Here is a 51,858-nt window from a genome sequence, read left to right as displayed (position 1 = left end):
GGCGGTCTTCAGGATTTCAGACCGCATCTTAGAATCACCCAGGATCAAAATGGGTAGTGAGAATTAGTTCCTGGTGCTGCGGAGGCCTGCGCATCGTCCTCCAGGCAGGCTGCCGCTGGCTGTTCCCCATGGAGAGGGGGCATGAGGTTTCCCTGCCAGGCTCAGGCCAGACTAGCACCGGGAAGGGACAGCCATGGGTCCTGGAGCAGCAGTCCCCGGCCTGGTCACCCTCTCCCATCAGCCCGCGAACCCCTGGCCTGGTCACCCTCTCCCATCAGCCCACGAACCCCGGCCTGGTCACCCTCTCCCATCACCCCGCGAACCCCCGGCCTGGTCACCCTCTCCCATCACCCCGCGAACCCCCGGCCTGGTCACCCTCTCCCGTCACCCTGCAGGGAGGTATGTCTTTCCAAGTCGATCTCTATTTGAATTACATCTTCCGTTTTTAACAATGCAAATATTCTTCACTAATTCAAATACTTCTCCATTTTAGGTTAACTCAGTCACCTCTTATTCTAGCTGACCTCCAGCTATGCACACACATGCACGCACACACTCACACGCAGGCCGATGCTGCCAGGTAGGAAGCGGCCGGTGGGAATCTGGGGTGAGCAGGTGGGGCAGGCACCCTCTTCCTTCCCAGGTGGCTCTAGGAACAGCCTAGTCCTGTTCTGGCCCTGGACCCAACTCCCCCGGCTCCAGCTTCGCCCCACAAAGCATTTCTTTTACCCATAAGACCCCGCGAGTTTGCATGTTCTGAAAGGTTGGGTCAGTCAAATGCAAACTGTCCCATGCAAATGTTTCGAGAGTCATTCAGACCACTTCCCCGTGGAGGGGGTTTCTGGTGTGGCCTTCGGTTCTGACGCTCTTCCAGGGCTCCCCGTTTGCCCCAGGACAAACCCACACTCCTGTGACCCTGCCCCTCCCCCAGCTTCTCCCTAAGTTGCTCTATGCACAAGCCCCTCCGGAGTCCCATCCCAGAGCCGGCAGACTTCGGGTCTCCTCAGCCAGGACGCCGTGTGGTTTGGACATGGGGGACGCTTAGCCATGTCTGGGGACATTTTGGCTGTCACAACTTCGGGGGGCTGCATCTAATGGCAGAGGTCGGGAGGGCTCAGCATCGACCCCCGACAAAGAATTCTCTGGCCCCAGATGTTCACAGTGTTGGATGGGAAACCGTGATCTAATCTGACCAGGGAGGCATCAGGGCTGGTGACAAAGACCTCGGGGGAGAGGGTGCGAAGCCTGTCAAAAGACAAGCCCTTCCGGAGGAATCCGCCAGGCTCCTTTGACTTTGCGAGGAATGTGTGTCCCTCCTGGGTGAGCCTTCCCACCAGAGGGAACCTGGGCCCTTGTCACTTGTGTGTGTGTGGGGGGGTGTTGCAAGGCCAGAGCAGCGGGTCTCCCCGAGGCCCGCCTCAGCGCAGCCCGGAGGACGGCGGCTGCAGGTGGGAGGTCGGGCCCCTCCCCCAAAGACACGTGGCCCCACGGTGGTCCCTCTCTCCCCCTTTCCTTCATCCTCCTCTGACACAGAGGCCCATTTCTGAGATGTCCCTTCCATCAGCTGTGATTCCACTTTCCTCTCTTTCCTGCAAAAGACAGAAGGAAGGTGGAGGGGATCTTACCCGCGGGGGCGGGCTGACACTAAGGAGGTGACAGGTCACCGTGCCCCCAGTTCTCCTGCTGACCCCAGCCCTGCTTGGCAACGAGCAGGCGCCCTTTCCTGCCCAGGGATTGACAGACCAGCCAGCGGTGCCACACTGAACAATAGGGCCCCGTCCTGATAGTAACAGGACAGAGGTGGTCCTGATGCTGGCCATGTGCTAACGGTGATGGGACGTTCTAAGGGGGTCAGGTACTCCTAGGAACAGGACAGGGCCGGTCCTGATGCTGGCCGTGTGCTAACGGTGATGGGATGTCCTAAGGGGGTCAGGTACTCCTAGGAACAGGACAGGGCCGGTCCTGATGGGGACCCGGTGCTAACAGAATCGGGCGATCCTACGGGGCACGCTGTTTTGGGCAAAGGCAGGCCGCGCTGAGCTAATCCATGCTGGACTCTTGCCCTCGGGGAGACCTGGGAGCCGGGCTGGCGGGTGACGGGGAGGGGCCGCATAGGCCCCATCAGGGAACCTGACTCCCGTGGTAGCGCTCCGGTGAGGGAGGTCAGGGTGGGGCAGAGGCAGTCAGAGGACAAGGCGCCTCCCAGAGAGGACGGGGTGGGAGCCCGCGGCTCGCTGCCCGGGGTCTGCCTCGGCCTGGGGGGCCGCTCTGCTCCAGGCCCTGGCTGAGGCTGAGCCTGTCCCCGCCCCGGACACGGTGCTCACAGGTGAGGGGCTACAAAGGACCCCATCACTCTGCCCTCTGGTTGTGTGTGATCTCGTGGATGGAGGGCGGCTTCCTCCCGTCCTGGTCTTTCTCTGAGGGAAACTGGGCGGGACTTTGGTTTTCTTCATTCCACCTGCTGTACGTCTTGCTGGGGGTCATTCTCAGACCCTGTCACTCAGGCCCCCTCGCAGGGTGGTTCCTTGAGGGGGGACCTGCCGGAGGTCTGGGTGTGGGGGGAAGGCTGTCACGGCAATGGTCCCCAGGGTCCCTGGGCCTGAGTCCCTGTGACCCCAGCGTGGTGTCTCTTCCTGCAGCCGCGGCCTCTGGGGGTTCCCCTTCCGGCTCCCGAGTTGGACCATCTGGGTGGAAATCTCCTTGCTGAGGGGACGCAGTGCAGGTGGGGAGGGGGCGGCCCTGCAGGGTGGAGGGTCACGCCCTGGGAGCCTGGGGGCAGAGGGGCAGGAAATCGGGGCGTGCAGGGTGCGTCGGGGAGAGGCTTGAGCAGAGTTGTTCTAAAAATGTGTCCAAATTCTCTTTGCTCTTTATAAGATCAGCTGAGATCTTGTCACGTAAAGAAGGCGCCGTGCGACCAGGGCAGGCTGTGTGATGTGCACAGGGCCGGAGAATACCCACCCGAGGGGCTGGACTTCATCGGGGCTCCCACGTGGTGCTGCCCCCAACCCCGGGCAGAAGGCACCTCGAGCTGGGGGGGGGGGGAGGGAGCCCAGGGCTGGCCAGACTCAGCTCATCTGGCCCAGGAGAGGGAGGAGCTAGCTTGTGCACGAGGCCGAGGGAGAGGGAACTGAGCAGTACCAGATTCCCCTGAGCACGGAGGGGACCCCGGCAGAGGGGCGCAGGGCCCCAGACGTGGGGAGGGAGCCTCAGAGGTCCTTCCCAAGCAACGGGGAGCTGAGGATGCGGGACCAGCGGGAGTGCAGCAAAGCCACCAGGAAAGTCCATGAGGTCGCACACTTTGGCCCAGGCAGGAAGCACAGGCCAGCGGCTGACCCCACGCCGCCAGGCTGACAGGTCCCAGGCGTGTGGCCCGGGTGATGCCCGGGCCCCACCAGGCCAAGAGGCTTCAAAGCCGAGGCGAGGAGCCTGGGGACGCTCCCGGGGCTGCCATAGGCCGGCTGACACTTTGCAAGCACGGTCATGTTCTGTTTGCGACCCGCCGCGGTGGCAGGCCGGGAAGCGGTCCCCGGAGGGCATGTGCGCACCAAGTCCCCGGAATCTTGCGGTGGGGTCTTGTGTGGGCAAAAGGTCTTTGCAGGTGTGAGTAACGAAAGGGTCTTGACACAAGAGCATCCTGGATTATCTGGCGAGCGTCCTCCGGAGACACGGGAAGGGACGCAGAGAAGGGGCGGAGGCCGTGTGACGACGCAGAGGCAGAGAGATGTCTCCACCAGACGCCGCACAGGGCAGGAAGCCTCCCCGGGAGTCTGTGGAGGGAGCATGGCGTGTGGACACCTTTGCCTCAGGAGACACCCACCTGATCTGGGAAGGTGAGAACACAGAAGGTGTTTATCAGCCTGTGGAGTGAGAATTCTCAGGCAAAATTATTACTCAGGTTTTTTGGTTTTGGTTTTTTTCATTAGAACACCAGAGCAAAGGCCGTATCAACGTTCAGGGTTCGTATGTATGTTCTGTCTCAGAATACATCGCAAATCCGAGATAATCGTAGGGGGCGATCTGGCCCAGGCAGAACAGCATCTGGTTCCTTAACGGCTCCATGGGCAGCGCGCTCCCTCACGGGCCAGCCGCTTGGGCGTTCCAGCCGGCGGAGGGATGAACTGAGCCTCGGTCAGACAGCGTGCCTGAAACAACGGACGTTTATTTTTCATACTTCTGGAGGCGGCAGGGCCACGATCACGGTGTCGCACGGTGGGGTTCTGGTGAGGCCTCCCCCCCGGACTTGCAGATGGCCGCCTGCTCACTGTGTCCTCACGCGGCACAGAGAGAACCAGTCCCTTCCTCCTATATGGACAATGATCCCATCCCGGGGCTCGCACTCATGACCTCATCTAAAGCCAGATACTTCCCCAAGCCCCCACCTCCAAATCCCATCACGCGGGGGTCAGGGCTCCAACATGTGAATTTCAGGAGGGGGACACAGTTCAGGTCGTAGCAGAGGGCATGGCCCTGCTGTGTAAGGATGCTTTCTGAAAGCTGCATATATAAGACAGCTGCTTAAGATTTGTTGGCCAAACTTTAGGCACATGGCCACAAGACAGGATGGGGAGTATATCCAGCTAGGTTGAGGGCTTTCTATTACAACGTGCTCAGATAAGAGTTGGGAGTCAGACTTTTTCCACACGGCTGCTCCTTTGTCCTGATCGTGACACCCCATGGTCCAAAATGGCTGTTGGGGGACATCCATCACCTCCGCATTCCAGCCAAGAAGACATTCCTTACTCAGTCACTATGTTGTGTGGGGTTGTAGCCTTTTATCCGCGTGCAATGAATCTAGCTAAAAGCTGGGGTTCTTGTCACTGAGGTAGAAGGATGTAAAGGATGTTGGGGGTGATTCTGCACCCCACCCTCGTGGTTGCCTCAAGGATCTCAGAGCCTGACGTTCAATGGCGCTGTCCTGTTCTGACATAACCAGCTCAGATTCCACCTCTGCTAAGTCTACACTGCAGGCTCCCCGAGTGCACGGGCCACAGCCTTCCTTCCCTTCATCCCTCCTAGAATTTGGCAGCCAGCACGTACTAGGCAATCATTAGCTTAGCGTTTGTTTGCTGAGCTGAGGTCGAGCTGTACCAGGCGCGGAATCGGGAAGCAGAGGCGGGGGGTTGTTTTCTGACCCCGAGTTAGCCTGCCCACCCACGCTAACGCCTGCCCCCAGCCTCCGGCCCTGCGTCTCCTCCAGTGTCAGAGTTCCCGAGGCCGGCTCCCCTTGGGACAGACTCTCCCCCCCGTACCCCTCGGTAAAGTTTCAGACCTCTTTCTAATAAACCCCAGATGGAGGGAGCGTTTTGCCCGGGAGCAACATTATTCCCTGGCATTCTTGAGACATTTAACGGCCAAGGACTGTCCAGAGCTGGGAGAGGGCCATGAAGGACAGACACCGGGCCTCAGGAGGTGACAAAAAGAATGGGGAGCAGGGAGGGACCATTGCCCTCAGCCATTTGTCTGCAGCCAGGGGTTTCCAGACGGCTCAGCCTGCTCCGTGGGCTCTCCCCTCCCTGTATCCCTGGGATCATCTCTCCACATGCGGACGGGGGGCGGGGGTCACGCCTTTCTCTGCTCTGTGCTGGGCAGTGTGACTCACTTGGGTGATGACGCGACTGTCCTGACCGTGGCAAAGTGGTACGATTGTCCTCGCTCTCCACAGCCTTCAACCACTAGAGGTGCTTCAACGATGCAGATCCAGACGGACATCGCTAGTGACACATCACCTCTGAGCCTGCAGGGCCCATCCTTGCAAGGAGCCGTGAGCACCATCGTCGCCCTCGGCGCGGAAGCGGCCAAATCCTGGGGGGAACGCCCCGCGGTTATAATAAGCTTTCTCACGATGGGCCTTGGGAGGAATTAGAAATATAATTTTTCAGGCGCTTACAAAATATCAAGTAATTGGAGCTTCTGCACATAAAAGGGGCACACCATGAGATATGTGGCTCCCTTTTTAAAAGAACCTATTTATATATTAAAACAATAAAATACGTCCAAGGGAGCGCTGGCCCCACAATGTTTGCAGTGTCTCCCCTCTCCGGTTCTAGAAAACTCTATACCACCGGAGGAAACCGAGAATATGCCCCCTGGCTCATCATCAGAACGTTCGAGGCTGTGTTTGGCCAGATGGAGAAGATATAAAATTATTATGCATATTCCCAAGGCGGGGAAAGAGCCTCACGGTTAATGTTCACCCTGGCAACGTGCCCACTTGAATCAACTCAGCATAAAACGGCGGTGGAGGGAGTGGGGGGGGGTGGAGAGAGTGGGGGGGGGTGGAGGAGGGGAAAATGCTCACGCTCCCAGGTCCTAATGTAGAAATTTAAGTAGCAGGAGGGTTTGCTATTAGATTTCCAGCTCGTAAAACGAGATGCAGGTTTATGTTTGCGCATGGCTGTGGGGAGGGGCCGGCCACAGCCCAGGGGACCTCCGTCCCCATCCGCAGGTGGGCTCGCAGCCTCCCTCGCCTCCCCCGGCTGATGGGCTGAATTGTGTGCCCCCCAGGATGCAGGAGTGCTAACCCCCAGTACCCGTGAACGGGACCTTAGTTGGAAATAAGATCTTTGCAGATGGCCAGGTCAAGACGAAGCCATTAGGGTGGCCCTAATCCAATCTGATGTCCCTATAAAATGGGGACATTCGGACACTGAGACACACACAGAGGGAAGATGTTGTGAAGACAGGGAGAACACGGCCGCCTGCAAAGGACCTGTGGGGCTTCCAGAAGCCGGAGGGCCTGGAGCAGGGCCCTCGGAAGGGACCAGCCCTGCCCTCACCCCGATCTCCACTTCCTGCCTCCGGCCCGGGAGACAGAAACTTCCGTTGTTCAAGCCGCCCAGCCTGTGGGGCTTTGTCAGGGCAGACCCAGGACCCTCACCGACCCCAGCTGATGGAACACGGAGTTACCAGTTCCATTCTGGCCCCAAGAGAGCCCACTCTGGGGTCCTGCTCACGCCCAAGGCTCCCGGGCCACCCTGGGGCAGGGGCACAATTCGGTGTTCCTTAGGGCGACCCCACCTGCCCCTGCCCCTGGCATCCTGCTAGAGTGGCAGTGACATTGTCTGCCGATGTTACCATATTCGGAGACCACCCTGGTGAGGGCAGGGCGCCCTGGGTCCTCCGGAGCTCCCAGCACCCCAGTCCCAGCCAAGGACGCCTTCCTCTTCCGCCCTGCTCCCAGCTGTGCCCATCTAGGGCTCGTCTCTGAGTGTGTGGACCCTGGGGGTGGGTTCGGGGATACAGGCTGGGAGCCTGTGGCTTGTTTCTTGGGAGGCCGGGGGTGGGGGCGTTCTCAGACACACCCCCAGGCCCCCCGGTCCCTCAACAGCAGGTTATGGACCCCGGGGTCCAAGTGTATGTTTACTGCCTTGCCCAGTGGGACCGTCCCGAACTCTCCATTCAGATCGTCCTTCCCAGTGACTTCCCCTAACACAGGACAGGGACTCCCAGGCCTCCGTGTCCCCAAGAGCTGTCACAGCCGCCCCTCCCTTCTAGAATTGGAGGGCGGGGCCCTGGCTGGGTCCATGCATGGAGGTCCCTGCCCCCTACAGGCCAGGTGGGTTCCCAAGTCGGGCCCTGGCCCCTGTTTCCAACCCTCTGCCCTGACCACATTCTGGTCTCTACTTGGGGCACTCTGGGGTCTGTCCCCCCACCCTTTCCACAGGCAGGTGGCTGGGGCAGATATGGCAGCAGATATAAGCGCCCTGGGGTGGGAGCTGGGGGGCAGAGACAGGGAGCCTGTGGGGGGCCTGTGCCTGTACTCTTGCCTCTAACTCCTAAGTCCCCACAAGGAAGCCCGGGGTGGTTTGGGGTTCTCACGCTTAGGGACAATCCAACGCCTGGCTGGCGAGGTCAGAGACCGTCTCAAAGCTGCAGCTGTCATTGTGGGCCGGCTGTCTCCAGGCCCTCCTGCCCTGGGCAGAGCCCCTGGGCCTGGCCTCCTGACTTGGGACGTTCGGGGGCACCGGGGGGAGGCGCTGGGCTTTCTGCAGGCTGTGCACAGGCCAGCCGGCCTCCAAGACCATGCCTTCGCAGGCCCAAACAGGAAGAGCAATCTCCGAGCCAACGGGATAATCAGCGGCCTTGGAGGGCCAGCCTGGGGCCAGATGGCGACATGTGGTGTGTGAGTCCGTGAGCTACGGCCAGTGGGCCAAGTGACCAACGGATTGCACGGTCCTGGAGACTCTCTAGGGTAAGGACACATGCCGTACCAGGGCGTGGAGGCCGGCTGCAGCCAGACACCGGAGAGCACCAGATGGGAAGGAGGAGGCGGGGGCGTGGGCATCGGCTCCGGGAGGCCGGGGCCATCTGCGTGTCCTCTGGCCGGCTGGGTCAGGCACAGCTCTCAGGGTGACCGTGGCCCCAGACTTCCAGGCGGCTAAAGCTTAGAGTCCCGCACAACCTCACAGTCTGACCAGAGGTGTTTAGGAAATCAGCCTGTGTCGATGAGCAGACAGGAGACAGCCGTGGCCTGTTGGTGGCCCCGGGGATCCTAGCAGTGTGCCCCGTGGGTGCTCCGGCCAGCGCGGGGCTTCCGGAGGCAGGGGCACCAGCCACCAGGACCCCTGACGGTGCGGGATGCAGACCCGGGGGGGCCGGGCCTTGCTGGACGCCCTCCTCGGCTCTGTGCCCAGCGCAGGGCGGGCACCAGCTCCAGAATGTAGCCCACCCACGTGTCTTCAACACCATCAATTCAGCCAGGAGAGTCCTTTCTGGTGTTCCTTATGCTAACTGGAGAGCTGCCGATTCCCCCGGAGATCTCCGCAGATAGCCCCGCTCTCGTTAGCAGTTAGCGGGCCGCGGGGCTGAAGGCGGCGAGGCCCTCCATGGAGGGTTCTGTGCTGTTCGGCCCCCAGAGCTGATGCCGGGAGCACCTCTTCTCCCCCAGGCTGGGTGCTCGTCCTGGGCAGCGGGCAGTCTCGGTGCCGGAGAAGCACACACTGAAAGCAGATTACAGTCCGTGTGGAGCAGCAGGAAGATTCCAGAAATGCCGGCAACGTTTTGGCCGTCATTATCGCTGGTCTCCGTTCCCGGAGTGGGGGGTGTGGGGCCTCTCCCCGGCTCTGTCTGTCGCCCCATCCTTGGCCCCTCTCCGCCTAGGTGGCCAGGAGGACTGCTCCGAACGCTCTCTGGGACACGGCCTCGGGGCTGTCCGTCCTCGGGGGCAGTGCCGGCCCCTCGGCCAGCAGGGCGTCTGCTCCCGTGGCTTCAAGCCTCCGGGTGGACTTCAAGGGGAGCCTCTGCCCCTACAGCCACTCCTGCCCTTTGGTCGGGCTGCGTCCGTGGCACCGCCAGCTTTCTATTTACCACGGGGGGGGGGGACGGCCTGTTACAGAGGGGCAGGTGTACGGGTCCGGGGCCCCGCAAGGACCCCGGTCTCTTGCCGTGACATGCTTCCCTGCAAGGACAGGGGTGAGGGCTCAACGGCTGCCGTGGGGGGAGCCCTGGGCACTACCCCTGGGGCGAGGGCTGGTGTGTCACGGCTGGTGTGGCTGTGGTGGGGTCCAGCCCAGGTGGCTGCGCGGGGACCCACACCCCGGCCTTTGGCCTTTGCGGACCCCTGTGTGCCCCGGGCGCTCCCTCAGGTGAAATCTGCTGTGACTGGCCTGTTCTCACGTTGGATTCCGCATACTTTTCACATTCTAAAACTTTTTTTTTTTAACGTTTATTTATTTTTGAGAGAGAGACCGAGTGTGAGTTGGGGAGGGGCAGAGAGAGAGGGAGGCACAGAATCCGAAGCAGGCTCCAGGCTCTGAGCTGTCAGCGCAGAGCCCGACGTGGGGCTCGAACCCACGAACCGCGAGATCATGACCTGAGCCGAAGTCGGACGCTCAGCCGACTGAGTCCCCCAGGAGCCCCCCACATTCTAACCTCACTGAAGCTGGGGAGCTTCTTACAACAGACTCGCCGTCTTGCCTCCTTTGCCCCCACCCCCACCCAGTAGCTGGTTTTCATACTGACGGCTCATGTCGCCCTGCTGGTGGCTTGGGACCGCGGGGGCAGAGCACCATTGTTCATAGGCGCGGTTACCACAGACCCTTTCCCCCATTTCCGCCCCCCACACCAGCTCTCCAGAGAGCGGTCACCAGAGAGCAGGATGGGATGGCTGGTGCCACAGCAGCCATCTTGCATCAGCGAGGCAAAGCTCTAGAAAACTACAGAGACTTTGGTAATGAGGGCATTGACCTGTTAAACCCCAGACAGCGACCGTCTATCTCCGGATTCTCACGATGCGACTTTTTATAAAAACTCTGTTTGTTTAAGCACTTCCAGGTTGCTCCCCACCGCTAACTTGCAGCGGAGCACATTTCTTTCTGATACTTGTGGAAACCAGATAGGAGGTGGCTCGATTTCATCGGCTCCTCTGGAGGAGATCATTGCACATTTCAGAGCCGGTCTTATTTTCACGACTTCGCATGAGTCCCCAACTGCAAACACGTTTTCTAAGACAAGGGCAGCCTGGCCGGGTCTTAGAGTCCCAGGGCACAGAGGCTCAACCCCGACAGGTGCCAGTGTCCTCCAGACATTGGAGACGGTGCAGTGTGGCCAGGACCGCACAAGCTGGGTGCGAGGGGGAAGTGAGGAGTGGCCACGGACTCTGGCGGGAGCCCCTCCTGGCCTTGGTTCCATGCGTCCCTCAGTGCTGCAGGCACGGCCCGGGCCCCAGGCCAGGAACCAGCATGGAGGTCTTGTGTTGTTGACAGCTGGCAGGCTCTTGGAGAACATCTGGTCCAGCGTCTCCCTTTTCTCTAGAAAGTGAGGCTCAGAGAGGTCCAGGACACAGAGCTGGCGAATGGAAGGCTGTGACCTTTTCAACACCTCCCCCTCTGGCCCCTCAGGGAGCCAGCAGAGTCTGGGCTGAGACATTCTCTGCCATTCCAGAAGCCACCGGAGCCGGGATCCTGTTGGGGGAAACGCCTGTGACAGCAGGGATGGGGTGGGAGCGGGGGGGACGCCGGGAGAGCCGTGCTGTGTCCCTGCAGGCCTGATTCCAAGTGAAGGGGTTGGGGACAGCAAGGGGAAGCTTCGGCCAGGCCCCTGGAAGGCCCCAGGCATGCTTGGCTGGCTTAAGAATGCTGGGTCTCTCAGGGATGTGCCTGCCTTCGTATCCCCTCCATGCTCCTGCGTGGGGCCCCGGGGAGCCCACAGAAGTGTGTGTGTTCTTGGCACAGGGTCTCGGCGAGGCCGTCGCGGCCGGTGGCCCCTCGGCTCCCGGAGACAGAGGCTGACGTCACAGCCGCAGGCAGCGCCTTACAACCCCCGTGCCAGCCCTGCCCCCGGGGTTCGTGGCTCGGTGGCCTTGCTCGCACAGCGTGTGAACACAGCTCTGACCGCAGAGTAGACGTGTGCACCCGTGTGCTTTCTCTCCACAAGCTCCCTGTCCTTTCACTGCCTTGCCGGGTCCAGGAGCCAAGCCCTCGAGGGGACTGCATGTCCCCGTCACCTGTCTTGCACTAGCTGCTGTTTTTTTCATGTGCTGCGCCCGCGCTGGCTTGCGTCACTGCCCGGCTCCCGCGGCTGAGACAGCCGCAGTCCCTGCTCTGACTGCAAGGTGCGTGGGGGCGGGGACTTGGCTGGTTCTCTGCCGTGTCCCTGGAATTTTGGACAGCGCCTGGCACACAGAAAGTGCGCACGGAACGCATGACGGACGAATGAATGAGTGAATACATGAACGAAGGAATGGACAACGGAGGAAGGGAAAGCAGCCGAGGGCGGGAGGGGTTCTCAGAAACTTCCACCAAGAGGACGGGACCCTGGGGACAATACGGGTCACCCGCTTTCTCCTCGGACCGTGACCTGTCTTCCGCTGTGACTCAGGCCCCTCTGCTCCCGGCCCTGCAGGCGCTAAACGTCCAGTCCTGTGCCGCGGCTCGCCAACAAGGACACGAGACCGGGGTGTCCTGCCAGGGATCGTGTGTCCTGCCTCGCCTCCCGTCTGGCCCTCCCGCCCCGGGCTGCGGGCAAATGCCTCCATACCGCTTTTTAATGGCCTGCTTTGTTCGCCTGGCTTTGCCCTTGCAGCCAGCCAGCCAGGTCGCTAAGCGGCCGCATGTCGGTCATTAAGGCAGCAGGTCACCCGTGGAGCTGGACGGCCTCCGGCCACCCTGGGGGAGGCCCGCCTGACACCGGCGCGGGCCCGTTTCCGGGAGGAGGCGGTGCTGGGGGCACAGGAGCGTCCCGTCGCTGCATTTGCCGCCGCAAGTTCACTCAACTGTGGCACCGCCCAGGAGTGCCACGAGGAGCCCCACGGGTGCTGTTGTGCTTGTGAGGCAGAGCCCGGACGGAGCTGGAGGGAAGGGAGGGTCTGAGGGGTGCCTGCTCCCCCTCCGCAGCCGTCCTGACCGTCACTCCGGGCAGCGTCACCGGGAGGCGCAGGCAGGTGCCCGCACGGCCGCGGGCCAGGCCTGCCCCTGCGTCCACCGGCATCGCGCGGGGATGGCGACCCTGGAATGCCGACCTACTTGGGGCAGGAGGCGGGTCTGCCCACACACCAGAGTCAGGCAGGAGCTGCCCAGCACCCAGATTCCGGGGCCACATCCCATGACCCTGCAGAGGCCCGGGGGGCGGGGGGGGGGGGCTGCACCTTCCCCGTTATCTTCTGTAACTTCCCGGGACCGACCTGTAGTGGGGCTGGGAGAGGGGCAGCTCCAGGCAGGGGTGCGGCGGTACTCGGGCCTCACTCTGGGCAAGGGTCCCTGCTGCTGGTGCCCTTCTGAGCTCCTCAGCTGTCTAAGCCGCTTTGAGGAGCGGGGACCCACTGCAGTCCAGAGGCACAGGGAAGTTAGGCAACTTTTCCAAGGTCACACAGGAGCTGGATTAGAGGCCCAGAGCCCTGGCCCCAGAGTGCCTCCCTCATCACTACACGCACTGCCTGTGCAGCAAGCACGGCGATGTGACGGGCAGTGACAGGTGCGGCTCTAGATGGGAAGGTCAGGGAGGACTGCCCGGAGGGGGCGACAGAGCACAGAAGCCTCCAGCCCCTAAGCCCCTCTCTAGCCAGAGAACCTGGGCGCCCGCTACTCAACAGCGGACAGGCCCACAGAGAGCCCCCACGGCGACAGCACCACAGGGAAAGGACAAGCTTCGGGGGGGGGGGTCCTGGGAGGCTGCCCTGGGAGGAACCCCGGGCCGTGAGCTCAGCCTGGGGCTCGATCCTGGACATCCTCTTCCCGAGGACAAGTTGACCACATCCGTTGTCGGCATTGGCTGGGCCGTGCGTGCTGTCCCAGGCTGCCCCCCCCAAAAAAGATCTGCACACTGGGGGGAGGGACAGGGGACCCCGCTAAGCCACCCAAACAAACAGAACAAAACAAACTCTGATCGTCCCCTTCTCCCACCTGGAGTGACCACTGTCCGTGCCCCTTGTGCCTGCACACAAATCTTTCAAGCCACGGAGCCTCCAGCCCCTAGTTTGTGTGAATGTACTGATTTGGCCACGGCCAAGTGCCACCCACTAGGGGCTTAAACCGGAATCTATTCGGTGACAGTCTGGAGGCCGGAAGTCAGATCAAAGCGTCAGGCCTGCTCTCCCCGCTGAGGCTCAGACAGACGGTCCTCTCTGCCTCTGTTGGAGCCTGGTGGCTGTCAGCGTTCCTGGCCGGGGGGCCTCACAGACCACATGGCCCCTCCCTCTGTCTCCGTATAAGGGCACGTGGGAGGGGCAGTGCCAGGAGCCCCAGCCGTCATGGAGCTGAGACCCCGACCTGTGTCTCCCCGGCCCCTGCTGCCTCCCAGGGAAGGGCAGACCCCTCCCCCACCCGGTGAGCTGGGGCTGAGACAGAGTGTTTGGTCCCCAGCAGCATCCCCGGATGTCCTCATCTGGCTACAGGCTCCAGGGCACTCAGTCAGCGGTCAGGGTCCCTCCCGGCACAGGGACACGGCACGCTGCCTCTGGTCGGGCCACAAATTCAACGGGAAGCAAGCTGAGGGGTCACAGGTCCCCGTTCCCACAGCTCGGTGGGCCTCAGGGCACTCCCACCTGTGTCCCCATGGCCCCTGTGCTCCAAGCCTGTGAGCCGGGCCCCATCTCACTTGGGTGCCTCCCCTCCCTCTCGGCACGACCGTGTGTGCACGTGTATGCATGTTTCTGCACGTGTGTGTGGGCAGGTGCCCAAGGCCCAACCATCCCCTCCTCCACGGGTGGACCTGCCTTTTCCCCCAGGTGGGGCTCTGAGGTTCCAGATACTTCCTTGTGCACCCTGGGAGGGAGGGTGCACACACGGTTACACAGGCATGCACACACGTGGACACACACACACACACTTGGCCGGGTGATCGGAGCCACCGGCTCTCCTTGACCGCAGTCCCAGGCTCAGACAGGGGTCCGGCCGGCCGTGCCGCGTGCTCCTCTGGACAGGCACCTGGGACGCGAACGTGCGGGACTCTGCAAAGTGTTAGGAGGTCTCTGCACCCCCTCGGGGCTTCCCCGCCCCGTGCCTGCACCTTGCGGACGGTGCTGAGTATCGCCGCGGTCTCCGAGTCCGGGGGGCCCGGGAGGGGCCCTCAGAGCCCCTCTCAGCCCCTTCACCCAGGGCTTTTGTACCAAAGGGGCCTCGTTCTGGACTCGCCGCTGCCTCTGCGTGGGCCGGGAGAGGGTGAGTCCCCACGCACGCTGACGTCAGCCTGGCTTTCCGGACAGGAAGCCTGGAGCCGGCATCGGGAGAGTGTGTCACAGGCCCGGCCACTGCTGGTACCTGGAGCCCACAGTGCTGAGCAGGGGGCGGCCGGAGTTGCCCCTTTGCCCGATGGAACTCTCGGGGCCGCCGCCCTGCCCTCCCCTGGCGGGCAGCACACATTCTGGTTCAGCCAGAGCCGGGGTGACCTGGGGTGACCGGCCCCTCCCTCTCCCCAGGGACCAAGGTGGGGTCAGCATCGGGCCACGCAGGGCAGGGAGCTACCCTGTCCACCCCCCGATGGCGAGTCTGGCTTCAAGTAGGTGCTCAACTAAGATCCTGGGCCCCGAGGAACCTTCTGGAACCACCATCTGGGTGTGTGGCCTGTCTCCTATACACTGCTCCATTATTCTTGGGAACTCACAGGACATTGCTGTGGACAGACCTGTGTTCAGATCCCACCCTGTTCTCTTGGGAAGTCCCCACTTTGAGGGCCCAGGAGTCGGTGGGGTGAACGTCCTCTCCAGGGCAGTTTCTAAGCCCAGATACCAAGGAGAGGGAGCAGGAACTTATTGGAGTGAGTTTGGGGTGGTGGGTGGGTTTCAGGCCCTGGGCGTTCTAGCTCCCAGTGGCCGTCTCCCTGCAACCACAGGCTCTGGGAACTCTGGGCCCCTCTGACCTTGAGGTTAACCGGAAGCCCGTCGCCCAGGGGCTGGTCCATGCGGATTCCTGGGCTCTGCCCAGGCAGATCTGGGGGCAGGGCCCAGCCAGCTGCATTTTTAATAAGATGCCGGGTTTTGCGGGGCCTCTGGGGCCTGTGTCGCGGTCTCAGGCTTGGACCCCGGCCGCTGCGCGCCAGCTCGTCAGCTCAACGTGGCTGAGCTTGTTTGCTTTCTGCAAAGTGTCGTTTATGTCCACACTCACGCGTAGAGCTCTAGCTAGAATGCTGGGGATGTGGCGGGTATCAGACAAATGCCACTAACAGCCACGCAGCCAATGTGGGAAACCATGCAGAGCAGAAGTAAAAATTACCCTCAGTTCTACCCTCCAGTGTGTTTTCTTCCAGCTAACATGATATAATAGAACATCACATCACATAATTACAAACTGGGACCACACTAACGTCCTTGGTAACTGTCCTTTAGGAAATTTGGATCATTCTCAATTTTCTCCTATCCCACATTTAGAACCATGGTAGTTATTACGGTGTGAAAGAGTCTGTGCGTTTGCAAGATAATTTCCCGAGGCTAAATTTCCAGTCGAGCTCCGCGGATGTCTTCGGGTCCCCCTGCTGCTGTCCAGCGCTGTCTGTCCCCTCTCCCAGGCCCGCTGTGTGGCGTCCCAGTCACCGTAGAGCGGGGCACTGAGCCAGGAAGGGTCAAGCTCCGGGAGTTCTTTTGGAGCGGCTGTCCGCCTCCAAAGCCGGTTTGCGGAGTCACCGAGCCGCCTGCCTGCTGCGCCGTCCTTGCTGGGAGAAGCCGCACGGGACCCGAGACCGAACACAGGAGCCAGCGGGCAGTGACAGAGGGGGCTGGGAGTGCGGAGTCCGCTGGTCCTGGGCACAGGCTGGTCCTTGGCCTGCGCGGCTCGAGTCGGGATAAAAGGAGGGTGTTTGTGGCCCAGGCATCCGGAAGCCCCGGCCACTGCTCCTCCGGGCCGCACCGTCTCTGTGTGAAGTCTCCACCTCGTGACCTCTGCCCCGGGTTTACCCGGGTCCTTCTGGGTCAGGAAGTCGTCCCCGGAGCTGTGAGCAGCTGGCGGCCTGCGGAGCAGGGATGCAAACGGGGGCAGTGGCTTCGTGTGCGCAAACCGAGGAGAGAGCCCCGGGGACCAAGCCTTCCTACTGCGCTCACCAAAAAAACCACCCAGGACCACCAGCCGCCGGAGAGGCAGCGCCCTCCCCGCGCCCAGTGCTCCCCATCGTTTAACCGTGAGAATGTTCACACGTACAGAAAGTAGGAGAACGTAAAACTCCTCGTCTCCATCAAGAGATGAACAATTCCTGCTCTTTTTCTGGGTTTGCTTTACTGTTTGAGTTGTATGTGAAATACGTTCCAGGCATTGTACCCATCACAGCATCTCTGCACGGATGTTTCGGACACACCTCTGACGGGAGCACACGGCCTCTTCCGCGGCCTCTGCCCGGTCGGTGGGCACGCCAGCCACACGGGAGTTTCCCGGACGCCGTCCGGACCAGCTCCTCCATGGTTTGTCAGAGCGGCGGTACAATTCCCCACTCGGCATTTGCTTGTTGGGTCTTTTCCATTTCTTTCTTTCTTTTTTAAATTATTTTTTTAATGCTTATTTATTTTGAGAGAGAGAGAGAGCATGAATGGGGCAGGGGCAGAGAGAGAGACACACACACACAGGCAGAATCGGAAGCAGGCTCCAGGCTCTGAGCTGTCAGCACAGAGCCCGATGCGGGGTTCGAACTCATGAACCAGGACATCACGACCCGAGCCGAAGTCGCATGTTTAGCTGAGCCACCCAGGCGCCCCAGGTCTGTTCCATTTCTTGTCATCTGGAACGGCCCTCCCTCTGCTTCTCCCGGGCCGAGGCCTGTTCGAGAAAGTCCATCCCAGAGTCCCTTGCTCAGATGTCTCTTCTTGTCCTTGATGACATTTCACTGTCCTCCCCCGCCCTTTCCCTGTGATTCCCCGTAAATGAGGACTTAGATCTGAAGGCTCCATTGCCTCCAGGCTCACCTGGCTTGGGCCAAAACTTCCCCAGCAGGGCTGTGTGGCCCGGAGGCCGCGGGACGCCCTGCCCCGAGCAGGGGTGGAGCCGGGTCCCTCCCCGGCAGAGCCGCAGCCCGCAGCATTCATGTAATTACTTGTTGGCATTATCTTAGAAAATACAAAAAAAATCTCAAATAATGATGTCAGAGTTAGTATTATCAGTAAGACTTACCGAATGATATTTATAATTTCTTTATCATCTTTTGTCCTTAAAAAATCCCATTGAAAACAATCTAAATACTGTAATACAATCTAAAGAACATAAATTTATATAAATTGGTTGTTTTCTTTTTGTAAGGATACTTTCTTTTTCAGTTTAAGCTTTTGAATACGAAAACATTTACATAGTTCCCTTTCTTTCTTTCTTTCTTTCTCTATTTATTTTTGAGAGAGAGCGAGAGAGAGAGAGAGAGAGAGAGAGCATAATAAGCCAGGCAGGGGCAGAGAGAGACACACAAAATCTGAAGTAGGTTCCAGGCTCCCAGCTGTCAGCACAGAGCCCAAGGCGGGGCTCAAACTCATGAACCGTGAGATCATGACCTGAGCTCAAGTCAGACACTTAACTGACTGAGCCACCCAGGAGCCCACAACATTTACATAGTTCTGAAGTCAAACACTGTGAGATCATGGGAAACATTTGTACCGGTCTCTGCCCCCGTCCCCGGCACAGAGCTCCCGAAGGCCCCGTAATTTTCTAGGTCACAAGGGCACTGGGAGCATCTTTTGGGCTAATGAGGTGACTCAGTGGGCTCCTGGATCGGTCCTGGGTCTTTCTGGGGACGTGAAGCTCGGGACTGGAAGCTCGGAACTTTCAGCCCCGACCCCCAATTCTCCGGGGAGGGGGAGGGGCCGGGTATGGAGGTGATGAGCCACTTCACTCCTGCGTGAGGCAGCCCCGCAAATCCCAGCAGGTGGGGCCCAGAGAGCTGCCGGGCGGGTGCACACGTCCCCGCCGAGAGGGTGACGCACCCCAAGTCTGCGGGACAGAAGGTCCTGTGCTCAGGACCCTCCGGGACCCGCCGTACCCACCCCTCCATCCGACTGCTCATCTGCAACTTTGTCCCCTCCTTTATCACACGATGACCCGGTGACTGTGTTTCCTGGAGATCTGGGAGCCGCTCTAGCAAACTGCTGGAAGCCCAGGAGGGTCGTGGGAACCCTGGTTGCAGCCCGTGGTCAGAAGCGGTGGGTCCGCGGGGCCCTGCTGGTCGTGATTGGCACCTGAAGGGGGGGTGTCGGGGGTGACAGGGGTAGGGTGTCGTGGGACTCAGCCCCTAACCTGCGGGATCCGACGCTGTCTCTGGGTGGATCGTGCCAGAACTGAGTTAAATTGTAGGACACCCGGCTGGTGTTGCGGAGAATTGCTTGCGGTGGGGACCAAAGCCCCCACGTGTGGTGACAGAAGCATCAGGGCCACGTGTTCTGAGCGGTAAGGGAGACAGGAGGAGGGCTGGGTGGGTTTTCTAACGCACACCCTATCACAAAGTTTCACTGCCCTACTTCACTCCGCTTACCCCGCGATCACCATTTTTATCGGTTTCTGATCGATCACTCCAGTGCTGGTATCTTTTGCAAATGTAAATAAACACGCACATATTCCTATTTTTACCTTTTATTGCACCAAAGACAGCACACTGCCTACTGCATCCAGCTTTATCCACTTGACAGTGTGTCTGGAGACGGCTCCTCATCGCTCCCTGGAGGGGGGAGGATGGGCCCAGGACGGGGGAGCCCAGCCGGCTGGAAGGGGGCCAAGCGCTGAAGGCCCAGAGCTTCTAGGGGAGCTGGTCGTTGGAAGGCAGGGCCGGGAAGGATACAGGCTGTGCTCCAAGGTCGATCCCAGCCGGCCTGAAAAATCTCACGGTTCAGATGCGGTTTCCTCATCTGTGTGGGACTGTGGGACGATGGAGTGGGTTGAATAGGGTTCCCCCAAACTCACATCCGCCTGGAACATCGCAATGTGACCTTATAGGGAAATAAGGTCTTTGCAGACGTAATCAAGCTGAGGTGAGGTCCTAGCGGTGAGTGTGGGCCCTAACTCCGACGGCTGGTGTCTTTATAAGAGGAGGACTCACAGACACACAGGGAAGAGGCCAGGCGGCGATGGAGGCAGGGACTGAGGTGATGTGACCCAAGCCTGAGAACATCACGGCTGACGTGTGGGGCCCACACTCCGGCCTCCAGAACGCTGAGTGAGGGTGTCCCTTGTTGGCTCCCTTAGGTCCTGTGGCCCAGCCCCGTGACAGAGACGGGCTCGTCTCTGAGGTCACTTTCTGCTCTGGACCCAGAGGACTATTCCAAATTAAGTGGCACTTGAATCCCAGAAACAGGCATCCGGAGCCCTGCGCCCACGGAGGCCGCCCGGCACAATCCTCTCCCTCAACGCTGCTAATCAGTCAGGCAAGAACAGCGACTGTAAACAGACATTAAAATATTCCCAATTACGTATGCATCTCCCGGGCAAAATTACATTTCCATAAACGCTGCAGAAACGGCTCAGAGAATGTGACCAGCGGGGCCAGCCTGGGAAGCAGGGTGGGGGCACCCACCAGACCCAGGCCCGCCCGGCCAGCCCCAGCCCCTCCCAGACCCTCGGTACCTCGGTGCTGGTGGGATGGACATTCCGTCCCGGGGTCCCCGTCACCCCAGACTCAGCCGTTCAAGGCCGGACTCACCTTGTCTCCCCGGAGCCTCACGCACTCTTCCCAATGGTGGGCCAAAGTCCCTTCCGTGTGCGCGTCCCTCTGGGTCAGCCCCGAGGCCGCCTCGGACACCCGCCTTCGGCTCGTCGAGCCACCAACACCACTACTGCCGTGGGAAGGTTGCTCACCGCCCCGCCCTCGCCCTGCTTGATCGCACACCTGCCCCCTGCGTCCACTGGCTCTGGACACCCTGGGGATTCAGCCCCGGGCCTGCAGGTGTGTGCTGTCATCCAGGCACGCGTGGCCCTCTGTCCACGGGAGTCACGGAACTAGCCCGGACAGGGTCCGTGTCAGCAGCCGGCCCAGTGCATCTGGTCGCTGCCAATGGAGGAGCTGGAGAGAGGAAAGGCCCTTCTCCCGCGCTGGACGCTGCCTGGTGCATCACGGTCCCTGAGTGGAGCCGGAGGAGGCAGGCTGCCGGGGGGGGGGGGTTCTGCCCCCCACCCCCAGGCGCAGAAACCTAGGAGCGCTATCTCCCGCCAGCAGGATGGGCCCCGGCCGGCGAGGGGCACCGGCCACCTACTCCATTTGCCCACACACGTTCGGTCTGCTCGCCTGTGGCTGGCTCCCTCCTAGATGTCCCCAGAGGCGCGTGGCTGGGGGACTTGGGGGAGGGGAGACACGTGGGGGTGTGCGTCTAGAGGACGAGCGGTCCCCTTCCCTGCAGGGGCTCGCAGACCTGCCCAGGTCGTCACCACTCTCACGGGAATTCTTGGGACTCGTGGTTTGGACATATTTTATGCTGCTGTTGGTTCTAGTTATTGATTCTTTGATAGCGGTCCGCTCTGGTTGCTTGCAAGGATTCTCTAGGAACCCGCTCAGCGGGGCCAGGGGAAGTGGCAGTCTGTCTACGCTCAGGGCCCCACGTGGCTGCAGCGAAGGAGGGAGCGGAAAGACTCTGGGTGTAGAGAAGGCGCCAGCAAAACCCACTTCTCCCCCAGGACGGCCAGACTTTGGGAGCCTGCCCTGCCCCTTCTCAGAGCCCACCCTCCACCCAGTTCACCCCGCGCTGGGCTCAGTTGACAGCTTCTTCCCCGATGCAGCTTCTGCAAATCAGTCCGTGAGGTCTTTTCCAGGCCCTAGAGATCTCCCCAGAGAGTTCCAGAGAGTTCTAGGGCCCCAGCATTCCCCACATGGTCTGGTTCAAGGTGAAAACTCAGGGTACAGCAGACAGTCCCCTTGGGTTTTTTGCTTGAACGCTTTCTCTTTTCAGAATCCCCGTTCTCTGGGCCTTGAACCCAGACCTTTCTTTTCAGAGAGAGTGTTTTTGCCCTCTACGATCTGGGCCTGGGTTTGCCTTTGCCACATGCCTCCCCCAGGCCATGCTGCCTCCCCAGGCCATGCTGCCTCCCCAGGCCACGCTGCCCCCCCCCCAGGCCGTGCTGCCCCCCCAGGCCACGCTGCCCCCCCAGGCCACGCTGCCCCCCCAGGCCATGCTGCCCCCCCCCAGGCCGCGCTGTCCCCCCAAGCCACGCTGCCCCCCCCAGGCCACGCTGCTCCCCCAGGCCGCGCTGCCCCCCCAGGCCACGTTGCCCCCCCCAGGCCACACTGCCCCCACAGGCTGTGCTGCCCCCCCAGGCCGCGCTGCCCCCCCAGGCCACGTTGCCCCCCCCAGGCCACACTGCCCCCACAGGCTGTGCTGCCCCCCCAGGCCGCGCTGCCCCCCCCCAGGCCACGTTGCCCCCCCCCCCCACCATGCTGCCTCCCCCAGGTGACCACAGGCTGGGTCCGGCTTCTCCCATCTCACACCATGTGTGGGCAGGTATGAAGCTCTGGGGGTCATGTGTTTACCTCTAGTAAGGTGAGGGCATGATGAGATGGGCGGTGGTTCATCTCTCTGCAGCCGAAGCCTGACTTCTTTGTTGCTCTCTGACGTCACCAGGACCCGCCCCTGTGCTGCCTGCTGTATGCTCTGCAGGCCCTCCCCGGACCCATTGCTGGCCCACCGGCCTGACCCTCGGGGAGATGTGGCAGGTGCTGGGGGTGGGGAGAGGGAAGCCGGGAGGCTCAGACTGAGACTGCCCTGACGACACGGCGATCTGTCTACCAGGCTCTGTGATGGGCGGTGGCGGGGGGTGGGGAGACAGCTGCGGAGGAAAGAAAACTCATCCTCTGCCTCTGCCGGGGTCCCATCTAGCAGGGAGGTGAGGTGATCACTCAGGGGGCGATGATGCCAGTGCCATAAACACAGCTGCCCCAGTGGTGGAGCCTGTCAGCAGCAGGGTTCGGATTTTTGGAGGCCAGGCCAGTGTGGGCAGTTCCAGAAGGAGCCCAGGGAGGAGGTGAGTCTGCACATGTATGTGCCCAAGCCCGAGATCCCCTTCCCCGCTTTCAAGAGCCAGGAAGGCTCTATCTTCCCGGTGCCTTACCGCTGCTTTGCTCCCCGTAAGCGTCTGGAGAACCCCGTTGCAATACATTGAGAATTATACACTGTTCAGTTGCACAGAGCATTCCTTTGGTTACAAGGGACGGGCCCCAAGCGAAGCTCGTTTCAGGAACGAAGAGTTTTCTGGTTCACTCGACAGGAGAGTGTAGAAGGCAGCTAACTTTTAGGCACGGCCGCAGCTCAAAGACGCCACCGGGCAGCATCTTACTCAGACTCTAACCTTGGTTTCACTTGGCTTTGCTCTCGGGCGAAGGTGGCCTCAGAGCTCTAGGCCTAGGGGGTCCTCAGGACTCCCCACTTGGAGGACCAGGGTCATTCTGCCTTCACCATTCAGCAAAACCCTGAGCGTCGTTTTGATTGTTTGGACTTGGGTCACCACGGGCGTCCCTTAACTGGTTTCTGGGGGTGGGGGCGTGCAGTTCTCTCTTTGGCTGGCCTTGGGTCGCGTGACTGCGGCCAGCCCATGTGACCACCCTGGGGATGGCGAGGCTGTAAGCCAGCAACAGAAGCCATCATGAGGGTAAAGCTTGGGCAAGGAAGTTTCGCTAAAGGGAAGCAAAGGGGTTTTGTTCCCAAGACGAAGAGGAAATGGTATCTGGGAAGTTGAAAGCACCAGTGCTTGGCAGTCCGGGGAGAGATTTCCTGCCTCCACTCCCAGCTGATAGTGCCCCTCGGGGCCCTTACACCTCGTGTCGGGAGCACCCCGACTTTCTCATGCCTGGTGGGGCGGGGGTCACCCAGAGGTCACAGTGCTAGGGACACAGTAGGTGCTCCACAAACGTGTGGGGCGCAGAAGCATCCAGTAGGCACTTGCAACCAGGCAAATCACGAATCCTCCTGTCTCGTAGCATCCGGGTCGCGTCCCTCACTTTGTGGAGGGTCCCTGTGTGGGCGTGAGACAGGTGGACGGAGGCAGAGGGGCGTGAGCAGGTCAGCCCTCAAAGGGCCATTCCCGCCCCTCCTGCGGGGGTGCAGTGCCCTCTGGGGGCCTAGCCCCGGAGACCCCCAGGATGCGAGTTATCTAAAACACTTCCCCCTCTCCACTCACATCAGTTGCAGGTCAGGATCCGTTTGACGCTAATGGAAAATCTGCCGTGTGACTTGTGGAGCGGCCCGGGCCATCGGGCGTGTGACAGTGAACAGGCCAGGCTGAGCTGCGACTCCCCAGAGAGGGCTGGGAGGGGGCACACTCGGGCCCGTCACTCCCACGAGGTTGGCCTTCGGGCTCCGGGACGAGGGCCACGGCTCTCTCGGGAGAACACGGAAGGCGGTGGCAGGCAGGCCCTCCTGGCTTGGAGGGGGTCAGCCCTCGGCTGGCCCGGGCTTGGCCTGGCCGGTGGGAATGATCCCAGAATTCCAGGCATTTGCCCCGGGAACAGCTGCAGGGACTGCCTGGGGCCTCAGTGCTCCGCCCCCACCCCGGAGCCCCCTCCCCTCCCCCAGCCTGTCCACGCTCAGCTGCTCGGGGAAACCTGGCAGCAGGAGGTGCTGGGAGATCTGAGATCCGAGGAGGGAAAAACCTGTTTCTCAGCCAGCCCTTCAAACGGAAACCGTCCTCAAACCCTGAGAGCTGGGGCTTTCTTCTTTGCAGAGCTGTCTGCTTTCTGGGTTGCCAGGGGCCTGGCTGGGGCTGGAAATAGAAATGCATTCCGTGCATTCATTCACTTAGCAAATATTTACTAAGCACCTCCCATGGGCCGGGCCTGGGCCAGGCGCTGCGTCCTCTCCTCCCCCTCATCGTATGTCGGCGAGCAAAACAGACAGACCTGGGCCTGTATGGAATTAGTGCCCGCGTGTGGGACGACAGGAAAAAAGCAAAAAAGAGAACACAGGCCTAAAGTAGTAGATTAAAAGGCGCTAAGTGCTGCGGAAAAAGCCGGGCAGGCCGAGCGGGGCGGCCTGGGGCCCGTGGTCGCACTTCCGCTCAGGCCGGTGCAGCGAGGCCGCGCGGGGGCTGTGAGCGGAGGGGAGACCCCTCGGCGCGTGTTCTCTGGCTCCGTCGGCTGCCGCGTGGACGACAGATGGTGGCGGGGGCGGCAGGGAACCCAGTGGGAGGGTGTTGCGTGATCCAGGGGTGATCCGGCGAGGCGGTCGAGTGGGCAGACCCCGGTGCGGGGTTTCCCGGGAAGGAGCAGAACTTGGATCGGGTCCGCAACAACATCCGCGGGGGATGCTGTAGGGGTGGGAGGCGGGAAGGGCCATTGCTCAGCCTACCAGAGGCTGGAGAAGCAGGCCCACCCGTCCGGGGTGTTGGGGGCAGGCATCGGGAGTCCCGGGGACGCTTCGCGGTTGGGACGGACGCGTGTAGGTCTGAGACCTCCGCCACAGTCATGCAGCGCCACACTCTGTCCCTAGAGAGCCGGCCCCCAGGCGTGGGACAGGGCGCGACACCTTCTCTGGGCCGGGCCTGGCCCCTCCAAGCCCCTTCAAGAGCCCCCCACTGCCACGTGGGGACAGGGTCTCAGAGCGACGTTGCTTCTGTGGTCTGTGCGTGCGGGCGCGTGTTTGGATTGGTTTAAAAAGTGACCGAGGGAACTCATGTGGAAAGAACCCAAGGTCAGGAAGGGCTCTGCCATGTGGACTTGGAGTGTGAGAGCCCAGCGCCCGGGGCCTCAGCGGGGGGGGGGGGGGGGGGGGGGGAGCAGCGTGCTGCAGCAGGGGGAAGGCTTGGACGCCCAGCCGGTGGCTGACATGCTCTTCCCCGCGACTCACAGACCCACGTCCCTGCCGTGGGCGGAGAAGCTACTCATTGACCAGGAGGAGGGTGGAGGAGGGAGGCCGGAGGGGGTGGAGGGCGCGAAGAGGAAGTCAACATTGTCCGAGTGGGTGGGCATCTGGGGCGGGAGGAACCCTGTGGGGAGGGCGGCATCCCCACCCCGGGAGGCCGCTTCCTGCGAACGGCCTGCGGGAACCTTGGGAAGTAAGTAACCCGAATAAGAGGGCACAGGGGCCTCCACAGGTGTGACCGGTGCTCAGTGGCTCAGGGAGGGTCAAGGATGCGTCGATGGCCACCGTGAACGGGGGCTAGGTGGTGGGTTCACAGCCAACAGGACTATCCTGGCCAGGTGGTCGGGTCGGGCGGCCCTCACTCTGCCCGGGCGACCCGCCTGGACGGCCGCTGACGGGACGCGAGGTGACCGGTGTGGGGCTTCGAAAGGAAATCGACGCCGGACTCGTGACCTGACCGCAGCTAGCAACGTGCCGTGAGAGGGCCCCGGACTCTAGAGGGGGGCTTACCTCGTCTCCAGCGCTGGGGAACGTCATCATCACCGCCGTCGGCACAACCTCCGCGTCCATCATCGTCACCTTCACCACCACCATCATTAACGCTGTCAAATGTCTCCCGTTTGGGGGGTAATGACCGGCTGTTTGCTCCCCCCAGGTACCCCCTCTTATCCGAGACAGGAATCCCCGTTCTTTCCACCCCACGCTCTGCCCCAGGGAGCTGCCCAGCGGGTGGGTGACTTTGCCCACCTGACTCCCTCACCCTCTAGCTTCCGGCCGGGACTTTCGGCCAAGCAGGAAGAGTAGAGGACGTCATACGGAGGAAAGCGTGTGGGGAGGGCTACGTTTTCTCCTTCACCCCCCGTGAGGAGAGGAGCTGCCATCAGGCCTGAGGCCCTGGCCCTCGCTCGGTAACAAGCATCCTTCCCAGACCCCTTCGGCCTGGGGGTGGTCACAGCTGCCGCCCTCACAGGTCCACTGATGCTGCGGCGGCTCTGGTGGTTTCCCTCAACCCTGGCAGCACCTCCGAAAATGCTCTTTTCATGAACAAGCCTCTTTTCTCCCATAAGCGGGCCATCTGCTTCCTGCCTATTCTGAGAGACGCCAGCCTCGTGGCGTGCCAGGCGCCTCACATGCGGTCCCAGCGGCACCCGTACAAAGCCCCCAGCAAAGCATCTGGCAGCACCTGTGTCTGGGGCATCTGGGCTGAGTTCAGGGACACAGCCTGCCCCAGGGGGCCCCGGGGGCCTAGGAGACAGGCAGGGCCTCAGCCAGACGGAGCGGAGTCCAATTCCAGAAGCTGAGGTGGCGAGCAGGTGGGAGGGAGCCTGTTGGAATCAGGCCTGGGTGCAACGCGGATTTGCCCACGCCTGGGGGAGATCCAGAGTGGCCCCTGGAGCCTGCCCCGGCTGCCCCCGGGGTGCTGGGAGGCCCTGCTGGGCGGTTGGGGGGGGTGGCGGGAAAGACAGACCCCTCTTGGTGGGGGTACCGCGCCTCCCCCAACAGCGCTGGGTAGGGAGGTGCCAAGCCGCTCCTCTCTCCTCTGGGCTAAGGCCTCTCTCTCCGCTGACTTCCCTTCCTGCCCCTCTTCCCCTTTGCTCCCCCTGCCCCACCCAGGTCTGTGCTCCCTGAGGAGCTCCTGTTTTTCCCTCTCCTGCCACCAGGCCTCTGGCTCTGTCGTCAGCGGTCATGACTCTCGAAGGAGAGCCAGCCCTTGGCACAGGGTCACCAAGCCCAGTCCTCAGCCTCTCCTGTCCCCTGGAGTCTGGATGGCGGCCTAGAGGGGGCCGTCCAGCCCAGCCCATCTGGGGGTCTGCAGGAGTGGGACACGCTCTTTCACATGTGGGACTTTGTCATTTATCTGGGCCTGGCTCTTTCCTAGAGGGTCCTCATTCCTGAGCCTCGGGGACAACGGACTTATCAGAGTAGGGCCTCTGGCTCCTGGAGGAGGTGCGGTCTCAGGAAAGGCTGAAAACCGGCCTCACCAAACAGGTGAGGCCGTGGAGCCCATGCAGACGGGAGAGGGGCTGACCCGGGGTCAGGGCTCTGTTCCCCTTCCTCTGGGCTCCAGGCCTCTTCCCCGGCCACCAGGCCCTGTTGGTTTCCTTCCAGGTCTGACCCTCGATGTAATTGTTACCCTCCCCAAGACCCCTGCCGCCAAGCCTCCCCTCCCTCTCCTTCCTCTTTCTCTCCTTGGTGACGACAGTGACAGCACCAACCGAGAGCCCCGGCACCTGCTGGCCACCAGACCCGTGTAGCATTTGGGGGTGGCTCCCTTTCCTTGAGCACATCCCCCACCGTGGAGGTCATGAATTAATGCCCCAGAGGGAGAGGTCCCAAGTACCCACGACAAAGTCACCATGTCCCCAGAATCTCATGTTTTTACTTAAAGCAAAATTCATTCACATATGGTTTTCTCCTCGGTACGGATTGACGCTTTACGATAAGTGCTCCCAGAAGGCTTTGCTCACCCCGCCCCAGAGCCTCCTGAGCTGAGCTTCCTGCTCTCAGAAGTTGCTGAGGGCTCAAGGCATCGATGTCAGGGTGACCGAGTGACAGCGTGTCACCCGGCGGGCAGGCAGGGGAGCCAGACTCCGAGTCTGGTCTTGGCCAGCACAGGGCAGGGTGGGGACCCGGCTGCCCGAACAAAGGCCTGTTTACCAGGGCAGGAGGATGCCGGCCTCGGGCAAGCCGGGCCCTGCGGGATCCACCCACCGACTCACAATGGGCAGCTTGTGTCCCAGCCATCCGATCCTCCCGGGGCTACCCTGGGCCTGGCGCCGTGGACAAGGCAAGCGGGGGGTCGGGACGCGCAAGGAGGAACCTCTGTGTCCTTGGCCAGGCCAGATGCACGTGTGTGCCTGCGGGTCAGCTGAGACAGCATGGGCCGAGTAGTGGCCCCAAAGCTGTCCACGTCCTGATTCTGGAAACTGGGAATGTGTTACCTTCTGTGGCCAAGGAGGGTCTGTGTCAGAGAGAGGCTGGCTGTGAATGGAGCGGGGGGGCCACAGGCCAAGGGGTGCGGAGACCTCTAGAAGCTGGAAAAGACCAGGAAACTGATTGTCTCCTGCAGCCTCCAGAAGGAACCAGTGCCACCCGCACCTTGCCTTTAGCTCAGTGAGACCCTGTAGGACCTCGGGCCCAGGAGACTGTACGGGACTAAATCCGTGTGGGTGATCTTTGTTACGACAGTGACAGGAGCCCCGTGCGCATCGGGACCCGCTCCCCACCGTGAGTCACCGGAGGCCGTTACACCTGGCAGAGCCTGGAACTCCCCACCTGAATCTCAGGGAGAACCCCTTCCACGAGGGGCTGGGGGATCAGGTGAGATGGGGCACACAGGGCCCAGCACAGCGGGATGGCGTCCGTGTGGCCAGGGCCAGCTCCTTCCTTGTGGACAGGTGCACAGCCCTGTGACACGTGCTGGGGACACCTTCAAGGACAGTCCCCCACCCCCTCTCAAAGTGCAAAGGTCAGCCACTGGACAGAAGCCTGGTCACGGGGTGCGGCAGCCACTGCGGGAGCAGCGTCCGGCTCCGTGGAGCTTGACCGAGCGTCCGCGGGCTGAGTGAGGCCAGAGGAGTTTCCGGAGCGAAGGGCGGCGTCTGAGGGAGCTGTGGAGGCCGTGCGACCCTCCCACACAGAGCCGGGTCCCGTGCAGCCGGCCTGCCACTCGCTCCCTGGCCGGTGATTTTGGACATGCGTGATGGCCGCGGCAGGCCGGAGCCTGTACCCGGTGGCCCTCTCCGCCTGTCCAGCCAACCCCACGGGGCGAGGCTTCTCCTGCTCCTCTCCACCGAAGCAACACGACCCTGCCAGCTGGAGCTTCATAAGGAGCTGTCCCTGGAGACAGGGTCCTGAGCGGGGGGATCTGGGAGTAGTTCCGGATGAGGCCCGTGGCCGTGGCAGAGCCCCCGTGGACGGGTTTAACCTCCCGCCGGAGTTAAAGGCCCGGTGGGTCTGTCTCTGGCCCGGGAGTTCTCTGGGAAAGTCGTCTCAGAACTCAGCCAGCAGCGGCCGGAAGGCAGAGAACAACTCCCCACAGAGACCGCCCAGGCCCCTCAGCCCCCGGTGTCCCACAGGTACCCCTGAGAACGAGCACAGAGCGTGCTGGGTGCCCCAGGGGCCACCAGGCACTCCCCTACACGACAAACTGGTGAGCCCGAGACCGCTGCCCGAGAGCCCCCCCCCCCCCCCGCCCACTGCTCACCAGCAACTAGAAACGTGGCCTTTGGGGAAGAAGGGGCTACCCCTCCCCGAGCCAGAAACTCAGATACTGTCCGCCTGGGAATCTGGGGTGTCTGCTCCGGTTTCCCTCTGCTCTCCTGGGGGTGCCTGGGGGCTCCTGTTGCTGAGATCTGCTCCCCGGACTCCTCAGAGGCCTGGGGAGAGCGTGTGTCCATCTGTCCCCAGGGACAGCCCTGCCTGTCCTGCCAATGGCACCAAGACCGGGGCGGCAGGCCTCCTTCCCACACCGGGAGGGAGAGGGGACCACATCCGGGCCCCTCCTGGGTGGCGGGCGTCCCGGTCTGGTCTTTCACAGCCAGCCCGGGCACCCCCTGCCGAGCCAGGCACCCCCACTGGTTCCAGGGCGTGGGCACCGACCCCAAGGCCTTCCCCACCCACTCCATTGTAGGGCTGCAAGCTTAGCACGTGTGCAAGTATTTGTGGCCAGATGCCTCCCGTCAGCCCTCCCGGGAGGCCTCCACCATGAGTCACCGGCTCTGGTCTGGGGTCAGGCAGCAGCGGCCTCGCCCGTTCAGACTTTGGAGGCCTCACCCTGGAGAAGTGGGGCACCGACCCAGCTAGCAGCCTAGAGGGGCTTGGGGGGAAGGGCAATTGGTCCTGCTCCTGGGCCCTGCCCCTGCTCTGAGTCGCCCGGACTGTGGCCCTCAGCGTGGCGGACGAGCTCACGGGCTCTCCATCCGCGGTTCCTGCCTGCCATAGATGAGTCACGGTGACAGCGGATGGTCCCGCCAGGCCTCGTGATGTGTGGTTCTGTCCTGAGTGGCTCAGCTGTCAGGTTCCATGCCCGGGGTGGCCAGTCCCGTGGCCAGGAAGAGCCAGGGCGGCTGCTGTCCTTTACCGAGGCAGACCTTCGTGATGTAGAGCTACCCACAGGTCACAGGGCAAGTGGGGGAAGGGCAGCAGGGAGAGGAAAGGACTCTTAGGGTCTGAGGTGCTTGATGGGGCCAGGACAGCCCCCCCCTATCATACCTGAGCCCCCAGGAGTGGGGGGAACAGCCGCCCAGGTTCTTGTCCTGGCCCTGCCCCAACCGAGCTTGCCCTGGGCCAGCCACATCCCCTGGCCTCGGTGTCTTGATCTGGTCCCGAGACACCAGCTTAGGCCAGTTAGGTGAGCTCATAATCAGGACAGGGGACTTGTTCCTCCTGCTCACCTGGCCTCGTGGGCTGAACCGTGGCCCCAGGAGAGATGTCCACCCAGCCCTGTGAATGTGACCTTCGTGCAACAAGAGTCTTGGCGGGCGTGATTAGGGTCAAGATGAGACCATCCTGGCCGGTGGGGAGGGGACATAACCCAGCGACAGAAAAAAGCACACACAGACTCACCGGGAAAAGGCGGAGGCCGGAGGGATGTGTGGGAGCACCGAGGGCTGTCAGCAAGGCCCCGAGGCTGGGAGAGGACCCCCTCCCCGGAACCCTCAGAAGGAACTGGCCCTGCCCACGCGTGATTTTAGCCTCCCAGTGCGTTGATCTGTTACGGCTGCCCCAGAAACAGGTACAAGCACAGAGCCCGACACGGGGCTCAAACTCACAAAACCACAAGATCATGACCTGAGTTGAAACCAAGAGTTGGACTCTTAACCGACTGAGACGCCCAGATTCTTGGATTTTCAGAGGAGAGCAGACTGTGACCGTGCTCCTTGTAAGCGAGGACAAGGCCGCGGGGACCCACGTGATAAGGAAGACTCGTGTCCTTGTGCTCGGGACCCAGCCCCGCAGTCTGTGTCACGGACAGCGCACGGGGTCTGGCCTCCAGGCAGCCGCGGCATGGCTGGGGGGACAAGATCTCCCACCTGGGGCCGAGGGCAGCACAGGACAGCATGCGCTGGAAAAAGTGGTGGCCCTGAGGCCAGTGGGTGAGCTCTGGGTGAACATGGGTCCTTCCTGGTCTGGTGCTTGGAGGAGGAAGCTTTCTGAGCAGGTAAACTGAGGCACATGCCCAGGGCGTTGGGCTGAGGAAAAGAGAGTGTGGGCAGGCCAGAGCTGTGGGAAGGGGGATTCGAGCCGCCGCGGGTGGTCCCTCGTGGGAGGCTTGTGGCGGGGGGGGGCACCTTCCAGGGAGCGCCCTGGAAGGTGACAGGAGGCCACAGGGTTTTAGCTCCGAGGGGGACGTCGGGGGACACCTTTGCAGCAGGCCCTTTGCAAGGATACAGTGTCGGATCTGTGAGGTGACTCACACTTTCCTGCCCCAGAGCGGCAGGGGTGGTGATAAGGAAGGGCTGGGAAGGTCACACGGGGGAGGCGCGAGAGGCAGTGGGGTCACATAGCTCAATCCGAACCCGGCTCGGGCTGGAGCCTCGACGGGACACCAAAGAGAAGGTATCGGGAAGCAGACGTTTCCTCCATGGGCTTTAGTCCCTGTGTTTTTCAGGGGGGTCCTCGGGGGAGGCTTTCATCTCCGTGAAATTGCAGGTTCGCCGTGGCGGCCGGGGCTCCTGCCAAGTCCCTCAATTAGCCAGAGGCCTCTGGTGGCTGTGGGGAGCCCGCTGCGGGAGAGAATGCACTTCTGCTCCCTCCTCCTGGGGCCCGACCCCAGGATGCTTGCATCATGGAAACTGCTTCTAGAAACCCCATGGCCTGAGCCGCCCCGCTCCTGGGGAGACCGGAATGCCAGCTCAGCGGGCAGCACCCGGGCCAGCGTGCCTCCTGCCTCTCCCCCGGGACTCCCCTGGCTCCGCAGGGCTGGTGACCAAGAGCTGTGATGTCACCGTCACCCTATGAGGCTGCCAGGCGCCCGGCGTGAAGGCTCCTCCTGGCCAGCTCGGCACTGACGCAAATCAAAAGCTTCCAGCTCTCTGAGCGGCGGCCACCGTCCTCAGCCGGCAGCTCTGTGGTCCAGCACGGGGGTGGCAGGGGGGAGGGTGGCGGGCAGAGGGCTCCAGCGGGCCTGGCATCTGAGATAATCAACTGCTTTTTAAAGGGCGGCCAGCGTGGCATGTGGGGCTCCCCGGAGGTCAAGAGGGGCCAGCCCCGCCCCCCCGCAGCCCCTGGCAAGGTCAGTCGCGCGCCGCGGGGCCTCAGGCGTCGCCTGCCAGGCCACCTCCTGCCCCACGTCCCCAGCCAGAGGGTGCCTGGGGTCCTTGGGCTCCGGGCAGGGCTATTTGCCTGGAGTGGCGCTGGCAGCGTGGGAGGAAGTCAGGCCAGATGGACCCACCCCAGGGCGAATAGGGGCAGGGGATGGGGCAGCCTCCACACGGCATCCCGCAGGGCTGGGGCGGGACCCCCCCCCCCCCCCCGCACTGGCCTCCGCCTGGAGCCGCGCCACCCGGCCCTCCTTGGCTTCCCGGGGCGGTTCGTGGACACGGGACACGCGTCCAGGGCTCCTCCCGGGAGTGTGGGGAGCTGGGCTCGGAGGTCACGGGGACCCGGGGTGCCCTTCCAGACGCCTGTGGATGAGAGCCACCATGGGACCCTGACTGCCCTGGAAGAGGCCAGCCTGCCGGGATGTTCTGTTCTTCCTTAAAGACACACTCACGTGAACACGCTCCCACACCCACACGTGCACGCACAAATGCAGGTGAGTGTGAGCACGTGCGCACACGCTTACACTCACACGTGGGCACACACGCACCATGGGTGTGGTTGCTTTCCACGTTCGGATCAGCACTGGCTTCAATCGACAGGGCACTTGGCGAGATTTGACCGCTTCTAGCACAGCACGAGGACCCTCTCCTCTCTTCCTGCCCCCCCGACCCCGTGCAGTCAGAACCCCAGCGCTCTGGCCTGGACTTGATGGCCACGGAAGAACAGAATATCCAGGGGCCACGAGTAGCCACCCGGGAGGGTGACAGTGAGACAGCAGTGAGGGGTCCAGGTGGAAGGATGCGTCAGGAGCTGAGGACAACAATGCCAGGGCCTACCTCCCGGCCACGTTTGCCCTCAACCGTCACCCGGGCCGGGAAGTGCACAGTCCCGACGCTTTGGACCGGCCACTGGCAAACAACCCCGGGGCGCGGCAGGTGCGGGCTGGGGGGGGGGGCGGAGGCAAGCTGGGGGACATATGGAGAAAAACCCTGTCGCACAGCCCGAGCTCACCCTGGGGGTCACACTGTGGGGTGTGGGACACAGCAGCCCCTCTCCTCTTGGCCACTGCGATGTCACCCTTGTGGGCGGCCCTTGGAGCGGGGAGCCCCTCCCCGTGGAAGGGCCTGTGGGGCGTTCTGCCTTGCAGCAGGACCACCTGGGTGGCTGGGAGGCCGGCTCTCTCCCTTCCCGTCCGAGGGCTCCGCCCAAGGGAGAGACACCTGCTGCTGCGCTGTGGGGACACGGGTCCGGGGTCCCTGCAGCCCGGGGACACCCTCCAGCACCGTCTCGGAATCACGGCCTCAGGAAACAGGGTCACTCCCGAGGTCAAGGGCTGGTGAGGACTGACTCTGAACACTAAATCTGTCTGTCGCTGCCGTCGCTCTCCTTCCTGACCTGCACTACAATCCTGCCGCGCTGTTCTGGATGTTTCCAGCAGCCGTCCCACGCAGCTCTGGGCCTTTCTCCACGCAGACGGTCGAGAGGCAGGCACAGAGCTGACGGGGACTGGCGGCAGAAGCGTCCAGAACAGTGCAGCGGGATTGCAGCGGGCTCGGAACGGAAGACAGCCTGAGCTCTGGGCAGAAGGACGTACGGGGCAGGTTGGGCCTTGCGGGAGACCTCCAGGCTAGCCGGCGCTCCTGGAGTTCGGTCCCTGAACCGGATCCTCCGCTCGGGAGTGGGCCGACCCCCCCGACCCGCACACTCGCCGGCAGCCCTGTGTCCTCAGGCCAGCAGGGCAGAGCCTCCCGGGCCCGGCAGCCCACCTGGCCCCCGGCGCCCCGGGCTCGTCGGGAGGGAGCCGTTCTCTGCAGGCAGGGCGTCCCCGCCCACGGCCTCCCTTCCGCTGCCCTCTTTCTGCTCTCCGGGCTGAAGTTGGCCTTTGTGTTGTTTTGTTCTAGTAACCGGTCCGCATCGGCCGGCGGGCAGTCGGCCGATGGTCACGCTGTCCACGTGGCCGGGCTGTCGGCTGTCATGTGCAAGTGGGGACGGGGCTGGGGGGGAGAGAGGAGCCTAGCAGGGGCTCCCCCAGGCCCAGCAAAGGCACCCCAGAAATGGGAGGACGCCCCTCCCCACCCCGCTTCTGGCTTTCCAGACGGAAGAGCCGGCAGGAGGGGCTGAGCGGACCAGCCGCCCGCCCCTCCCCTCCCCTCCCTTTGGAGACCGGGGCGCCCAGCCCTGCGCCCCCAACCGAGGGGGCATTTCTTCCGGTCCTTCTGGCCCAGCGGCCAAGCCGCCAGCGTCTGTTTTCCCGCCGGCTCCCCACGGAGCCGCAGTGGCAGCGCCCCAAAGTCGGGATCCGCACACACTCCAACCTGCCCTTCAGTTTATAAGACGTCAATATTTGCTCTTCCATTGAGAAAATAGTCAGAGGTTTTCCTTTAAGTGCTCTGTACACATCAGTGCCCTTCAAAGCACATGCTGTGCTCTCTCTACACCGTGGAAGGAGGAAGCCTGGCCTGTGGCTCCCGGCACAAAGCAGCCCTCCCCTATTGTCCCCGCCGGCCTGAATGTTCTAGAAGCCAGGGCACCTGGGGAAAGGAGGACAGCAGGAGCCCCTGGCCCGACACCAACGCCAGGAGGAGGCAGGCGTGGTCATTCTGAGCCACAGGCATCCCAGCCGGGCCTCAGTCCTGGCCCGCAGGCTGACCACCAGCCCACATGGGAGGTTTGGTCTGAAAGGGAGCGTTTCTGGGCTCCAGGTTCTCACAGGGCCTTTGCCGGAGAAGCGGTCATCGGTGAGACAGAGAGAGAGAGAGAGAGAGAGGCCCTGCCTGGGCGCGGAAGGTCTGCATTTTACACTCAGCGTCTCACTAGACGCCTGACCCCCTGTTTACCCTCTCCAGGCCCCGGTTCTCTTATGTGTGGAAGGGGGGGCCGCGTGGAGCCCACGGTGTGCGCCTCTCCACAGCGAGGCGTGGCCACAGCAGGGGTAGTTTTGCCGTGAGGATTGGCAGGTGTTCCACACCTGGTAACTGGTGCCGGCTCATCGTTGGCTCTGGGCTCCGGAACCTCTCTGGAGCCTCAGCCGAATCGAGGCCTAGAAGGACCTCATGGGACATGCCAGCGCACAGTAGGCCCTCTCTAACAGCTTTGCCTGAATCCACACGACAAACAGATGAACGGTGCCACAAATCGCTGTGTGGCCGTGCTCTCTGGCTGCCCCCCGGCCCCCTTGCCCTGAGCGCAGGCACCCGCGGGAAGGCCACGCGGGCACCGGCAGGCTGGCCTCCCTTCTGGTGACATTTACACCACAGCCTCCCGCACGTGTGGGCCCCCGGCGGTCCTGAAAGTCGCTACATGGGCACGGACAGCTTGCTTCCTAATTGCTGGACGCCCGGGGTCCCTCAGACCTGGACGGACACGCTCCTGGGCCCCAGCCCCCACCAGAGCCTCCCCTGCTTGCGAGCCCTCGTCCTCTTCAAAGTGGCTCCTGTAGCGATCAGGCCACCTTCTGGCCGGGGGGCTGCGGGATGTGGGACTGAACCCACGAGGACCCCCGTAGGTCCCAGGTCCAGCGGCAGGGGAAGGTGCTGGGCCGCCCGGGCCCCTGGGACCTCATTCAGGCCATTGGCTCACCCTGCTGGGCCCACGTCCCCTGTTTCTGGGAGACGATTCTGCGAGTTGCCTAGGATGACGTCGGTAAAAAAGCTTGCTTCCTGCCTGGGGCTCTGAGGACCACGTCTGCCGTCACGCCTATGACAGAGTTCTGCGGGCCCTCTGGAGTTGACATGAGCTGTCTGGGGCTGGCTGGGGGAAGGCGGTTCCTTGTTTCTTTTTCCACAGCAGGAGCAGAGGTTTAAGTAACAGATGGCCTGAGTGGTGGTGGTAGTGGGGGGCACAGGTGGTCAACCCCGTGGGCCCGTGGGAACCAAGTGGTGGCCATGCGGGTAACTGGGGCATTTAAATCAGGAAACACTCAGGTCTGATCACAAGCCTGTGAGTGTGTGGGGGGCTTTCCCTTTCTTTCTCCTGCTAGAAAGCTCCCCTCCGCCTGGAGCCCCTCCAGGCCAGGCTCTCCCTTCTTATATCTGCCCCCTTCCTCTTTCAGGAAGCAGCCCTGACCCTCACCCTCCTGCTTGCTCCCCTTGGGTCTCCAGCCTCCAGGGGACCCCTCTCGAGGGTCTGCTGACATCCTGCCATCCCAGTCTGCCCGGACTCCTCTCCACCTGTCTGGAAGACAGGTGCCGCTTCCTGACAGGTGTTCCTCTGCCTTCCACATCCTGGAAGCTTCCCCAGGGCTGAAAATGCCTGGTGAGTGGCGGGCCAGCCTCAGGTGGACTATGTGGGGCCTCCACGGTCCAGAGGTTTCCAGCTGGTGTCCCGCTCAGTCGTCCGAGGGCCAGTCGCCCGTGTCCACCTTGGAGCTGAGTTGGGCCGGGAGATAGCAGAGTGGGAAGCCCAGAGAACGTTCTAGGCAGGCCTGCCAGGGACAGGGAGTGAGCGCCTCTGTCCGGGAGGCCCGTGGGAGGCTATTGGTCCAACGGCACTGCCAGAGGACGTGTGTGAATCCCAACTCCCGAGGCAGACGGCTTCGGAGGTGTGGGCCGCCGCCTGCCTCTGACGCGGCTCGTTCTGTTCGCCTCTGCTTCCTGGCCTGCTGCGGGTGGAGTCCCCTGCCAGGAACGATGGTGCCACCTGGCTCCGTCCTCGACGCTCTGACGTCTGCACTCCGCCGTCTGGGCCAAGATGGAAACCAAGCGGAATGTTCCTGACGTGGGATCTCCTCGTCCCACGGTCCCGTGGCACCCGGGCCACGTCGAGTGCGAAGGAGAGCCGTCCCTCCCCGGGTCATCCTTCCCCTCTGGGAGCATCGTCCACTGTTGGTTTTGGGGGAAAGTGGAGTCCGCAGAACTCTCTGGCCCCTTACGACAGACAGGCAGGAGTGGTGAGACGAGGGCTCAGGTGGTCTGAGTCCTAGCGGGGGCTGAGGACCACACACGGATCCCCCACCACCTCCACGTGGCTCACACCCACCCCAGCCATCTCCCACCAAAGTACTTCCGGCACCCCGCGCCCCCGCCCCCCACCGGCTCTATGGCTGGGACCACGGGCCGCCCCCTGCCCCCAGGACCCAGGTGGGAAGTTGGAAAAGTCTGGCCCCACACCAACCGAAACATGACCCCAGAAGCCCAGGCTCGGCCCCACTGATTCATCGGCAGAGCAAACTTCCTGCCCCCACCTGCCCCCACGCGGCTCACGCTCCCGTCAGCCAGAGCTCGGGGAAGAGGGTGAGGCCCTCCTGCTTGCACAGCGTCCCGGCTCCGACCCCACAAGGCTGGACATCTGCTAGGCCGATGACGGATGTGACCACAGGCAGACGGTGGGCATCAGGGCCACAGAAGCCCAGGATCCGGCGGAAGAGGCCTTAAGATCAGCGGGCCACGGGGCGCCGTGCGGGGCGGCAGGGATCGGACGCAGCGTCAGCTTTTCAAGTCCCGTGTGGATCTTCCTGCACATTAGCAAAAAGCGTAGAGCATCAAAACCTCGACGGAAGGATGTCATCTCTTGTGGCCGAGACTGGTGAGGAGGGCCGTTAGCCCCGGGCTGGCTGGACAGAAAGCGCCAGGCGCGTCGTGGACCGGCCTGGCTGAACTTCTGCCGTGGCCGGTGGGTGACGGAGGCGTGGGGTGCATCGATCTAGCCCAGGGCTCTGCGAACTGTTTCTGGAAAGGGCCAGAGAGTAAATATTTAGGCTCTGTGGCCGGCGGTCTCCGCTGCATCCTCTCTGTTGCAAAAGTCACAGGGGACACGACGTGGACAAGTGGGCGTGGCCGTGCCACTTGAAACTTTATTTATGGACCTGAAATTTGACTTTGGTGTGACCTCCACAGGTCGTCTTCCCCTCCCCCCACTCCAGGCACTTACGAATATTAAAACCGGGGCACCCGCGTGGCTCGGTCGGTTGAGCATCTGACTTTGGCTCAGCTCACGATCTCACGGTTGGTGGGTCGGAGCCCTGCGTCGGGCTCTGTGCTGACAGCTCGGAGCCTGCTTTGGATTCTGTGTCTCCCTCCCTCTCTCTGCCCCTCTCAAAATAAATAAATAAACTTTAAAAATAACTAACTAAATAAAATGTTAAAACCATTCTTGGCCAGGGGTCAGACACAAACAGGCCAGACTTGGGCGGTGGCAGCACAGCCTGTGGGCAGAGTGCAGACTTCAGAGTTTAACGCTCTCGGCTAGGACGAGGTGACAGTCCCAGCAGCAGGGGACTTGCCCAGTCCACGACCGCAGTGGCAGAGACTGGTCCGAGGCCCAGCCCTGCACTCAGATGCACCTACTGCTTCTGTTTTCTGGGGCTGTCGATGGGGGCGGAGGGAGCTGGTAATGGCTGTTGGACCCGTGTGACACCCTCCTGACCTCAGCAGCACCCTCTGTTCCTTCGGGAGCAGGAGTAGTCCGACTCTGGGTGGTTCTGGAGGCAGCCCGTCTCAGAACCAGCCCCCAAGGACCCCAGAGACCCGCACGGCAACCCCAGGTTGGCCAAAGTAGCACCGTCTCCCGGCAGGTGCACTGGCCCAGGGGGCGGCTGACCAGCAGGAGCCTCGGGGCCATCCCTGGACATGGGGAGGAAGGGGCTGTTGTTCCTCTGGGGTCTTGAAGCTGGACCACCTTGCAGGCCTTGGGGAGCCGCGGCCAGGACCCCGTCCTCCAGGCAGCTGAAGGAGTCCCATCTGCAGAGGAGAGAAAGAGCCCCCACCGGGACAGGAATGTGGACCCTGCCCTAGAGTGCCTCCAGGGGAGCCCAAAACACGCACTAGCCTTGCTCCTGCATGTGGCCTGCGCCTCACAGACGCCCTGCCACTCACACCCGAGGCCCTCCCCTCGGTGCCTCTGTGGCTCAAGGCCCTGATCGGCCCTCAACCCCTCCAGAGGGTCCCAGAACCACACACGGCAACAGACGAGCCTTAGGACCTGGCAGCCGTGCCGGAATATTCCAAAGGCCCCGGAGGCTGTCAGAGGCCGGGAGTGTGATCAAAATCCCCAAATGTTCCAGGACAGGAAACCAGTTTCACCCTCAGTGCTTCCCCCGCTGACGGCCACTTCAAACCCGGCCGCCGCACAACCACAGACTCGCCGCCGTTCCGAAAACTGCCGCACGTCGTCCCGGGCACACGGCGGCTGGCAGAGGCCCGAGTAAAAGATCAGTCTTCTAGATTAAAGCATGTGTCCTCTGAGGCGGCGCCTTGTTCTGCCCCTGAGGGGAGCGGGCAAGACTGAAGAGAGAGGAGGTCCAGCCGGCACCGTGCGGACACCGCGGCCCCTTCGACGGGCGGGGACCGCAGACTGGCAGGGGGTGGGGGCTCCCCTGAAGCCGAGCCTGCGCCCGCCTGCTCGGCACCGTGGGTTACGGGGCTCCTGTCGGGAAGGGCTGGCTGAGTCGGGAGCCGGCTGTGCAGGTGGTGTCGCCGGGACCCGGTGGCCTTGATGAAAGCAGCCGTTGCCTGCGGACAAAGAGGATGAGACGGTAGCCTCTCTCACCCTCTTTGGGAAACTGAGGCCGTAGGGCAAGGGCCTGGGTGCCACGTGGCACTGTCGGGACCCTGCTCCGGCCTCTGGGCTGCCAGGAGGTGTTCTTCCTGTGCCCCGAGGAAGGCGGGGAACATGGTCATTTTGGAATGTGAGCCGTGGGGGCCCCCCCTTTTCCTTTTAAAGTTTATTTATTTATTTAGAGAGAACCAAGGGGGGAGGGGCAGAGAGAGAGAGAAGGGGACAGAAGATCCAAAGCAGGCTCTGCGCTAACAGCGCCCGGCCCGACGCGGGGCTCGAACTCACAAACTGTGAGACCGTGACCTGTGCCAAAGTCGGAGGCTCAGCCTGCGCACCCACCCGGGCCGACGTGCACACACAAAGGCCAGGTCCCAAGAGGCAGAGCCTAAAAGCCGATTCCGGGAGAAGTAGGAGGCGCCATCGGGAACTGTCGGGCACAGGCCCTGAAGTCTGGCTTGGCGGGCTCCTCCTTCCCACATCCCTGCTTAAGTGTGGAACATTCCGGAGAGCACTTGGTCAGGCAGGGAGCCATCAGCCCCGCGATAGCTGAGCCTGTGTGCGGGTGACGCTGGCCCGCTCCGAGCCATCCCCGAAAAGCCTCGAGGCGAAGGGGGTCGTTTAGATGTCTGGTTCTCCCAGTTCTGCGTGAAAAATTGTCTAGCCTCGTAGTTTTTATTACATGTTTGCCTATGCGTGTAGACCTTGCATAGATGCAGTGAACAAAATCGATTAGCAAAAGTGTATTCCGCCATAATTTCTAAAGCACCCCCGTGTAATGACTGTGGTTTAAAGTACCTGAAAAAATGTTAATAGAAGGTTTGACTCCTCTACACATGAACTGACCTCTTGAAGGTCACAGCTGAATGGAGGCAGGGTCTGGAAACGGGAGGTACCTGGGTCACCTCGGGACATCCTCCCAGAGTGACTGTCTTCACCCCCAAACTCACCTCTGCCCCTCTTCCCCTCCCCTTCTCCCCCCTTCCCTTCCCCCCCTGCTCTCAGGGCTCGGGACCCTGAAGGGAGGGTTGGGCCCCTGGGAGTCCGTGACTAGCCATCCCTGTTTGTCCAGGATGGGGGGGACGCAGGGCTTTAATGCTGAAACCAGGACTCCCGGTCACCCAAGCTGGGGGACAGTCACACCCTGGGACCGTCAGAGGATGTGGCCACTCTGGTTGGCATTCTGACAAAGGGGCATGGACTCTGGGGTCCTGGCTTCCCTGACTGCGCCCCAAACTCTCTGGCCAAGGGTGGTGGCCAACCCCTGGCCAGATCCTCACGCCCCAAGGGCAGGAGAGGGACGCAGGTGGCACCCGTCCCCTGTGAGCGTGGAGCGTGCTGTCCCGGGCGCTCGCTCCGCAGGGCCCGCGACGTTATATACAGAAGAGCTGATAATTAGTCACCAGCACGATCCAGGCGCGGTTCCTCCTTTCCATTTCACGGCTCACATCTCGCCCTCCACTCCTGTGCTTCCTTCCCTCCTGGGGGCTGAGATGCCAGCACGCTGAGTCACAGCTGCTTGAGCGAGGACCGCGGTGGGGGGGGGGGGGTGGGGGGGGAGGAGGGGGGCGGGGGAGGCCTGGTGGCCGGAGGGGAGGCTCGGGGCCCGTGCTCAGAGGCCCACTGAGGCCATGGAGGGGGCAGCCACGAAAGTGCCTTCAACCCTTTTAGCCTGACTTTAAGAACAATGCAGAGTCATTCACACGGAATTTGAAAATAAAGAAAATTATAAGAAGCAGAGGGAAGAAAATACGCTCAACTCACCACACAGTGAACACTATCAACCCTTTTGGAATGTTTCCTTCCAGTCCTACCTGTTTCTGCACATTGTAAAAACAGAATTAAGGCTGCGTGTGTGTGTGTGTGTGTGTGTGTGTGTGTGTGCATGTGTGCATATGCGGGCATGTATGCGTGTGAGTGTGTGCACACGTGCGTGTGTGTGCACGAGTGTGTCTTCTTTGAGTGTGGGTTTCTGCTCGCTTGGGGTTTAGCTCTGTCTACAGGGCCGACGGTTTTAACTACGCTTCTGTATTTTCTGCAATCTTGCTGTCCTGGTGTCTGTGGCCTCCCTGGCTGGGGACAGGCGGCCCTCCCCGGGTTAGCCAGCTGCCAGAGATGGCCAGGGCTCCCACACACCGGGCGCCCCTGATGCCCCCACCCGGGATCAACCCCGGGGCACGTACCGGGCAACAAGAGACCGCCTCTGCGGCTCAGAACCTGCCAGAATGGCTCAAACTGGCCCGTCCTAGGCTGGCTCCCCTGCCTTGTCTTTCCTGCAGAAAACCCAGCCTTCCCCTTGCTTCTGCCTCCCGACCCGGGCCTGGTGCTTCCCCATGTGGCCCCACGTGGTGTCGTGCCCCTTTCTCTAGTACGGAATAAAATATCTTCTTCCAACAACATGGGTCCCTCTTGTTCTCACCTCTGTAAATGAAACCTTGGGTGCAATTCTGATACAGTACGTGCATGTGCAGCTTGCTCCCGTCACTTAACATTGTCACGTGGGTATTTCCCAAGGCCATTGATGTTCTTTTTCAATGTGATTTGTAATGAGCGTATAATACCCTCTCCCATGAGTATACCAAAATCCCTTTTGCTATCTTTGGTTTGCTTCTATTTATTTTTAATTACCCTGAGAGGAACATTTTTGTGCATCGATATTTCCCCATGTTGTGGGATCTTTCCCTAAGTCAGGTGACCAGAAATAGACGTGCTGGGTCAAAGGGACATTTTCAGGGGGGACATTCATGCTGACAATGACCTCTGACGTTGCCTGCGTGTCGGCTGGAAGCGTGGCCAGCCCTGAGGACTGTCCGCTATATGAAGCTCACCAGTTCGACAGGGAGAGCATGGTGTGGAGGTGTCGTGGTTTGTATTTAACCACTGGTCAGGTAGGGCCGTCCTCCCTGTGTTTTGTGATCACAGGCATTTGCTTTCTAGAGAATTCCTTATGCCCGTTCTTGGCCTGTCTTTCACATCATGGTCACTGAACCTGTTTTTGTTTTTACTTGGAGACACTCCTTGCGTACCAAGGGGGTTGGTTGCAGTTTTTGAATTGCTTCTCCCCTAAAGCCTTCATGTGTTGAAGACTTGGCCCTTTGTATCTCAGAATGTGACCTGGTCTGGAAACCGGGTCGTTGCAGATGTAATTAGTTAAGAGGGGTCATACTGGAGAGGGGTGGCCCTGATCCAATACGACCGCTGGGAAATTTGGACACAGACACGTACAAGAACACCACGTGAAGATTCAGGCAGAGATTGGGGTGGGGCGTCACCTACCAGCCCCAGAACGCCAAAGAAGCCAGCGAACCAGCAGGAGCCGGGGGGAGGGCCGGGGACAGATCTCCCTCCCCACCCTCGGAAAGAACCAGCTTCGCCGGCCCCTTGGCTTTGGCCGTCCAGCCCCTCCAGAACTGAAACGACGACGTTCTGTTGTCCGTACTACTCTGTGGCGCCTCGGTACAGCAGCCCCAGCAAAGTAATGCAGGGATCAGCCCCGAGTCTACAGGGCCGGCCAACACGTTCTCCGACATTCCCACGTGGAGGAAGAAAGTCACCTCCGGGGCCCTGGGGAGCTTCTCTGGGGCTGGCCCTGCGTGTCTCGTCACAGAGGTGCTGGGCTGCCCCGTCCCCTTTCCTCCCCGAGAGGAGCCCGAGATGGCCTGACACCCGATAGCCCCTCGTCCCCATTCCCTCTCCCACGGCCCCCGCTGCATTTGGCACCCTGGTGACTGCAGGGGACTTCCAGCTACAGCATTGATCCCCACCGTCCCCAGAAATGAATCTGGGGTAAAGGGCTGCATACGCCCGGTCCTAGCAAAGCGTCAAAGATCGAACTGCTCTTGCCCACCAGGTTGGCCAAGTCACTGGATGTTGACTAAGGACCCCGGAACAAGGAGCGGCTGACTCAGCGCAGATGATGAAGCCAGAGGAGCCTGGTGGGGGCAGGCGGCAGAGGAAGGCAGGGGGCGGGGGTGGCGCGTTCAGGCCTGCACAGGCCCAGGCGGCCTCGGGGGATTGGAACGTGCAGGATCGGAGCCTACAGGACCATCCGCACTCATGCCAAGGTCAACAGTGTAGCAAGGATGTGGTTTCCACAGCCCGGCACATTCTCTCCCTCCCCGCTTTTCGCCCACGTGTTTTCTAGGGGTCAGTGGCTGCAAACTCACTTCCCAAGCGCACTGCCGGCCAGCCGCGTGGGACAGCCTGCAGGGAGGGAGAGGGGAGAGGACCAGCTCGTCCCGCTTGAGTTGAGTCAGCGGCCACTAGGAGCGCGTCCCTGTCCCGTTCAGGTGACCCCTCCGTGGCGCTTCCAGGACCAATGGCCTCCCAGCCCTAACGGCCGGGCAGGGGCACAGCCTCCGTGGCCGAGAGCAGCTCCTGCTGCCGGGATCGCCTGGCTTGCCTGTCCCTCCAAGCCACCTGCCTCGGCGGCCCCGGCACCCGGGTGGCCAGTTCCCCGCACTAACGTCCCTCTGTCGGAACGCCCGCACCGGCTGTTTTTCCTGCAGGGCCCTCAGCACCGTCCCAGACCACGGGGCCAGGGACAGTCAGAGCCCGGGCCATGCCGTCACGCCCGAACCCTGCCGCCGCATCTGCCTGCAAAGGCACATGTGGGCGGCCCCTCCCGCACCGCCCCCCCACCCCCGCAGGTCCACGTGCCCACGTGCACGGCGGCATTGTGTTCAGTGGTGGCTCCCGGGCCCGACCTGTATGCCCGTGACTGTTATGAGCCACTGTGCGATGGGGAGGGAATCTCCTGAGCTCGGTGTTGCCCGAATAACAGAAGCGCACGAATAAAAGGGGTGAGACCGCAGGTGTGCCCCTTCACGCTCATTTGCCTTTTTTCCTATTTGCTCATTAATGCCAGGGTTACACGTGCACAAGGGCCACACTGCTGGCTCTGCGGGGGGGGCGGAAGCGGAGGGGAAGACTTCGCTGAGTATGCGTCCCGTCGTGCCTTCAGAATTTGAAAGCACCGCACTAAGTATGCATAAAAGGTGCTGTTTGTTTGAAGAGTTCAATTTGAGGCGGGTCGAGGTGGGCAGGCCGGTGCCCCGGGAGGGCCCGCACCGGCCCCGGGCAGCATGGGGTATCGGGACAAGCCCTGGCCCACAGGAGGCCCCTGTAAACTCGGGAAGCCGGGCCCCAAGCACCACCCCCCACCCCCAGCCTGCATCCTGGGCCCATGGCCTTGCTGCTCTTAAGGGCGCTGGCTCTCGCCACCCCCGAGGCCGCAGGAAGGTCGACCGGGGACCGGCAAGGGCACCTGCTTCTTTGTTGTAACCAGTGGCTGCTGCTGGGCGTGTGTGCCTCACGACAAGCCGGCGGGGACCCACTTCACACCCACGCGCTGGCAGCGAGGGACCCCGGTGACGGTGGCCGTCTGCATCGCTACTCCCTGGCGGGTTCACGCCAGGCCCCCAAGCCAGCCGGGGAGTCTGAGCTATGTGAAGACGTCCCCACGGGACAGGCCACGCGGCCCGTGGGGAGGGGCTGTGCCCACACCGTCCGTCGCCAGCGGGAGGGGGCTGCCGGGGAGGGGGCACCGCTGGGCCCCGAGCAGACGTTGGTGCCAGGGACCAAGGGTGGGCGGGTTCCTGGGCCCTGCGCGGGCTCCCGGCTGAGGTTCGGACCAGGCCTTAAAGAACTAGGACTTGATATTTTTCATTTCGGAAGCACTGTGCCCCGCTGGGAGCTGGTTTCAGTGCTTCTTGGCTGAAACCTTTGGCCGAAGCCTTGTTGGTGGCCCGGCTTTCATGCCGCTCCAGACACCTCTCCCCGTTGGTTCTGACCTCAGTGGTCTGTTCCTGCCCCTGGCCCCTGCCCCCTGCAGCCAGCACAGCGGGCGGGAGCCCGTCTTCCCAGGCCCTCTGTGACGGCTGGTCGATGGCCTCCTCCGTGGGCACAGACAGATCCTACAGTGGACTCTGGCCGCCAGAGGCCCGGCCTTGGGTGCTGACCACCCCTCCCCCGCCCCCGGGCACATGCCTCGGAGGGCCGGCCGGAGAGGATACCGCCTCCGGGAGCCAACCAGCCACCCTGGAGCCCGGAGAGCGTCCTGCCTAGACTGCAGCTCAGTGGTGCTTGGGTCTGGGAGCGAACCCGTCGGCTCTGCGCCGTGGACACGGCAAACCCAGGACCTTGAATCCTGAGATTCATCCTCCAAAAGTTTCTTCAGCTGCATCTGTCTTTCCTGGCCTGAATAATCAAGTGGCAGGAGCAGGGCCCCTCACACAATCTCGAGTCTATCCCCAAATAAGTGAGTTGCCACACTAGCTAGTCACTGCTAAGCACATAGACAAGCTACTCCTTTAAGAAGGAAGCCGTCATGGGGTGCCTGGGTGGCGCAGTCGGTTAAGCGTCCGACTTCAGCCAGGTCACGATCTCGCGGTCTGTGAGTTCGAGCCCCACATCAGGCTCTGGGCTGATGGCTCGGAGCCTGGAGCCTGTTTCCGATTCTGTGTCTCCCCCTCTCTCTGCCCCTCCCCCGTTCATGCTCTGTCTCTCTCTGTCCCAAAAATAAATAAACGTTGAAAAAAAAAAAAAGAAAGAAGCCGCCTCGAAGGGAAGGAGCAAGGCGACGACCGCAGGCCGGCAGGCCGGGGGCTTGTCCCCGCAACACCCTCCCGCCCCCGCGAGTGAACAACTTGGGACTGACGGAAACAGCTCTGGGAGGCCCCAGGCTGCCATCAAGAAGCTGCAGAAACCCAGAGGGCACAGGAGCCCGGGACAGCCTGTAGCGGAGCAAGCTTTCGCCTCCACCCCCGGGGTCCCCAGCCTGGCGCACCGCAGCCCCGAGAGGGATCCCCTTGGCACGACCTCCCGTGGAAGAAGGGCAGCCCTCGTCACCCCACAGACTCCCGCGGGCTCAGCCAGTGCAGCACCCGGGCCACAGGGCTGCTGGTCCGGCCCCACTGCGGAGAGGGAATGAGCCACCCCCCGGGCCGGAGCCCCCACCCACGCCCCCACCCCTGCTCCAGAGCTACCCTACCCTGCACACGCCCATACCTCAGACTCGGGCCCTGTCGCCACCGCGTGCAGCCGGAGGGGCCCCCTGGCCACCGCGTCCGTCCGCGTGTAACAGGAGTACAGGGACCCCGGCGGCCTTCAGCACTGTGCACCCGGACAGCCCCCGCCTCCACCGGGGACGCCTGCAGCCTCGGCTGACGTGGCCGCACAGAGACGCTGCCCCACGTCCGCAGCCTGCTGCGACCCGCCACCTGCTGGAGCTGGGTCCGCCACAACTCACTCAGCGCCCTCCTGCTCACCTGTGGGCATCACTCCTCACGGGTTAGAACGCCTATTACCGGCAAGACAACAGACAACGTGTTGCCGAGGACCTGGAGAAAAGAGAAGCCTTTGCTGCTGGTGGGAATGTAACTTCTGGAAACCAGCGTGGAGGTTCCTCAAAGAATTAAAAATACAACGACTTGATGATCCAGCCATCTCACGGCTGGGTACATATCCAGAGGAAAAGGAAACCATGGGGCTCCTGGGTGGCTCAGTCGGTTAAACATCCGACTTCAGCTCGGGTCATGATCTCGCGGTTTGTGAGTTAGAGCCTCGCGTCGGGCTCTGTGCTGACTGCTCAGAGCCTGGAGCCTGCTTCTGATTCTGTGTCTCCCTCTCTCTCTGCCCCTCCCTCGCTCATGATCTCTCTTTCTATGTCTCTCAGAAATGAAAAAACATAAAAAAAAAAAGACAGTGAAATCAGGACTTCAGAGAGCAATCTACGTCTCCCTATTTATTGCAGCTTTATTCACAATAGCCGAGATCTGGAAACAGCCTGAGTGCTCACTGAAGGACGAATGGATAACGATGTGGTTTATGCATATGCTGGCGTATCATCCAGCCTGGCGAGGAAGGAAAGCCTGCCATTTCTGAGAGTGTGGATGAACCTCGAGGTCAGTGTTCTCCCTGAGATGAGCAGGTGCAGACAGGCCAATATGCGTGTGGACCCTGCATAGCAAAGAGCGCCACGGTGGCTCCCGGGGCTGGGCTGCGGGGAGGCAGATACGAGCAGGTGTTGGCCAAGGGTACTGAGTTTCAGTTAGGCAACATGAGTGAGTTCTGGAGACTTTTTAAAAAAATGTTAATTTATATATTTTGAGGGAGGGGGGAGATATAGCTCGTGTATGCGAGCGGGGGAGGGGCAGGGAGGGGGAGAGAGAGAGGATCCCAAGCAGGCTCCGTGCCGTCAGTGCAGAGCCCAACGTGGGGCTTGATCTCATGAACTGTGAGATCACGAGCTGAGCTGAAATCAAGAGTTGGGCGCTTAACCGACTGAGCCACCCCGGCGCCCTGAGTTCTGGAGACATAATGTATGACAACGTGATTACAGAGGACAATGCTGTATACTTGAAATTTGTTAAGAAGGTAAGTTTCAAGTGTTCTCACAAGGAAGAAGAGAAGGAGAGTTATTTGAGGTGACAGATCGGTTCGTTAGCTCAACTGTGACTTTTTATTTCACAGTGTATATGACTATCAAAATAAAATCGTATGCCTTAACTATATAGAGTTTTTATTTGTCAAAGATTCCTTGATTTATTTTTATTTGATGTTTATTTATTTTTGAGACAGAGAGAGAAAGAGAAAGAGAGAGAGACAGCATGGGCAGGGGTGGGGCAGAGAGAGAGGGAGACACAGAATCCGAAGCAGGCTCTGGGCTCCGAGCTGTCAGCACAGATCCTGACGTGGGGCTCGAACCCAGAACTGAGAGATCATGACCTGAGCCGAAGTCGGATGCTTAACCTACTGAGCCACCCAGGCGCCCCCAAATATTCCTTAATTAAGAAAAATTAGCAGTGGCTTGGTCTTAGATGCGAAGCTGGATCCCACCTGAGCCCCTCCTGCCTTTGAGAAGAAGACGCCCCTAAAGAAGCAGGACAACAGGGGCGCCTGGGGGGCTCAGTCGGTTAAGCGCCCGACTTCGGCTCAGATCACGATCTCGCGGTCCGTGAGTTCGAGCCCCGCGTCGGGCTCTGGGCTGACAGCTCAGAGCCTGGAGCCTGTTTCCGATTCTGTGTCTCCCTCTCTCTCTGCCCCTCCCCCGTTCATGCTCTGTCTCTCTCTGTCTCAAAAATAAATAAACTTAAAAAAAATATAAAGTTTCTTTTAAAAAAATAAAAAAAAAAAAGAAGAAGGACAACAAACACAGCAGGACACGAGTCTAAGCCATCGCTTTGGGGATGGGGTGGCGCCCGCACAGAGTCTGTGCTCCGTGTAGGGAAGCAGCATGTGGCTCTCTAACACTCGGGCGCGTGGTTTCCATCCAGTGCGTCCTCCCACCGGGGCCGTGGCCCCAGGGACAAGGGGAGACATGCCGATTGTCCCTGCAGGTCTGAGCTGTCTCCTTTCTCGCTCAGCATGACGACTGAGCACTGGCATTTCCCACCCCAGGCGCGGAGAGTTTTCAAACACAGATGCACCTGTCTTCGTGGCCTCCGGTGGCGAGCGTTCTGAGCTCTGCTTCACAGATGGGAAAGCCGTGAGGTTAATTAAACCATTTGTTGCCCCACGTGTCGTCGGCTGTGGGCTGGGAGCCACCCGGAGACCCGCTCCCGTCGACCTTGGCTGAGCAGCACACAGCCGGAGAGCCCCCCACCCCCACCCCCCTGCAGAGCCGCCCCCCCCCAGCCGGCCCGAGGAAGAGGCCGGGGTTAGAGCTGCACAGCAGTTTCTTCCCATTCTCGCAATTTATGATCACTCCGTTCCGCTGGGTCCCCAGGAGTAAGAAACTGTGCCTGTCAACCAAATGTACGTGCAGACCGTGTTTCTTGTTAGATGGCCCCGATTATCCGAGAAAATCTGACTCTCCAATTAAGAAAAGGACACATGGGCACGTTGTGGACAGAGGTTATTTTTTTTAACGTTTTCTTTATTTACTTGTATGAAATTTACTGCCAAATTGGTTTCCATAGGACAACGATCATTTTGAAATAGTCAAAAGAACGGGTCAGGCCTGTCCGGGGCCCACACGCCTGTTCCAGCTCAGCCTCCGGGGTGCCAGCGGCTTAGAGCCCGTTCCGCGTGAGGCCGCCTGTGAGCGGAAGGTACACCTGTCCCACCTTCTGACTTGGAGGAGCGGGACGCTGGCTGGGTCCTGTCTCAGGCTGGGTTCCCCAGAAGCACAGCCCGAGGCGGAGTTTGTGAAGGTGATTGGTGGGGAGGCGAATCACCGAGCATTAGGAGGTGAGTTATGTTCCCCAAACTCACATGCTGAAGTCTCAAATCCCAGGACCCCAGCATGTGACCGTATCTGGAGACAAGGTCTTGAAAGAGGTGATTAGGGCACAATGAAAACATTAGGGTGGCACTACTCCAACCTGACCAGTGTGCTTATAGGAAGACGATTAGGACGCCCAGAGAAACGGCCGTGTGAGGACACAGAGGGAAGGCAGCCATCTGCGAGCCAAGGAGGAGGCCTTCTCAGAAGCCAATCCCATCAGCACCCGAGCTCGGACTTCAGCCTCTAGATGGTGCGGAAAAGGTGTTCTGTTGTTTAAGCCCCTGGTCTGGGTTGTGTCGTGGCAACCTTACTCATTCCCATGGGAATGGGGGAGAGGGAGACGGGACGAGGGAGGTGGCTAAGCTAGGATGTTGGGACATTAACCTGTCCCACGGGGGTCCAGACTTTGAGCTGTCCCGCAGGGAGGACCCAGCCCGCGAGACTTCGGGTGTGAGCTGTCCTGCACAGAGGACTTGTCCCGTGGGGGCTCCAGGCCTGAGCTGTACCCCAGAGCCCTGAACCCCTTCCAGAGCCGCAGCAGCCTCTGGGCTCCTAGCAGCTCATGGCCAGGGGTGGTGCCGAGGCCTGGAGAGGGGGGTTGGGTGGGGCAGCAACAGCACCCACTGCTTCGCACGGGGAGCTCCGGCCGGCCTGAGCGCCTCAGAAACTCATCGATCGCCACCCCGAGCGGGATGAGATTAGCATTCGGACACCGGTGCCCAGAGGGACAGCCACCGGTGAGGGAAGCAAAGTGCCCTTAGCACATAGGACCTTGTGGGACCTCGGGGAGCTGGGTAGCCTTTTCACGTGGCTTGGACAGAGGGCAGCCCCAGGGGATCTAGAACTGTGGCCTCCGGGAAAGGGTCCAGGGAAGCCACTCCCGGGGGCGCGGCCCAGGCCCCGCTGGCCTCACTGCGCATTGCCCGCACCTCCCGACCTTCCAATGCCCCCGAAGTGAGTTGCGCACCTGGCTGTGCCCCGTCCCCCAAACCTTCCCCGTCGCTCGCTGCTGGCGGGGGTCCACTCACCCCTCCTCGTGCCCGCTGAGGCGCGTCTGGGGGCCCCACAAGCGGTCGCTGTAGGCGCTGGCTGGCAGGCTGTGTGAGATCACTTGCCTTTTTCCCCGTGATGGCAGGACACGGGGCCGGGTGGTGCCGCGTAACCCTTGAGATCCCCCCTAGAGGAAAGAAAAGATGCTCACGAGGGAGCCCGGCAGCAGCCCTGCTCCCTGCTCACCTGCTGTGGTGCGCGTGCACACACATGGGCACATGCGTGTGCCGGGCGGGGGGGGGGGGTCCGACCGAACGTTCCATCGGTCCCAGGCACCGTGCCCGGATGGCATTCCCTGCGTCGGGTCCCCCTCTCGTCCACTCGGTATTGTGCAGATTTATTCATCGCTTTCTACCTCTGTTTGCTCATCTATAAAATGGGGACACCTGCTGCCTGCCCGGTTGCCATGACGATTAAATGGACTCTCTGCCCGACCCGGTGGGGAGCCCCGGATGGCTGCCAGCTGACCTCCGTCCACATTCTTCACACGCAGGGGCTCGAGCACCCGGGGGACCCACCACCTGGGCTCCCCGGACCCACCACTCGCCGTGGCTCTCCGTCACCGGGAGTCAGACGCGGCAGGGCGGGTGCAGAGTAGGCCCAGGTGTCAAAGGTGACGGTGAGAGCTGTGGTGTCCGGCTAGCTGTCCTCTCTCCAC

At 61.6% G+C, this 51,858-nt stretch overlaps 2 protein-coding genes and 1 long non-coding RNA gene across 11 annotated transcripts; 1 reads left to right on the top strand and 2 right to left on the bottom strand.

Annotated features, from left to right (window-relative positions):
• Nucleotides 1-15,663: 15,663 nt before the first annotated feature.
• On the bottom strand, nt 15,664-16,959 carry LOC109491668. The gene is made up of 2 exons (XM_019811138.3): nt 16,563-16,959; nt 15,664-16,374 (listed from the first exon to the last, which is right to left on the bottom strand). Exons 1-2 carry the CDS (start codon nt 16,595-16,597, stop codon nt 15,774-15,776), a joined length of 636 nt encoding a protein of 211 aa, XP_019666697.2. The 5' UTR covers nt 16,598-16,959; the 3' UTR covers nt 15,664-15,773.
• A 1,103-nt stretch (nt 16,960-18,062) lies between these two features.
• LOC109503277 lies at nt 18,063-25,770 on the bottom strand. Of its 4 annotated transcripts, none has more exons than XR_002735759.2 (4): nt 23,487-24,944; nt 21,844-23,321; nt 18,960-19,763; nt 18,063-18,772 (listed from the first exon to the last, which is right to left on the bottom strand). It is a non-coding gene; the product is annotated as an uncharacterized LOC109503277 (long non-coding RNA). The 4 variants fall into 4 exon arrangements; XR_006584752.1 differs by lacking the exon at nt 18,063-18,772 and adding an exon at nt 25,676-25,770 and having other exon boundaries at nt 18,947-19,763; nt 23,487-24,611; XR_002735760.2 differs by lacking the exon at nt 18,063-18,772 and having other exon boundaries at nt 18,947-19,763; nt 21,844-22,029; nt 22,422-23,321; nt 23,487-24,969.
• A 765-nt stretch (nt 25,771-26,535) lies between these two features.
• Nucleotides 26,536-38,456, top strand: LOC109503275 (proline-rich receptor-like protein kinase PERK2). Of its 6 annotated transcripts, XM_045036537.1 has the most exons (5): nt 26,536-31,328; nt 32,328-32,402; nt 32,790-32,924; nt 33,031-33,366; nt 36,483-38,454. In XM_045036537.1, exon 1 carries the CDS (start codon nt 28,869-28,871, stop codon nt 29,796-29,798), a length of 930 nt encoding a protein of 309 aa, XP_044892472.1. In that variant the 5' UTR covers nt 26,536-28,868; the 3' UTR covers nt 29,799-31,328; nt 32,328-32,402; nt 32,790-32,924; nt 33,031-33,366; nt 36,483-38,454. The 6 variants fall into 6 exon arrangements, 5 of the variants coding, with proteins under 5 accessions (XP_044892472.1, XP_044892473.1, XP_044892471.1 ...); XM_045036538.1 differs by having other exon boundaries at nt 32,790-33,366; nt 36,483-38,455; XM_045036536.1 differs by lacking the exon at nt 33,031-33,366 and having other exon boundaries at nt 36,483-38,451.
• Nucleotides 38,457-51,858: the final 13,402 nt, after the last annotated feature.

This window comes from Felis catus, chromosome C2 (genome assembly GCF_018350175.1).
Source record: "Felis catus isolate Fca126 chromosome C2, F.catus_Fca126_mat1.0, whole genome shotgun sequence".
In the NCBI taxonomy this organism is placed as follows: Eukaryota; Metazoa; Chordata; class Mammalia; order Carnivora; family Felidae; genus Felis; species Felis catus.
The sequence above is the reverse complement of the archived record's forward strand: the minus strand, read 5'-3'. Positions and strand labels throughout refer to the sequence as shown.

Bases quoted from the DNA above. Each gene is read 5' to 3' on its own strand.
- LOC109491668 (XM_019811138.3), bottom strand. From the start codon at position 16,597: ATGGAGACGAGGAGTTTTACGTTCTCCTACTTTCT. The intron at 16,375-16,562 runs GTACGTGTGAAC...CCTGCTCCGCAG, and splicing joins TTTACGTTCTCCTACTTTCT to GCCGCCAGCTGCTCACAGCT.
- LOC109503275 (XM_045036540.1), top strand. From the start codon at position 28,869: ATGGCCGCGGCAGGCCGGAGCCTGTACCCGGTGGCCCTCTCCGCCTGT.